Raw genomic sequence first — 70,520 nt, 5'->3', positions numbered from 1 at the left:
AGACCGAATCACAGAGTAAATTTGACATAATCGGTAGTTAATAGTAATAAGCTTTTGTACAGTTCAACATTCTGATTAAATACAACTGGTAGCATGTGTCTAAATGGTAAATGGTAAATGGTAAATGGACTGCACTTATATAGCGCCTTTATCCAAAGCGCTTTACAACGGCCTCTCGTTCACCCATTCACACAGACATTCACACACCAATGGCGAGGTAGGCAAGCTACCATGCAAGACGCCGACCGGCCCCGCTCACTGGGAGCAATTTGGGGTTCAGTGTCTTGCCAGAGGACACTTCGACATGTGGCCAGCCGGGGCTCGAACCGCCGATCTGCCGACCTTGCGATCGTTAGACGGCGGCTCTACCTCCTGCGCCACAGCCTGCCCAAGCCTGTCTAGGGCTTGTTAGTGCTGAACTTGGCCCCCTGGCCCTGAGTACTGAAACTTACGACTTGATGTGAGGGAAGCTCTCCTCCATCTTGCTGCCGGTGTTCTTGAAGATCTGCAGAGCGGCTTCGGCCACCTTCTCATCGTCCATCTTCAGACAGCCCAGCAGAGACTCAAAGGTCTCAGCCGAGTGGAATGACACTGGGTGGGTGAACGACAACACCTGGAATGAGGGAGAGAGAGAGGGAGAGAGGGGGAGAGAGAGAGAGACAGGGAGAGAGAAGGAGAGAGAAAGGGAGAGGGAGAAAGAAAGGGGGAGAGGGGAAGAGAGAGAGAGGGAGAGGGAGAGAGAAAGGGGGAGAGCGAATGAGGGAGAGAGGGAGAGGGGGGGAGAGAGAGAGGGAGGGAGAGAGAGAGAGAGAGAGAGAGAGAGGGAGAGAGAGAGAGAGAGGGAGAGAGAGAGACAGAGAAAGAGAGAGAGAGAGAGAGAGAGAGAGAGAGAGAGAGAGAGAGGGAGAGAGAGAGAGGGAGAGACAGAGAAAGAGAGAGAGCGAAAGGGGGAGGTGAGGGAATGGGTGATTAAACCGTTTGAGACACTCTTTCAGCAGTGTCAGAGTGTGTGTGTGTGTGTGTGTGTGTGTGTGTGTGTGGGTGTGTGTGTGTGTGTGTGTGAGTGTGCGTTACCTTGAGGAGCTCCAGCCCTGCTCTGATGGCCTGTTCGGTAGGAACGCCCTCGTCCTCGTCGGCGGCGGTGCCGTCGATCAACTTGTTCACCTGCTTCACCAGAGCGCTGACGGAACAAGAGGGGAGGAGGGGTAAGATTTTGTGTTTTCCCATCTGTGTTTGGAACACATTTCCGTGGGCTACATTTGGTGTTGAGGTTACATCTTGTGTGTAGCAGGCCTGTGGTCTGTGTGTACCTGATAGACTCGGTGTCGATGTGAACGGGAGCGATTCTCTCCAACAGGAACTTGACCATCTCCAGGAATGGGTTGCTGGGCTGTTTAGGGCTGCCTAGCTTCTTAGTGATATCTCTCTGCGTTAAGAGAGGGAGAGACACACACACGTCAGTGTCAGAACACACCGTTCGACACACGCATGCACAGTGCACACGCGACCTTGAGAAGGCTACTCACCACGCAGACTTCGGCCTGTTTGCAGGAGCAGGCGGGGCTGACCAGGGTCTCGAGTTGGTCTCGGACCTGCTCGTCGTCCTCGAGGACCTGGGCCAGCTTCTTCACGATGTCCTGGTCCTTGCCTGGGTCCGGAAGGTTCTCTGCAGCAACACAACAACGGTCTTTAACATCGGCTTCTCAGCATTAGAACTCTGATAATACTTATCATCGACTGGTGGTTAAACAGCAACAGCTAAATCCATGTGTTAGCGTGTGTGTGTGTGAGTGTGAGTGTGAGTGTGTGAGAGTGTGAGTGTGTGTGAGTGTGAGTGTGTGAGAGAGTGTGAGTGTGAGTGTGAGTGTGAGTGTGAGTGTGAGTGAGTGTGTGTGTAATGGTAGATGAGAGAGGACTTACTAGTAATCACCATGACCTTGGCGAACACAGACTTGGTGGACGCGTCAGACTGAAAAACACAACATATCCATTTAGTGTCACAGACATTAGCGGCATGTCAATGGACGATACCACGTCTCTACCTGTCACATGACACAACTCTCTTTCATATGGTAACCAGTGGTTGAGCGTGCTCACCTTGGGCTGCTTGACCAGGTCCAACAGATCTTTCACGTTGTGTCTGAGCACATTCTGACACTTCCACATCTCGTTCAGAGCTCTGAAACAGAGAAGGAGAGAGAGATGCAGAGAAGGAGAGAAAGAGAGAGAAGGAGAGAAAGAGAGAGAAGGAGAGAAAAAGAGAGATCGAGAGAAAAGGGGGGGGAGAGGTAGAATCCAGGAGAGATGTGATGAGCATAAACACACAGGACAACCCGAAAGGTCATTTAATATAGTAATATTAAATTACATGCATACTACTACAACGGCTTCCGCTTCCTTTTAGCCACCTATCACCCTGGACTTTGTGCGTCTGAGAAGACCGGGTGTGTGAAATGTAAGAGAGTGAAAGCGACCTGGTCACTTACTTGACAGCGTTGGTGTCCAGGGTGGCGTAGAGGTAGAACATACACTTCATCCTCTCTGTGGTCTCCAGGTTGTGAGGGACCATATACTGGGCAAAGATACGCTCCACCAGCAACCTGACATAGGGAGAGACCGCGAGTCATAGAACATAGTCTTATTCTGTTTCTCTTTCCTGTTTTTTTCGTAACTTTTTTCTTCTCCTTCATAAGACGTTGACGTCTATGAGCTCACATCACGGAGCACTTTAACAGGATTACTCTTAGTCTGCCTTGTCTCCCTCCCTGCCTCTTAGGAGCTCTCTACCAGCATGTCTGTCTTAATCTCATAATCCCATCAAATTGAGATCCACCTCTCCTCACCCTCCACCTCCCCCCCCCCCCCCCCCCCCCTTCTACCACTCCTTCTCCCTACATCTACTGTCTACACAGCTGCAGGTAAAAGCGATACAACACTAGTCTGGATGCTGCTCTGACACACACCTGATGTCACTAGTAGTGACGCACGCTCACATCCCCCCTTTTGTCGATGCTGTACACACACACACCCACCCACACACACACACACACACACCCACACTCACACACCCACACTCACACTCACACTCACACTCACACTCACACTCACACCCACCCACCCACACCCCCACCCCCACACACACACACCCACACCCACCCACACCCCCCCACCCACCCACACACCCACACACACACACACACACACACACACACACCTGTCGTCGATGCTGTTCTGGTAGTAGATGTGGAGCAGTTTGTCTTTGATCCAGGAGATCTGTTTGGAGGCCTCCTTGCCTCCCTCTCCCTGGAGAGAGTACTTCTTATAGATCTGAGCCAGACCCATCATGGCCTCCTTACGCACACGCCACTAAGGGAGAGGGAGGGGGGGGGAGAAAGAGAGAGAAAATAGAGAGAAAGAGCGAGTGTGTTAGAACTACAAACTCCTTCCAATCCTGTCGACAAGGTCAAAGAGAGAATGATGAAAGTAGATTCTCCATCATCCACATGCAAACTCAACACGCGCACACACCACACACACACACACACACACACACACACACACACACACACCACACACACACACTCAGAGAGAATGCAAAGACAACAATGCAGAAAATAAAGCATGTAGACATTGTTGAAAAAGATAAACATTCTCACACACACACACACTCTCTCTCTCTCTCTCACTCTCTCACCCTCTTGTCCAGTGTCCTCTCCTTCACAAAGTTCAGCAGCGCGTCGTTGACGAGAGCCAGGTCCTTCTTCGCCGCCGTTACTATGGAGACGATAATGTCATGGCGGATGGCCTCCTCTGGGTCATGTGATCTGACCTTCAGGAACTCTGGAGTGGGGAGACGGGAGGGCCGGACCAAGGGAGAGTCAGAACATGACCTCTTTAACCTGACACAAAGACCCCTACACACATCTGAGATGAAACCAACTCTAGCCTGAGGTCTGAGAATCTCAGCTCAATCTCTTAAGCCCGACTGATCTGTAGGTCCAATACGATTCTCTCCAGGGAGGCCTTCGACCAGTTATAAGGGTGGATCGAGCTAAACCCGATCGATCGATCGATTCATTGACTGAATCCACGGGATCCTCACCTGAGAGGTCTTTAGTCAGGTCCGGGTGGTTCATGAGGCAGTGGCTGGCGAACTTGACGCACTCCAGTCGGATGGGCACGTGGATGTCGTTGAACCGGCCCAGGTAGCACTGCCACAGGGGCTTGTTCTGGGCCGCCAGCTCAGAGTCTTTCGCTCCGAACATCTTGGCCAGCAGCTTCACCACCTGCAGCCTCTCGTCATTGTCGTTACTCTGGAGGGGAAGGACAGAAAAAGGCGGGAAAGAGAGGGAGGGGTTATTTCTCTGGGAACGAGAGAGCGTACGTGACAGCGGCTGGCGAAAGGGGGAACAAGTCGGCGACCGATGGAAATGTTCGGACTTTTCTTTTGAAAAGCGGAAATGCGTTTCAACGTTGGAAATCACAACACACACTCGCTAGTCAAGCCAAAATACTGCAACGCAATGGATTGGGTGAGTAATCCCCCACTGCTACCTAGTTAACCAGAACACCACTTTACATTGTTAGCAGGGTCACAAAACAAGCTGTGTTAGTCGACTGGTGAGTGTGTCATTGATTTTCAACAACACTGAAATGTATTTACATTTCTCAAAAATAAAAGTCTGAACATGAAATCGGCTGCTGGCTTGCTATCCCTTTCACCAGCAGCAGCTGTCACATGTCTTTACCGGGTGCTTTTCTGTTCTTTTTTGAGCGCTCTTCGTCATATGGGGAAATGAGTGTGAGTGTGTGGCGTGTGTGTGTGTGTGTGTGTGTGTGTGTGTGTGTACCTTCAGTTTGAACTCCAGCAGTGGCAGGACGCAGAGCAGCAGGTGGCTGTCGATGTTGTAGAGCTCCAGGATGAGGTCAAACACGTGCTCAGACAGGTCACTGACCGACGTCTTCCCCAGCATCAGCACCAGGTTAAAGAACTGAGAGAGAGAGGGAGGGGGGGGAGAGGGAGAGAGGGAGAGAGGGAGGGAGAGAGAGAGGGAGAGAGAGAGAGAGAAAGGGAGAGAGGGAGAGGGAGAGAGGGAGGGAGAGAGAGAGAGAGAGGGGGGGAGAGAGGGAGGGAGGGAGAGAGAGAGGGAGAGAAAGGGGGAGAGAGATAGAGAGAGCGAGAGGGGGAAAGAGAGGGAAAGGGAGAGAGAAAGAGAGACAGAGAGAGAGAGAAGAGAGAGAGAGAGAGAGAGAGAGAGAGAGAGAGAGAAGGAGAGAGAGAGAGAGAGAGAGAGAGAGAGAGAGAGAGAGAGAGAGAGACCATGAGCACACTCACATACAAAGTAAAAGAAGTAAGAGGAAAAAGGTCAATAAAGGAAAGTGTCCTCACGTTGGTGATGTAGGGTTGGATGGCCTGGGCAGTTCTCTTCAGCAGGGCTTTGGCCAGATCGTACGCCTGCTTATTCAGGTTCTACACAGGAGAGAGAGGAGTCAGACACACAGGCAGACAAGCCCCCCTGACACACACACACATCTGAGAGCACTAGAGGCACAGTCAGTCGCTCATCACTATTCAATGTGCACTAACTGCTCTTCCTCGGCTCACCTGTAGGTGTCTCACAGCATTACTGAGCACTGAAACAACTGTTTATTTGGTCTTGTGTGTGTGTGTGTGTGTGTGTGTGTGTGTGTGTGTGTGTGCGTGTGTGTACCTTATGGGCTGGCACGAGGTTGACCAGTACAGTGGCCAGTAGCTCTTGTGACACAGTGTCTCCCTCACAGATGATAGAGCTCATCAGGTCCACCATGTGCATGTGCACTTTCCGGTTGTGTCCGTTGCTATGGAGATAGAGGTCAGAGGGCAAAAGGTGAGGGTTGTAAATAATCACAATTACCTTACCGTGACCCCGACCCCTCACACACACACACTCTCAGCACAGCTCATAGATATATCTAAAGAGGAAAAGGCTTTTAGCCTCCAGTCACACACACACACACCTACACACATCTATCTGTTTCGCTTAGTTGGCACAGAGCCACATTCTCTGCTGCAGAATTCAGCCCTCAAGGTTGTGTTCAGCAGAGTGAAAGACAGAGGGGGAGAGAGAGAGAGAGAGAGAGAGAGAGAGAGAGAGAGAGAGAGAGAGAGAGAGAGAGAGAGAGAGAGAGGGAGGAGGGGGTAGGAGGCATGTGCACCACAGATAGACGGCAAGAGACCATGCATGAACAAGTGAGAAAGACAGAATGGGTTGTGTGGACAGGGAGGGTTGCCAGGGAGGAGTGAAGGGAGTGTGTGTCCACTGACTATCCTCAAGGCCAGCAAGATCTTCATCCTCTTCCTCTTCCTCTCCCACTGTCTGAATCTCTGCGAAGCTCGTAGAACAGGCCTTCGAGCAGCTGAGAGGAAATGGTGGAAAATGACCATCCTGACGACTTAGCATTTTATCACTGGTTTTTATCACTCCCTCTTCTTCTACCCAAGGAAACTGTCACATTCTCCTCCCTCCTCAACCCACCTTCCCCCCCCCCCCCCCTCCCTCCCTCTCTGCAGACGACTGTCACCTACTTCGTAAAGAAGATTGACAGCCAGAGTCAAACCTCTTATCAAGAAGCCATCGCTTGACCCATCTGCTGTCCAAAACTACAGACCGGTATCCCTTCTTTCATTGTTATCTAAACCTCTTGAACGTAGCGTTTGTAACCGACTCTCCCTTTATCTCTTTCAAAACAATCTCCTTGACCCACATCCTCCGGCCTCGAGGCTTCTCACTCTACTGAGACTGCTCTCCTTGCTGTCACGGAGGCCTTCCACACTGTCATCCCTCTCCTCTGTTCTCATTCTTCTACACTTTGTCTGCCGCATCTGACATAGTAAACCACCATTATCCTTCTCTCCGCCCTCCCAGAGCTGGGCATGTCGGGCTCTGCACTCTCCTGGGTTTGTATCCTACCTGGCCAATTGCTCATACGAGGTAACGTGAAGAGGTTCTCTGTCCACATTACACAACCTCACCGATGGTGTCCCCCAGGGCTCTGTCCTCGAACCCTTATTGTTATCTCTGTATACCAAATCTCACAGGTGGCGACAGGTGTCTCTACGTGTCTTGCAGACATCTCTGCCTGGATGTCTGCTCACCATCTTGGGCTGAATCATGACATGGCAGAGCTCCTCTCCATCGTGGTGGATAACTCCACTGTGTCCCCCTCCCAGACAGCAAACAATCTTGGGGTGACCCTGGACAACCAACTGTCCTGTGCAGCTAACATCACAGTGATTGACAACCCACTGTCCTGTGCAGCTAACATCACAGTGATTGACAACCAACTGTCCTGTGTAGCTAACATCACAGTGATTGACAACCAACTGTCCTGTGTAGCTAACATCACAGTGATTGACAACCGACTGTCCTGTGTAGCTAACATCACAGTGACTGACAACCAACTGTCCTGTGCAGCTAACATCACAGTGATTGACAACCAACTGTCCTGTGTAGCTAACATCACAGTGACTGACAACCAACTGTCCTGTGCAGCTAACATCACAGTGATTGACAACCAACTGTCCTGTGTAGCTAACATCACAGTGATTGACAACCGACTGTCCTGTGCAGCTAACATCACAGTGACTGACAACCAACTGTCCTGTGCAGCTAACATCACAGTGATTGACAACCAACTGTCCTGTGCAGCTAACATCACAGTGATTGACAACCGACTGTCCTGTGCAGCTAACATCACAGTGATGGACAACCAACTGTCCTGTGTAGCTAACATCACAGTGATTGACAACCGACTGTCCTGTGCAGCTAACATCACAGTGATGGACAACCAACTGTCCTGTGTAGCTAACATCACAGTGATTGACAACCGACTGTCCTGTGCAGCTAACATCACAGTGATTGACAACCGACTGTCCTGTGTAGCTAACATCACAGTGATTGACAACCGACTGTCCTGTGTAGCCAACATCACAGTGATTGACAACCGACTGTCCTGTGTAGCTAACATCACAGTGATGGACAACCAACTGTCCTGTGTAGCTAACATCACAGTGATTGACAACCGACTGTCCTGTGTAGCTAACATCACAGTGATTGACAACCAACTGTCCTGTGTAGCCAACATCACAGTGATTGCCCACTCCTGTAGATTCTTCCTCCTACCCTACAGCATGTGAAAGGATCTGCCCATTCCTCACAAGAGAAGCAGCGCAACACCTGATCTAAGGCACTAGTCATCTCCCGCCTAGACCAGTCGTGACGTTAAAATTATAAGGTTCTATCTCAATTTTTTGTCAAAATTTAGTTTTTTTACATAATCTGTTATTTTTAAAATATTGAATATTTTGTTAGTAAGTAATAAAAGGTTCGATCTTACAAAACGTAATGGAATGTAAAAACTTTGACGCTCAATATCTCTGAACTACCCTAAACGGAGATAGAACCTTATCATTCTAAGCTCACGCAGTGTTTCTCAACCTTTGTTCAGTCACGGCACCCTTTAAAGGTGCAACATCTGGACAGACTCCGCTGCAGCCCTCACGCACGCAGTATTGCCCCTCTCAGACAGCAAAATGGATTCCCACAACTTAGATCTGCACCTGTCTCATGTCTATGAGGCATGGGTAACGTTTTTGAAGATAAAATTATATGTATATTAATTTATATATACAGTATATTAATATCTAATATTTATAAACATGCTTTTAGTTCAAAGAGAGTACAGTCATAGTACATAGGTACAGGTCTACTTTAAGATCCGGAATGAAAATGGTGCATATGTGTATTAAATGCACCACGAAAGCGGGACTATTGCAAAAATATGCTACACAGAAATGTTCTGCCTGTTATGTTGCAGCCTGGATAGTCATCTCGCTAGCGTGGCACTGAGTGGAGAGCTAGGGCGCACGTCTGCTATTTGCAAAAGTTTTAAAAATGCCCCAAACGGAAAATGTTAGTGGTTTTCAATTTGTTGTAAACAAGACTAGGGATGCACGATATGCATTTTTTTCCAACCGATACCGATACCGATGTTTACCCGCTTCTCGTGGCCGATAACCGATATTTCATTTCAAACCTTTATTTAAAAACTCGATAGGCACTGAGGTCACCCTCATTTACAGTGACGTCAAGTGTACAATAGAATAGTGATCATTAATATAGATGGGCAAACATAGTGAGCAAGACAGGATTAAAGGAAAAAAAAGAAAAAACTAAAAACAATTGCAATTATTAGAATACAGTTTTTGCACCAGGAGTTTAAAGGTAGAGGCAGAGGGGAGGACCTCCAACCGGAGAGTTTGCTGCAGAGTGTTCCATGTATTAGGGGCATCAATAAAAAAGGCTGTTTTACCTGAAGGTCTGAACGCGCATACGGAACCCGAAAAGAAAGCCAACTATTAGATCTGGTCACATAAGTACCAAGACTCCAGTCTAATAATGATGATAAGGAGGAAGCTTGCCACAGATGGCCTTAAAAACAAACAAGTTCCAGTGGTAACTGCGCCTCAGAGAAAGAGAGGGCCAGCCAACCTTGTCATAAAGTATGCAGTGGTGAGTGTCATAACTGTCCCCGGTAATAAACCTTAGAGCTGAGTGATAAACTGAGTCCAATTGTTTCAATGTAGATGAAACTGCATGCCTATAGATAACATCACCGTAATCTAATACGGACAGGAATACCGCCTCGACAACTCTCTTCCTACAAAGCAAGGGGAAGCTAGACCGATTACGGTAAAGAAAGCCCACCTTTTGCCGAAGTTTGGAGGCGAGGCCGTCGACATGCGTTTTGAATGATAGCTTCTCATCCAACCACAGCCCAAGATATTTGTAGTCGGTAACTCTCTCAATGGAGGAGCCGTCAACTGTGGATATAAGAAGCTTTGTAAGGTCCACATTTCTAGCCCTAGTAAACAACATGAATTTCGTTTTCTTCGAGTTGAGGACTAGCTTATGCCTCGAGAGGGCGTCTTGCAGTGAGTTAAAGGCTAGCTGCAAGTTGATAGTAGCAGCATGTGGGGAATCTGCTGTACTATAAAGAATGGTATCATCGGCATATAAATGGACGTGGCAACCGGTTAGCGAAGATACCAGTTCATTAATATAGATGGTAAAAAGTACAGGGCCCAGCACCGAACCTTGAGGGACACCCTTTGTAACCGTTATAAAATCTGAATTGCCAAGTGAAGATTTTATACACTGACGCCTGAGGGTAAGGTAGTCATGGAACCACGCACAAGCTCCTAAATCCAATCCAATATCGGATAGCTGTTCTAGGAGCAAGTGGTGATCGACCGTGTCAAATGCCTTCGAGAGGTCGACAAAGAGGGCCGCGCAGTGCTTCCTCTTGTCCAAGGCAGAGACTATGTCGTTAGTTACAAGTGTGATAGCAGAGATGGTACTATGGATTGGTCTGAAACCCGATTGATGGGGACTAAGAATTTAGTGGATTGATAGAAAGCGTTTCAATTGAGAATTGACCAAGGTCTCAAGTGCTTTAGATAGGCATGGGAGAGTGGAGATCGGTCGATAGTTATCCGGATCAGCCCTATCACCCCCTTTGTGTAAAGGAATGACTCGCGCAGACTTCCAGACCAACGGAAATACACCAGAGGAAATTGAAAGATTAAAAATGTAAGTTAGCGGCGCGCTGATAATTGGCGCAGCCAATTTTATAAAAAATGAGTCTAGTTTATCCTCACCAGTGGATGATTTGGGGTCAATAGTTTCTAAAACCTTGAGGACCTCCGCGGAAGTAAATGGTTGAAAGGTAAAAAGGGGGACACGATCCACAAGGGCAGTATCATTAGAAACCACCATAGAGGGGTGTCCAGGGTACAACCTATCAAATAGGTGACCAGCTTCGGAGAAGTGTTTATTAAAAGCAAGGCGAATGTCGCTAGGATCAGAGATCACAGAGTCATTAACAGTAATACTAAGGGGGAGAGCACTGGAAGGACGATTTTTTGTCAAATTAATTGCATTCCAGAATTTGGCAGGGTTAGAGTATGAGGTGGTTATCAGATTCAGGAAATATTCGGATTTAGCCTTCCTTACGGCTGAAGTGCACTTATTTCTGAGCTGCCTGAAGTATAGCCAGTGTTGGGGGACACCAGTACGTCTGGCACGGGACCTGGCACTATTTCTGTTATTAAAGAGGGTAGATAGCTCATGAGTAAACCAAGGCACTACCCTATCCTAGTGGTTTTAAAAGGGGCGTGCCTATCCACAACGCAATTAAATGTACATATAAAGGATTAGAGAGTGTCCTCAATGACATCGAGAGAGCTCACGCAACCCCAGTCGCAGCCATCCAGCTCCCTCAGGAACAACTCTGCATCAAAGCAGAGTTCCTCTTGGTTATCACCTGAGATGAAGTCTTTTTTAACCTCACATCTCTCACATATGATATGATAACCGATATGAGAACAGATATAATTTCACAGTTGATAACCTGTAGTTCATGCACACCTGAAGGTAAGAAAGGCTATGTAGTGATCAAAGATTGATGATTTAATATTCCATAGTGATCTCACCAAATCTAACTTACATCACTATTATTAACACTTCTGACTCTTCAAATGTTCATTTATTATTTCCTCTAACAGAATCTGTTATAGACAGTGCACAATGCTTTTTTTAGCCAAGATCTGGCCTCCTTTTATGAAAACAAAAAAGGCTCACCTAAGAGTAATTAGATCAAAAAAGTGTCAAAAATAAAGTGCATCTTGTCTATCCCTGTAAATTGAAAATGCATAAATAAAATATCAAAAAATAAATAAATAAAGTGCATCAGTCAATACAAAAATAAAGACTTTTATAGAACCAAAAGTTTTATAGAACTTTTACAGAAACTAGTGCCAAATGGCTGCTTAGTCTGCAGATAAACAGAATGACACAAGGCACATAGTAGGCTACACTAGTATGCTTAATAAAGCAACTGAAAAGGGCTGGGCTATGCTACTTTTAGTGCATGAGGATGAGGTAGGTTGTGATAAAACGTATCTGGCTTACGCTAGTATCGATCAGACTATGGATGTGTGTGGCGACTGTATCATACAGAGCAGGCAGGCACACGTCTGCAAAATAGCGGCGGCTTGGGAGTGTATACCGGGGCTCTGAATGTGAAATTAGCTGGCGAAATCCTTTATCTTCTACTACAGAGAAAGGCTGGTCGCCGAGGGCCATAAACTCCATTATTTTTTCATTGATTGCTTGAGCCTTTGAGCTGTCTCGAGTAAACTTCCTGCAGTTTTCAAATGCGTGTTCAATAGGCACAGCAGCTTTTTTTTTCGTGGCTAGGCTACCTTCTGCTACTAGTGCTTGATATTCCTTCCATACAGCGTGCTTGCAATGGTGAATCTTAAGGTGACTTATGAGATTCGTTGTGTTGTAACTCGTAGACCTTTGCCCTCCTCTCCGAACTTTTGTCGAACTGTGTTGCAAATTGCAAACGCACTATCTGCCTCAGAAACTCTGAAGAATGTCCACACCGGGGAAGACATGTTTCGCTCTCGTCTATACACTGCGTGGCTGTACGCAGGCGCAGCATCATGAGCGCGGAAACCGGAAGCAGAAATATTTCCGGCTTCATATTATCGGCTAAAATTTTATAAAACCGATAAATATTCAATAACATTAATTTCCCATTATCGGGCCGATAAATATCGGTGCCGATAATATTGTGCATCCCTAAACAAGACATTGACGAAAGATACTCATAAACTTCGGCTTGTGGGATATTAATTCCGGAGCAGACCATTGAGGTCAAGGTCAAACTAAAACATTTTCACCTCTTAATTCTACCGCTCTCAAACTCCCACAACCGGGGTGACGATAAGACAGAGGTTGGCTCTTATTTGAGTGACAGTTTGAAAAACCAATGGACCTATCGCTAAGCCACGCCCCCTTTGAAAACTCAATCAAACAAACAACGCTTCACTGACAGTGACTAAATGACATTCAATGACTTACAATGGCGGGAGTTGGCAAATTTCTGATTTACCACAGCAAGTAATAGACATGTTTTTTTAAAGACGACAAGAATATTTAGTCTACAAGCTTTTCACCATCAGATATTAGCGAGGTGTTTGTCCGAGTTTTCTGCCTGTCGTGACTTTTGCTGTGATATGATTGGACAATTTCTATTTTGGGGCGTGGCTTAGCGATACGTCCATTGAAAGTGTGGTCGGGGACTTTTAAGTTTGCTTCTAAAACGGGCCTAGAATTCTAACAGCGGCAGTCTTGACTAGCACCATCGCTACAATGTTTTTTAAACCATATTTTTAGACAAAAATAACCACTCTTGGATAACGATTGAATTGTAGTTTGTTTCAGTCATTCTTTCATGTAATAATAACTCACCAAATTGCTGGTTATTAATATGTGTTTATTATTAAGCTTCGTCCTTTGATTTGCTCGCTGCTTAAAGCACAACCGTTTATGCTCGTCAACAGATGCTAACTGCAGATACGCTGTTGTTTCTAAGAAGAAAACACTGACCGTTTACAGCAGTAAGTGTAATGATAACATCAATGTACACTATTTGGGAAATTCTGAACAGTTTAAAAAAAGCGGACTTAGAACTTACTTTCAACTCGTCCCCATAGGGGATAGACAGTACTGCGGCCAGAGCGTTTGACCATGCTACTACTGTATGATAAAGTCGATGGCTCACACCCAGAGTTATCTGATTCTGGAGCTGTTCTTTTCAAAAATCATTCCATGTGCTTCACGCAACACTCATCATAATGCATTGCGCAGTAAACTTCTTTATTTTATTGACGTTGTGACATGGGGAAAGGGGCATGTGAGACAAATTCTGATGACGTATGAGGCGGCTCATGATCTGCATTTTCATGATAAGTTTGGAATTTTAATCCATTTTATTATGTCAGCAACATCAGCATATTTTTGGGGGGGACGGCACTACGGTTGAGAAATACTGGCCTAGAGTACTGCAACTCTGGCCCAGCTCCATGCCTCCTCCATCAGACCTCTGCAGTTCATCCAGAACGCTGCAGCCCGTCAGCCCTGGTGTTCAATCTCCCCCCAAAATTCCCCCATGTCACCACCCTCCTCCACACCCTTCACTGGCTCCCAGTAGCAGCTTGCATCAGATTCAAGACCCCGGTGCGGTAAAGGGAACAGCCCCTCCCTATCTGCAAATGAGGGTCAGTCCCCAAACGTCGGCCCGACCACTCTGGTGCTTGGCACCGCCATCTTGCCACCATGGTTGTTCTGCTCAGTCACGGCTCTTCTCTGTCTCTGCGCCCCAGCGGTTGAATGGGCTTTTGCTCTTATCGAAGGTTTTACTTACAATGATTGTTGTATAGTTGATTCACTTACTTAGTCAAACTTACAATACTTATTGTAAGTCACTTTGCATAAATGGGTCTGCTAAATGATGTAAATGTAAAAAGAAGAAGAAAAAAAGAAGATTGAAAGCGAGGGAAGGAGGAGGACAGAGAGACGCACGCACACACAATGCTTAGCTGACTCACTTTATGACCTGGAAAAGGGTTCTGTAGAGCTGTGTGAAGATCTCGTTGCTGTCCTCCAGCTCGAAGCAGATGTTATAGGACTTCACCCATGCTATATTCTACAAGGAGAGGAGAGGTGGGTTAATAACACCATAAACAATGCATCATCAACAGAGAGAGAGGGAGAGAGGAGGAGAGTGAGACAGGGGGAGAAACAGAGAGCTACACGAGCATCGATGAATACAGTAGGTACACTTTCCATCTGTGACCGAACACTCTCCTCTTGCAAGGGTTCCCTACACCTTCTGAAACATCAGATTCAAGCACCTTTCAGGGACTTTCAAGACTCAATTCCCTCAAATTCAAAGACCCAACACGGCATAGTTTGAGACAGATCTAGATGAGAATGTATATAATAGGAACTATCCGCTCACAGGCAACAATTAAAAAGAGAGAGAGAGAGAGAGAGAGAGGGGAATTCAAGCACTTTCAATGACCCATGACTATTTAAAAAGAAAATTAAGACCTTGATTTATTTTTCTCAAATTCACAAACTTTCAAGGATTTCAAGGGCCCGTGGGAAACCTGTCTTGTCTCTCAGAAGACAGAAACGCACATGCACACACACACACACACACACACACACACACACACACACACACACACACACACACACACACACACACACACACAGAGAAGTGTCTCAGAAGTCACACACACCTCCAGCAGGTAGAAGTATCTGTTGAACTGAGCACTCTTGGTGTCCTCCAGTCCTTTCAGCTGCCTGGTGATGAACATGAAGATGTCCTGGAACAAAACACAATCATTAGCAACAGTCCATAGATGTATTATTATTTATTTTTTAATACTATTTTCAGCAACATTTCAGGCATAACACACCACACAAAGAGACAAACATCATACATAAACAAACAAAGAACACAAACTGGGGCAGATACCATGAGGTCATGTTCAGGAACCGTGATCAGTGATGACGGTTAGACAGGTACAGTTTGTTACATGAGATTTATAGCATATTTGCCATAAGTGAGAGAGAAATAAAATGTATTTAAACAAAAAGATATACTGTATATATATATAAACCCTAATCAGGGTTTAAAAATAAAACAGCAGTCCATAGATTTGATGAGTCCTTCAGTTTGTCTGTAGAGTTGTAGTGTCAGTAGAGTTGTAGCAGGGGTTAGCCTATCTATGGTTAGGTTAGGGTAAGAGTTGGGCTATGGTTATATTTAGATTAGAGCATGATCAACCATCATTTTGTCTGGGGAATTGTATTAGATGATGTAGTTGGACTACGTTTAGGTTTGGTTGGGTACAAGGTTGGGCTACGGTCATATTTAGGTTAGAAAAAGGAAAGTTAAGGAGTATTAAGAGTATGAAGCTTGGGAGTTAAGACTATAGTAGGGCTATGGTCACACTGAGGCTATAGTAATACCTTCAGTTTGTCAGGGGAGGTGTATGGGGCCTCGGGAGCGTAGATCCTGAAGATGTCAGCCAGGCAGCAGGCCACTAGGAGGCGGACGTCCTTGTCCGGGTGCTTGAGGAAGAAGTCGGAGGTCAGGTGGAGAGCCAGGTTCAGATACAGCTCCTTCTCCTCCTCTGAGTCCTGGTCCATGTCCATAAACGTCTTCACCACCATCTGGGCGTGTTACATGGAGAGGTACAGCAGGTGTTACACACAACCTCACCTCACAGGGTTCCCACACCTTCAGAAACATCAAATTCACCTTTCAAGGACTTTCAAGACTCAATTCCCTCAAATTCAAGGACCCAACACGGCATAGTTTGAGACAGATCTAGATGAGAATTTATTATAATAGGAACTATCCGCTCACAGGCAACAATTAAAAAGAGAGGCTTGAATGTGTGAACACTAGATGGTCTCTTGCCTTCTCTACCACAGCACAGCAAACTGACAAAAATATATTGTGAAATATGTGTAAAGTTCAGCAATACAGAGACTTATTTACTAGTTGATGAGCTAAGTAAAAACATTTTTACATATATATTTTTAGAGGGGAATTCAAGCACTTTCAATGACCCATGTCTATTTTCAAAAACTTTTTAGATTTGACTTGATTTTATTTTCTCAAATTCACAAACGTTCAAGGATTTCAAGGACCCGTGGGAACCCTGACCTCACCACCAACTACCTGGACATCATGAACGAATGACGATAGTATATGAATGATTTCATAAACTATAATCAATTCATACATTATTCATCAATCCAACTTTACTAATCTATTCTTTTTGACACACTCACTCACTCACAAATAACAAATCACATTCAGATTGTTCTAGAAGGATACTGACCATGAGGCGGCGGACCATCTCCTCTTTGGAGACCATCTCCCCTTCTGAGATCTCCTTCACCCCCGGGGGGTAGGTGACCTTCGTGTCAGCGGCTCGAGCTTTAGAGTGAGCCATGCTCTCAGCTCAGTACTTCCTGGTGGGGGGCCAAAGAGAGGGTGAGAAGATAAAACAGAATGTGATGAGTGTGGAGAGAGAGAGAGAGAGAGAGAGAGAGAGAGAGAGAGAGAGAGAGAGAGAGAGACAATATTCTCGGAACAAAGCGCATCATTAATTCCAAACCCTGTAGCGAATCTAATGGACCTCCAACACAATGAGGAGGACAAGTACAGTGCTGTCATCTAGCACAGCTTCAGACTTAAGACAGCCTCTGAAATATTCAGTGAGTTATTCCGAGTGAGCTAATGGTGTTTCAGAGGATGACTCTAGCCCGACAGGACTGGCCAGAGAATCCCTGCAGAGCGCCGGGGGGGGACTTAGTAGATTTGAGACATTAGGCTATACAAACAAAATCTAATCATGTTCGACATTCTCACAGAAAATATACATGGTTCCTACAAGTTTCAACAAGTCAGATTTAAGACCTTTTTACGACCTCTTTGAATATAATTTTAGACTTATTTGCGACACCATATGATAGCTTTTTGTCATCCTGCCCTAGCTTCGTTCGCCAATAATTTCTCCCGGGGGCAGCGAATTGGCATTTTCTTGGTTCCAGCTTGATTAATTTCCACATAAATAGATGTGGTCGGACTGATTTCGAGGCAGGATAAGCTAATCTCATTCTTTAGACCTAGCACCTAATTTTATTTTAGATCTAATGACTGAAACTTGTGACCTTTTTAGGCCTTGTAAATCGTATTGCTGGATTTTAGACTTTAAGGCTTTTTAAGACCAGTGCGGGAACCCTGAAATATACAGCGTGACCAGCAACTGAACAAAATAACACACAGGACCGCTGAATGACTTTGGGGGGGGGATTGAAACAGAGGGGGAGTCCGGTGAATTGGGTTGGGAACCCCTGCTCTCTAGGAAGATTTGACAACTGGGAGTCAATACAATGGCATAAACATATGGCATTGCCACCTAACTCAGCATGTAGGGCTGAGTGTGTTAATGAGGCAGGTCTGGTGGGTTGTGATTGAAAGCCCAGCTAAGCAGCCTCAGTGTGTGTCAGCTGTGTTTTGGCTCAGAGAGGTCTGGCAACTAGCCCCGCTTCAACAGCTCAGCACTCTCATACACTCACAGACGCTGCACACATGGATGGTGTGCCTAGCCTACACCGGCAGGCCGCCAGACCGCTCTGTCTCTGACCTCCTTTCCACTCCACTGCTGCTACCTGCCAGAGATTAACCCAATCCCTCAGCCTATCAATGAACAGGTCAGAGAGCAAAAAATACATCTATAACCGTGATAACCGTGATAACCGTGATAACCGTGATAACCGTGATAACCGTGATAACCGTGATGACCGTGATGATGACCGCGATTACCGTGATAACCGTGATATATATATAAACTTATATCATAAGCTACCCTTCACTATACCAACTTCTCTTCTCTTATACTCAAAGTAGGAACATATCATCATTTGAGGTTAAAACCAGGATCAAATACTCACAGGTTGAGGTGACTTTTCCTACTATTCTTCAGCATAAAAGTCTTGAAGCAGGTGACGTCGAATTTGCGAAACCTAGGATGCTTCTCGAAGGCAGGGCAATGCCGCTACCTGATTGGTTGGCGAAGCGCTCGTGAAGAGCCCCCTCATTGGCTGGCGAGTCTACCATCTAATTAGCCAGACTCCTTGCTATAAGCTAGCAATATTGTGCTAACGTAAACGCTAGCTAGCTTCAAGTTATAGTTACTTAGACTAATGTTATAAATAAACGTGTGCACTCATCAGGTACACTCATTATGCACGTTTTATTCTAATATGAATTTCAGCAGCCTATTTATCTTTCAGAGAAGTTAGAAGTAATAAGGAAACATGTTTATTGACTGGGCAACACAGTGTAAATACAGTACTAGCCTGACCTTGGTCATGTGAACCAGCTTCATAAAATAAACCAGAAACACTCATTCTGCAGTCTGCACGTTTTATTCTGATATTAACCAGCTTGTTAACATTCAATTTGTCACATTGTATACCCACAAACCATATTACTGCATAAGCAACCACACAGGGGAAATACAGTATCAAAGGAGCAGCAATGTCACAAAAATACATTTCAGAACTTTAGGAGTTGTTTAAACTTGAACTCTCTTAGATTATATTCAAGCCGATCTTCAGCTACTGGCAAACATCTCCACATTCAGCTGCGTTAGCAGGTTCTGGCAATCTGAGGAAAAGTAATTCAATTACTAGGTCAGCTACAGTGTGTGTTGACGCAACTTCAGGGGAGTGTGTTCATTTTCTGCTGTGCACCGCTCCACTCTTTCACTTTCCCATAGTCATGCTCCCTCCGGACTCTTCATGACACAAAGCATTATTGGATGTGTACACACACACACAACGTAGAAAAAGAACACCCAAATGTAAAAGTCTGTTTTTGTCTTTAATTAAACATAATACATCGATTGCAATTCAATTGTTTCTTGTAGGCCTATTCCTTTTACAATGTGAACCACATGTATCATACCAACACCTAAATGTTAAGTATATAGATTAGCCATTTATTACTTCTTTTTTTAAACAAATAATTATATAGGTATCAGGAAACAGTATAATAGTGTTGGCTCTAGAGAGATGGAACACCAGGAGGAGGAGGAGGAGGAGGAGAAGAAGCAGATGAATGTGTGTATAACAGGGGCCTATTCACAGGGTTCAACTCACACACCCCTCCCCCCTCCCCCTACCAGTACACTTCAAAAGGACAAGCTAAAAAATCATCCATTTGAACGGCTCTGTTGAGCCCTCCAACTGTTATTTGAAGTGGAAAACTTGGGGATCATAAATGGTGCATTCTGACCCACTTGGAAAATCACACAAGCTTGTACATTTTTCATTGTCCAATTAATTAAAGAAGTATCATTATTGAATCCAGCTACTACAGTAGGCTACACAGTACACTATATAGGTCACAGAATTATTTATATTAATCTTCACACGTTTTTAAAGTGCACTTGAAAAACCAAAAGAGACAGAAACAGGTACAAACATTTTATTCTGTACTCATGACAAAAAAAAAAATCTATGACGATTTTGAAACAAAAACTAGTTACATTAGCCCTAATGTAACCGCCCCCTCCCCCAAATACAAGTCTACATTGTATTTTTGCAATATTAACAAATCAAAAACTAAGGACCAAACTAATTAATCCAGCATTTCTGGATGAAAAAGAACAGGCAAGTCTATTTCTGGAGGTGTGTTTTTAAGAGGGTTAGACTTGCATCTGTTCACCCTGACCCCAATGAACTAGCTGCATTGCTGCATTGCACAGCTACTCTACATGTCCTCTGGTGAGGCGTCACTCTGCCTCTCCCGGGCCGGTCTGGGCTTCTGTGCTGCTGGCTTGACATCTGGCAATTCCAACTGCTAGAAACACAAGTGATTTGGTTTCATCTATTCAATACTTCACCCTTTTGAGAAATTCTGCATGATAACAACCACAGGAACACCAATAAAAGTAGAGTTGATTTACCTGTGAAACCGTCTCTCCTGTTCCCTCCTGACTAGCGGGCTCCGCCTGTCCTTCCTCCATGGCCTCCGCCTCCTCCTCTTTTACTACTTCTTCTTTCACCTTCGGCAGACATTGCTGGGCCGGTGGTTCTGGGTCATTCACTGGTACTGGAAGAGGTTCTGGTTCTACTACAGGGGTTGCAATGGGTGGCTCAACCTGGGTTGTGAAGAAGAAGCATGGTGTGAGAGTGGAAAACAGTGATAAGGAATGAGGGACAGTGTTTCGTTTAGCATTTTAACAGGAATGTTTGTGACAATAATGGTTGCCATCTGTGTTCCCTGTGTCTATTACCTCTCTCTCTCTCTCTCCACGACAAAATCATCTCCCTTTAAAATCCAAGATCTCTTCAATGTTTAAGTGTACATTCCTGAATAACTTATTCCTTTTGATTCCTTTCTCCTGTCTGTATCATTCTACATTCCTTATTTATTCAACCCTTCAATCAGTATATGTATATGTATGTAAGCCTAGTCATATATCACTTGCTGGCGTATCGTCATTGTCAAGCAATAAGGGTCCTGGCCCAGACCCCATGGAACACTACCCTCAGAAAGCTTTAGAATCGTACCAGCCAGGATGATAAAGACAGGATAGCTAGCCTAGCCTAGCCTAGCCCTTCTGAACATGATGGATAGTAGCATATTATAGGCCTGGTTAATGTCTGTTATATAATAATAATAATAATAATACATTTATTTTATAAGGCGCCTTTCATGGCACTCAAGGTCGCCGTACAACACAGTTACAAAAAATACAGTCAAACAGTTAAAAAATGACAATCAAACAATTACAAATTACAATATAAAAAGCAGCAGCAGCAGGGCATTCAATAGTCGGGAGGGTGGCTCAGAGATAAGCCTGCCTGAAGAGGTGTGTTTTGATGTGTGTTTTGAATGGGTTTATGGTGTCAATGTTCCTAATGTCGGGGGGGAGGGAGTTCCAGAGGCGAGGGGCAGAGCGGCTGAAAGCTCATGCCCCCATGGTGGACAGACGGGCAGGGGGGACAGTGAGGTTGATGGCGGAGGCTGACCTGAGGGACCGGGTGGGAATGTTGAGGTGGAGGAGGTCGGACAGGTAAGGGGGGGCGAGGTTGTGGATGGCTTTGAATGTGTGGAGGAGGATTTTATAGTCAATGCGTAGTTTAATGGGAAGCCAATGGAGTTGTTGTAGAACGGGGGTGATGTGACTGATGACAGGGGTTCTGGTGATTATACGGGCAGCAGCATTCTGGACCAGTTGGAGCTTATGGAGGAGTTTGTGTGGGAGACCAAAGAGAAGGGAGTTGCAGTAGTCTAAGCGGGAGGTGACTAGAGAGTGGACCAGGATAGCAGCGCTGTTGGGAGTGAGTGACGGGCGGAGGCGGTTGATATTTCGAAGGTGAAAGTAGGCAGACCGGATGGTGTTGTTGATATGGGTATGGAAAGATAGGGTGCTGTCGAGGACGACACCCAGACTCTTAACCTGAGGGGAGGGAGAAACTAAGGAGTTGTCGATAGAGAGGGTGAAACTGGGTTGCTTGGTGAGGGAGGATTTGGAGCCAATGAGTGCTATCTCGGTTTTGTTGCTGTTAAGTTTGAGAAAGTGGGAGGGGAACCAGGATTTGATTTCCTGTAGGCAGGCACAGAGGGAAGAGGGTGGGAAGGTGGATGAGGGCTTGGAGGACACATAGAGCTGGGTGTCGTCCGCATAACAGTGAAACTGTATGTTGTGTTTACGGAATATTTGACCGAGTGGGAGGAGGTAGATGATGAATAGGATGGGGCCAAGGACAGAGCCCTGGGGAACACCAGAGGAGAGGGGGGAGGTATGGGATGAGAATGAGTGCGACCAGAGAGATATGAATGGAACCAGTCCAGGGGAGAGTCGGATATGCCAATGGAGGCTAGTCGGTCGAGGAGGATGGAGTGGGAGATGGTGTCAAAGGCTGCGGTCAGATCAAGGAGGATGAGAATGGATAAATGTCCAGAGTCAGCTGCCATCAAGAGGTCGTTTGTGATTTTAATGAGGGCTGTTTCTGTACTGTGACGGGGCGGAAACCGGATTGGAATTGTTCATAGAGGTTATTGTTATAGAGGTGGGCCTGAATCTGTGATGCGACAACTTTTTCCAGAATTTTTGAGATAAATGGCAGATTAGAGATTGGGCGGAGGTTATTGAAAATGTTGGGGTCTAGACCAGGTTTCTTCAGTAGGGGTGTAACAGCAGCAGATTTGAGCGGGGAAGGGACGGAACCAGAGGTGAGAGAGGAGTGGATGATGGCTGTTATCAGGGGTAGAAGAGAGGGAAGGGAGGCTATAACCAGGGAGGATGGCAGGGGATCAAGTTGGCAGGTAGAAGGCTTGGATGTCTGGATAAGTTTTGTTAAGTCAGTCGCTGAGGGGAGTTGAAAGCAGGAGAGAGGTAGGGAGAGGGGGGGATTGGGAACAAAAAGAGGCGGACGACTAGACGTGTGAGGGGTCAGTTGCTGGTGGATGGACGAAATTTTAGAGTCGAAAAATGCCATTATGGAGTTACAGTGGTCAGTGGAGTAGAAGTGAGGTGGAAGGAGATCAGGGGGGCGGAGAGAATTGTTGATCACTGAAAATAGGGCCCTGGTATTCCCAGCACTAGAACAGATTTGTTCTGCAAAGAATTCGGATTTGGCGGATGAAATGGCGTCTTTATAAAGGAGGATGTGAGCATGGTACATTTGTTTATGGACAGTGAGTCCAGTTCTATTGAAAAGACGCTCCAGCTGACGACCTTTGGCCTTCAGCTGGCGCAGGTGGGGGGAGAACCAGGGGGCAGAGTGGGGGAAAGAGACAGGCCGGGTTTTAACGGGGGCAAGTGAGTTGAGCAGAGATTTAAGACCATCGTTATACAAATCAACCAACTGATCCGGGGTGTATGGGGGGGTGATAATGGAGAGATTATCAATGCCAATTGAGAGGTCAGCTAGGTTGATATTTCTGATGTTGCGGAAGGATATGACGCGAGATTGCTTGGTTTTGGACAATGTTAGACATAGCTTAAAGGAGACAAGTTTGTGGTCAGAGATGGGGAGGTCGGCAGCAGAGGAGTGACACCTGAACAGCAGACTAAGTCCAAAGTATGACCATTACAGTGGGTGGGGAAGTCAATATATTGAGTGAGACCAAAACTGTCCAGGCATGAGATGAAGTCCTTAGTAGAAGCAAGATTCTTATTGTCCAAATGAATATTAATGTCACCAAGCAAAATTATAATGGATGAGAGTGAGCAGATGAGAGTGAGAAAAGTGGTGAATTCATCAATGAAGTCCTTGTTTGGCTTGGGTGGGCGGTAAATGTTGACTAAAACAGTGGGAGTAGGTCCAGTGAACTGCAGGGCCACAGCCTGGAATGACTGTGACAGGCACAGAAACATTAGAGAGCTTCCACGTCTCGCGGTGTAGGATTGCGAGACCTCCTCCTCTTCCGGAGAGACGGGGTTTGCTGGTGTAAACAAACCCAGGAGGTGTACATTCATTCAACTGAGAAAAATCGTCAGGAGTTTGCCATGTCTCACTGAGACAGTCGAGTTTGCGGTCGAGGAGGAGGTCTTGCAGTAGTTGTCCCTTGCCAGTGAGGGAGCGGGTGTTGAGTAATCCAAGGTTGACGTCGGAGTGCTGGTTCGAGAAGCCAACGTTAGCCGACCTAGCTAGGCTGGCCAACGCGCTGTGATCCACCCTCCTGCCGGTGTTTTTCGGAGGCTGGCGGCGGCCGGAGGACCAGATGGACTGTATGGCAATGTTAGGTATTACAGGGGTAGGGGCACTGGGGAGCTGAGGCCCAGCAGAGTGTTCGGGGGTGGAACAGACGGCACCATCCGACAGAGTCATAGGTACAGCCAGATCACAGAGGGGCTGAAGCCCAGCAGCGTGTTCAGCAGGACCCAGAGGAGGATAAATGGAGGAAAAGTGAGCAGTGACAATAGGAGCAGGGTCGAGCTGAGAAATGTGTCAGTCAGAGCCAGACCCTAAGTCTGAATCAAGGTCGGAGAATAAGTCAGGTTCTAGGTCAGAATGTAGGTCAGATTCTACTGGTGGTGTGTCAGAGTCTAGGTCAGATTCTACTGGAGCTGGGTCACAGACAAAGGCAATGTACTGTATCAGGTTGTATGAAAGGGCTTTTACACCGATAGGGCTGGGGTGCAGGCCGTCAGATTTGTACAGGTTACGTCTCGTCCAAAAAGTGTCAAAGTTGTTGATAATGTTGTTGATATGTTGTTTTCAGTCACAGTAACAATATCAAAACCAACAGTTTTAAACTGGTTAGTTCAATATAGATTATCTGATGTCGTTTAATCAACAACAACAAATCAAGGGGGCTACTTTATTTATTTCATATTTGGATCACCTCAGACATTGGTTAATTTCACAGTGTCCTTGATTTACACAATATCAGTCTATAATCCAAAGAAATGTCAAATGATCACAGCTTTGAAGCGTGTTTCTGTAGATACAGAGGCATATTATATTAGGTTTACATTTTGGGAGAGGTGGTAAAAGGATGTAGCTCTCCTCACAGCCTGTTATGTTTCTGCATCTCTAGACGAGACAATCACAGAAATTATTGATCCATCCAAGTCACTACTTTGTCCCTAAAGGTTATCTTTGATGAGCTTCCTGACTATCTACAGCTTTTCACACGACATTGTTGTCTAGCTTAGTCCATGGGGCGGCTGTGGCTCAGGAGGTAGAGTTGCCGTCTAACGATCACAAGGTTGGCAGATCGGCGGTTGGAGCCTCGGCTGGCCACATGTCGAAGTGTCCTTGGGCAAGACACTGAACCCCAAAATTGCTCCCAGTGAGCGGGCCGGCGCCTTGCATGGTAGCTTGCCGCCATTGGTGTGTGTGAATGGGTGAATGAGAGGCCGCTGTAAAGCGCTTTGGAGCAGCGAAAAAGGTGCTATATAAGTGCAGTCCATTTACCATGAATGTGAAAGGACTTATCTCGTCAACGTTTGCAGGAAAAGTGCTATACAAATAAAAGTTATTATTATTATCTCGTCCTACCAGTTCCTCCTCTTGGTCGCCTTCATCACCACCTCCTGCCAGGAGTTGGGCAGCGGGGGTGATGGGCAGGTCTCTCAGGGTGTCCTGCAGCACCTCCCGATACAGGACCTCTATCACGTCCACCGCGTTGGTCAGCAGCCGTGCGAGGTGGTCATTACTAGGAAGGGTTTGAGGATACAGTGATGTGTCAGTGATACTGTCATGGTTTTACCACACTAGTCTCAGCTACTATGAACACTGCAGGGACGTGCCGTCCATATAAGCAGGGTAAGCAGTGCTTACCCAACGAAAAAAGAAAAAAGGACCGTGAAAATATTAAAATAAAAGTGCATGTAACCGTTTTTTGTTTTCATTAAAAGAGTCGTATTTTAGGTCCCAGGGCAGCAGGAGTCATTCATTTTGACGTTGCATTTTTAGCGCCACCTGTAGGAGTAAAGCACTTCCTACTCTGCATTGCATATAAGCACTTCTCTCTCTGCTTTCCCTCGCGTACATTCGAATGCGTGAAAATGTATTTATTTATTTTTCCGATGCCTCAGCCCGCTGTTTAATGTGACCAGGGTAAGCATGCTTTCAGCCAATCAGAGTAGTTCTTTCATTCCGATAAGAGCTACTGATTGGCTATCATTTTCAAGTTCACAAGTTCACAAGTTCACAAGTTCACACTACTTTCTCTCGCCCGGCAGAATAGTTTATGCTAGCTCAAACGATCTAATCAATAAGGATAACTTGCGAATATGGACATTACTGTCAGTGTCAGCGACCTAAAGGGATTTTGTAGACTGGGCTGGACTGCAAAAACAGAACTACTGGCTAAAGGCCGGCCAAAGCCACCGCTCAACGATCTTCACACCCAGAAAGGGAGAGTCGCTAGGGGGTTCCAACAAGCCTGGTATGAGCGGAAGAAATGGCTATGTGGCTGTGCAGAGACCAATCGCCTCGTTTGCTACTCCTGTACACTGTTTTCTACAGGTTATAGTGTGTGGATTCAGAAAGGCTACGGGGACCTTAACAATCTTACCAACGCGCTCAATAAACACGAGAAGACGGCAACACACATCAGAAGCCAAGTAGCCCGGAAAACCTTTGGCACCACGACGCGCATCGACTCAGCTCTGGATGAGCAGACGAGACTGGCCACAGAAATTCACAACCAAAAGGTAAAAGAGAATAGAGATATTCTAAACAAATTAATAGATGCCACCTGCTTCCTAGCTAAGCAAGAAGTATCATTTCGGGGAAATGAGGAAGGCAAGGAATCTCTGAACCGTGGGAACTACGTGGAACTGCTACATCTCATTGCCAAATATGATTCGAATTTAGCCACCCATTTAAGATCATCCACTGTTTTCTCTGGTCTTTCAAATAAGATCCAGAATGATCTGATTGAGGCAATCGGAGATGTTATCATCGACAACATCAAAAATGAGATTTCTGAAGCCCCATTTGTTGCTGTCGAGGTCAATGAATCGACTGACGTAACCAACAGAGCCCAGATCTCAGTCATTCTGCGCTACGTGCTCAATCAAGAGGTGAAAGAAGCCTTTTTAGGTTTCGATGATGTGAGTAATGATAGAACTGCCGGGGCTGTCGCTGATTATGTTTTGAGCGCTTTGGATAAATGTAACTGCTTTGGAAAATTAGTTGCCCAAACATACGACGGAGCAGCCGTTATGGCGTCTAGTTTAAATGGGGTTCAGGCCAAGATTAGAGAAAAGATCCCAGAGGCTATTTTTACGCACTGTTATGCTCATAAATTGAATCTCGTATTATCGCAATCGGCGAGGTCTATTCCAGAATGCCAGGTATTTTTCAAAACAGTGGAAGGCCTTTCATCATTTTTCAACAAATCGACAAAGCGCACAAAACTCCTGGATGAGGTCGTCAAACGCCGGTTACCAAGAGCAGCACCGACACGGTGGTCTTCACACTCACGCCTCGTTCAGACAATCAACCATCAATATTCGGATTTGCGGACCATGTTTCAGTCGATAATCGATAATCCTACAAACTGGGATAATGAAACCCTAATGATGGCTACAGGCTATGATGCATGGCTGGCAAAGGCCTCGACGTGCTTTCTCCTAGACATTTATGAGGAGATTTTCAACATCACTGATGTGCTGTTTAATGTGCTGCAAAAGAAGGGAATGGACATTGGTTATTGTTGTTCTAGGATCCAAGATACAATGACCGCTTTGGAAAACAAACTTCAGGACTTCGATGCGCGCTACGCTCAATTTGACCAGAAACGCAGCCAGCTAAATCTCACTGAGGGGCGAGCGAAACCCAACCAACCCATCAAAGACCAGAGGAAGATACTTTATAACAGGATTTTTTTTTGACACGCTCACACAGATGAAGGCTAGATTTAGCAACTTCGAATGTTTGAATTTCATTGGCCTTATTGACTGCAAGCAATTTAACCAAATGTCAAAACAATTTGACAAAGCCAAATTTGAGAGCCTGGCTTTGTATCATAAATATTTCGATTTCGTTAGACTTAAGGCAGATTTAGTTGGACTTTACCAAATCCAAGAGGTGAGGGAGAAAACACCTGAGGAGATGCTTGGATGGATCATTCAGCATGACTTGGCTGAAACAGTTCCAGAGGCAACAAATTTGATTAAACTAGTCCTAACCATACCAGCAACAACGGCATCTGTTGAGAGGTCATTTTCAACTTTGAAGAGAGTGAAGACCCTCACTCGAAATCGCACTGGACAAGGACGCCTTTCATCACTGGCCCTGATCTCAATTGAAAAAGAGAGACTTTCCAAACTGCAACAGGCGAGTGACTTTTACACTAAAGTGACAGAGGTGTTCCTTCGCAAGGAGAGGCGAATGGACCTCGTTTTCAAGTAAAGGTAAGATATCATTTTTAAATTTACGTCATGGCTTCTTTGCTGGTTTATATGATTTATATGATTCGCGAGGCTGGTGGCGATCTGTGCTTGTTTATATGGTTTGAGTACTGCTGTGCTGCTGGTTATGGCTTCTTATTTAAGACTTCCTCTGCTTTTACCTTTGAATGTCGGCCTGTGCCGTTGTGTTTGGAGAGAGAGCTGCTTAATCAATCGCTGAGATAGGCCTAATGTCGCTGTCCGTGACATTGGTTCTGAACCAAAAGTGTTTGAGAGAGATAGAGAGGGAGGGTTTGTGAAGTGCCTGTGTGACAAAGTGTGAAAAGAAAGTGTGTTGTGAGTTTACTATGGAGGATGGAAACGGTGTGTGTCTGTGTTGTGCGTGTGTGCGTTAACTGCGTTTGCGATGTTGAAACTGGAGATTTCAGCAGGCTGGCTACTTGAAAATATCTTGGTTCAAAAAAGATTGAACAATGAGCACCCCTGATATAGTCGAAACTGGCAACTGTTTTTTTTGTTTTTGGTAATCTGATCACAAAGTGACACTACCGTTTAGCGGGTTCTAGGGCATCAAAATTGCATTTCCTTGAAACTGCGTTCACTGATAGCGTGTATGTGTAATTACGTGTATTTCTATATTTTATGCTTACCCAATCTAAAAGCTCACGGCACGTGCCTGGAACACTGCTAAGGGAAGGGAATGGACCATGTCATCACTGTGGGCACTTGCTTTGTGAGCTTAATTGCAAAAGAGTAATATAACATTAATATTCATGGTCGACATCAACCGTAATTAGTCATCATGAAAGTGCTTTGGAGGACCAAGTCAGTGTTATAAACTGTAAAACGTATAGCTATATATATAAACTTATATCATACGCTACCCTTCACTATACCAACTTCTCTTCTCTTATACTCAAAGTAGGAACATATCCCATTTGAGGTTAAAACCAGGATCAAATACTCACAGTACACTTCAAGAGGACAAGTAGTCCGGGTAATATGTGAAAACATAGTTCACTTATTCATAAAAGCACAAAACTTGGTACTCTTGTACAGTTTGGGGTCCTGAACATTTTCAGACGTGGAGCCCTCCTCGCAAAAACTCCTTCTAGTGGCCGTGGCGGCCATTTTCCTTTCCGCCATAGCCAAATTGTGTATTTTGCTTCATATCTCCTGAACCAAACATGAATGATAACACCAAACAGATTATGTCTACCCCCATATTTTGAAGGCCAAGGATTACAATGATACCATATACAACATCATAAAGTGTTAGACAGTTAGGCTACTACTATATGTCTGATTCCGACGGTGAAAGGTTTGAAGAGGCGTCGACTGTAATGGCAGAGCCCGAAGTTAACGAGGCCCGGAGACTCTCAGGCAGCAAGATGGCACGGATCGGTCAAATTGACGTGTTTGATGAAACTCAGAGACCAGTTTGTCTGTGGATTATGTTGGGAATTTGTATTAAAATCACTGGAAGTGATAAATCATGTACTATGTGCTCATTTAAATAATATGTGAATGCGGTCAGTTGAGAACAATAGGAAGGTCACGCAAAGCCAAAAGAGAGGTTCTGTTTTTGAGCGACAAGAAGAAGACAAGCTCCTGACTAAAAGAACGTTTTATGATTCAAACTGCCTATAAATTACTTATTTTTTACCTATGTGCTAACAACCATTGTATACCTGCTGTTATGATATTCTATTTTTCTGTACTGATTTTATACTTTCATAACTAATGATTAATGATAAGTCTATTCTTCTATACTATACTTTAACTTACAAAATCAAATCCTAATATTACTGTGTAACTTCAATAGTTGTGTTTTCACAAGACATTCTGATAACAAGACATTCTGATAAGGACACTGACACAATGCTCTGCTCATACAAAGTATGATATCACCATGGGAACGAGACGCTAGCAGGACACTCAAGCTGATAACATACATAGACTCTCAGCACCCACACAAGAGAGGAATTGAAGGCCATGCTAACGAGCAGCTGCAACGGATTTTGTACGGACAAGTGGAAAACTACTAGATAGGGGGGGGGGGCACCACCCAGCCCCAATGTGAAATGAAATGTATAAACACTATGTACGAAGGAGGAAGGGGACTCTCGTCTGGTGGAGCTCTTGCAGTTAACTTGTTGACGGCTAGCTGAGACGGGCCTGCAGAGGTGAAACTAGATGAGACCACTTTTCCATGGAAATGATATTGCTTGCTGATGTGCTTGAATAAATATTATCTTAATGAACAGTTCAGTAGTGGTGCCTAATATTTGATTGGATCATATCATCTTAAGAAGTGATATCAAGGACGTCTCGTTGAGATTAAACGAACTCGCTTGTAAAGTGACGACTCAATTAAATCGATACTAGAGAAGTTGATCGCCTTACAAAATTGGTGACCCCGACGTGATCTTCAACGGGATGCAAGGAGGAGTGGGCGAGGCTGGGTTCGGACTAAGCACTTCCACGGTACCAACACAAAAGAGGTGAGCAGAGCCATTTAATGAAATCTGCTTAGGTAGACAATAGTATTCTAGCTGGAAGTGCTGGGTCCTGGAATCGTCAAACCCATTCTGATCTGTGTCTTTGAAGATCCGTCAAACGTAAGGATAATCATTAATTAAATTGACATTCTATACATTATTGAACACCACTGTCTGATAGGGATGCTCCGATTTATCGGCCACCGATTTAAATCGGCCGATTTCACTCCAAATGACTCGATCGGTGATCGGCAAAAATGGCCGATCGCAAAAACCGATTTTTTTTTTTTTTTTTTTTTTTTTCTTTTTTCCTGGGGAAGACAGATAACTCAACAGAAAACATAGGAGGACGTAACAGTATGTAAACCATGAAGGCCACGTTTATGATGTCTTTTATACAGCCATATCGACTGACTTGGGCTTCAGGCCCTAACTGGGTGATAGGCCAGACCTTTACTATGCCATAAAAATGGGTCTGCGTTTGCTTGGTGCCTAATGGATCAAAACTTTTGTCTAAAAAGCAAAAAATATGTAGGCTATCCAGTCAGTAGGCCTACAGTTATGTATTTTTAAAAAAATCGGTATCGGTATCGGTATCGGTTGATCTTGAGGAAAAAAATCGGTGATCGGTATCGGCCCCAAAAATCCAGATCGGAGCATCCCTACTGTCTGATATTTAAGCACATCTTGTATTAACGTGTAATAAGACCCGCCGAGGTCTAAAGAAGGGACAGTAGCTAAGTCCTGGAAATAAAGAGGGGTAACCAGTCCCCAGGATAGACCCGCCGAGGTCTAAGGTAAGGAAAGACACGACAGTCCATATTAAGGGGTAACCAGGGGTAACCATGCAGGCCCAGGCCCCAGGGGTAACCAGGGGTAATCATGCAGGCCCAGGCCCCAGGGGTAACCAGGGGTAATCAGGCCCAGGCCCCGAAGGTTGAAATACCTTGCAAACCAAGTGAGGAGTGTAGGACATTGCGGATAGGGTAGCGTTCACGGCAGGACTGCAGTCCGGTGAAGGTCCTATAATAGCGTGCCTTCCCTCACAGCGGGCGCTAAAATAATTGTGACGTTAGGATTATATGGTTCTGTCATCTGATCCATTAAGTGGTTTATTAATGTGTGGTGGTATTTTTAAAATGTTGACATTTTGAGTGGGTGATTCATAAAATACAACGGTTCCATCTCACAAAACATAATGGAATGTAAAAACCATGACGCTCAGTGTCTCTGGACTACCCTAAACGGAGATAGAACCTTATAATTCTAAACTCGTGCAAAGGTGTTACGTAATATTGTATGTAAATAATAATTGGAATTGTTATTATTATTGTAATTATTACTATTAAAAGGGATAGTTGAGTAAAGCGCCCTGGAGCAACTGGTCTAGGCTGAGTGCTCCCTGGCTTGGTATCACTCAAATATCACTTGCAAACTTTATAAAATATGTTATGCCTCGTTCAAGGTGTTTAAAGAAGTGTTGTGCTGCGGGTGTGACCCACCATTGAAGCGCAGACAGCAGGAGAAAAAAAAAAGCTCACTAGGAGTGCCTCTGTTGACGCACGGTGATGTATGTCTCACGGGTTGTATAATAGTAGTATTTTTGGTGTGTTCTGATATTGACATATTGGGTGAGGGTGGTTTTGTTTAGTTGTTCAGTTTGTTTAGTATTGGTTGGCAATAATAATATTGATGATAAGGGTGGCAGCATAGCCACACGATACAGTGAACCCTCAGTAGAATGACTATCTAGATGAGCAGATAATGCAGAACACATAAGACAGAAGAATACATAGCGACAAGATAGATACACACAGAGACCCTATAAGATATAATATAAGACCTTAATTAATTCAGAAGAAAGAAAAACCGACGAGACCGAGGAGAAACAGGCCGTGCAGCGTGAGAGGTTGTTGAAAATGCAGGTGACCGTAGCTGTGGCTGTGGCTACGGCAAGGAAGAAGGAATGTAAAGAATGCAAGATATTGGTCCAGCTTGGAGAGGTGCCGCAGGCCTCTGCAGCACCACAGCCCCCGGCTCAGTACCAATCCTTCCCCGAATATCAACAGAGAGGCGGAGGGAGAGGACGTGGGCGAGGAGGCCGCAGGAGAGGCCGTGGAGGACCAATAGCACCAGGAGCAGGTTCCTGCCACACATGTGGAGGAACAGGACACTGGAAGAAGAAATGCCCTAACCAAGGGGGCCAACAGCAGTCATGGGGACCAACGCAGCAGCAGCAATGGCAGCCCCAGCAGTTTCGACCCCCCACACAGCAACAGTGGGGGGGCCCGATGCCAGGCCAACCGGCACCAACCATGATGGCCCCCATGATGAATCAACCACAAGGAGGGGCTCCTTATGGTCAAAGCCTATAGGGATGCCCGGGAGGCGAAAGAGGAACCTACCACTTCCACCCGAACGAAGAACCAATGATTGAAATACTGATGGGAGGAGAGAAAAAACAGTTCATGGATACTGGAGCAGCAGCGTCCACCATGACAAACCACAAGGGTAGAGTTCCTCCTCTGTCGGAAAATCTGGCCATGACGACAGTAGGCTACTCCGGACAGGCATAGACACAGAAATAAACAATCCCCCTAGAAACAAAAATAGGCCACCAGAAATTGTCACACAACTACCTGTTCGCTCCCTAATGCCCCGTAAACGTAATGGGGAGGGACCTGCTATGTAAATTGAACGCGGAGGTAACTTGTGGACCAGACGGATTAACAGTAACACTTCCCGGCGGCAGGAAAGTCACCGGGGAAGCCCCATGCAGAATACTAATAATGAGAGATTGGTGGACCCCTTATGGTTTGGAGATGGTTAAGAATTTCATCTCAGACTGTGATGTGTGCAATAAGCACAACCCAAAAACAGTACTTAAATGCCCAATGGGCACATATCCAGTGCCTCCCTGCCCATTTCGAGAGATATGTATTGACTTCACGGACATGGGATTAGACAATAGAGTACAAGGCAAAAGATACTTGTTGGTGGTGATTGATAGGTTTTCAAGGTGGCCTGAAGCATATCCGTGTAAACGGGAGGATGCTGCAGTCTGTAATAAAGTGCCTCTTAAAGGAATTCATAACACGGTTTAGTTTCCCTAATCTATTAAAAGAAAGCTTGCCGACATGTTACAGAGACAGAGGGAGGTGGCTTCGACCTCCTCTCCATGAAAATGAATATGTCAAAACTCTAAGTCTCTAACTAATCTCAATCGAGTTTTCTCTTCACAGGAACTGAATGCTGCGGAGAGAGCAGACAACGGCAAAACAGACTCCTATTTTAGACCCAGGCGACGTGGTGGACAAGACCGTGGGAGGTATATTGACCACCTCACACGCTGTCACAGTCGAAGGTAAACCGGGTACAGAATGGCCTCTCCTGTCACACTGTACCAAAGCAGACCCACCACATGTATAACATTTTCAAATTCCTGGCGACTCTGTCAGCATGCACTAAGCCTCAAATAATGTGGAAAGTAACACAACAAGTGGACTATTAATCCATGATATTAGCGATCACCTGCCTGTCTTTTCATTTTATGAATGTAATTATAGAAAGAAGAGGGAGTTAAAGGAAATTACATACAAGACAGTAGAACTGAGGAATCCATATCTGCTTTTAGAAATGAGTTATTAAAATGGAATTAGAAGAGTATATATGAAGAATCAGATGTGGACAAAGCGTATGGGTTATTCCTAGAAACATTTAAAGTTCTATATGACAAAAACTGCCCACTAAAACAATGTAGCAATAAGAATAAATATTCTGAAAATCTGTGGGTGTCCAGGGGCATTCAAAATGCATACAAGAAAAGGTATACTCTATAAAGTGTATGTATAAAGCATCAAACAAAGGAGGCAGGGGTTACATAGAAGAAATACAAAAAACAAACTAATTAGTATTATGAGCATATGTAAGAAAGATTATTATACCAGATTATTAGAGGAGAATAAAAAATAATGTTAAAGGAACAAAACAGATAAACACCTCTTCACCAATTACAGACCGGTATCCTTATTATAACAGTTAGGGTTAGGGTTAGAAAAACTATATGATGAAAGACTGGCCAATTTCATTGAAAAACATCAACTATTAATGGATAATCAGTATGGTTTTAGAACAGCTAGATCTACTGACATGGCATTAATGGAGCTAGTAGAAGCAAATAACAACTTGTACAGAGAGAAAGAAATATGCATTGGGCATATTCATTGACCTTAAAAAAGCATTCGACACAATAGATCATGAGATTCTACTTTTAAAAAAAAAAGGACAGGTATGGTGTCAGAGGGGTCGCACTTGAATGGCTTAAAAGCTATATTAGTAATAGACAGCAATTTGTTCAAATAGGCCAGAACAAATCAAGGTGCTTAAATATTACCTGTGGTGCCCACAGGGGTCGAATTGGTTGTCTTGGCAGATGACACAAATATGTCATGCAATGGGGATGATCTGCAGCAGCTTTTAACGGTGGCAAAGAAGGAATTGTACAAATTAAAATGCTGGGTTGAGACAAACAAGCTATCATTAAATCTGAATAAAGCCAAATTCATGCAATTTGGAAATTGCAATATAAATACAGAGCTCCATCTGGAAATTGAAAATGTCAAAATCAATAGAGTATATGAAATCAAGTTTTTGGGTGTTTTAAATAGACCACAAACTCTGCTGGAAACCACATATAAAATATCTGTGCTCAAAGATTGCGAAAAGCTTGGGAATTCTGGGTAAAATTAAATACATCTTAAATCAGAAATCACTATACACTCTTTATTGCACACTCATTGTACCCTATCTGTCATATTGTGTTGAAGTTTGGGGAAATACATATAAAACCAACCTAGAAAAGATATGCACATTGCAAAAAGAGCTATAAGGATTGTACTTCATAGAGATCATACCAATTATATACAAATAACAGAAAGTCAAACTGAGTGTAAATGTAGTGTAAATTCAGAGCTGCACGATTCATGTTTAAAGTAACACAAAATAAGGTCCCTGGCAACTTACAAAAAAAATGTTTTGTTCATGAGCAGAGATGGGGGTTGTAGTCTAGGAGGGAAATTGTGGAGAACAGCCTGTTGTCCGTGCAGCGCTCAGGGGCAGGTGCATCTCAGTTTGTGGGGTGTCCATTTTGAATGGCCTTGATGTAACAATGAAAACAAGTAATACTATTGAGTGGTTTGGAGGGATATAGGTTGGAGGAGCTTGAGAATGACGTGAACTGGTATTTTTGTGGACATTTGGTTCCTGGTTAGCTATAGTGGATAGCCATATTATTATAGATATTGATAGATAATCTATTGCGTAAAGGTATGATATTGTGGGGAAGGGGCAGGACCAGGTGGCTTTTGTTTCTTTCTGTCTTTTATCGAACAGGGCAATTGCCGACTGTTGCTTCCATGTCGAGGAAGATATATTTTATTTCAATTTATATCTTATTTTATTTGTATTTTTATTTATTTTTGGGGGTTTGTTTTTGTTGTTGAATATTTGTGTGTTTTTGTGGTTGAAATGTTCGAGATAAATGGAGAAGCAAATCAAATTAAAATGTTTGGTACAACTGGGTTATAGCCACAATTATTTATACAATTTATTAATTAATTATTAAATTAACTGGGTTAACTACACAATATCCACCATTTATAAGGTAACATGTTTAGTCTGCTTGAAACAACCTAGAGAGAGTACGGTACACTGTTTCTCCCCCTACAAGCCTGATAATTGTTCAAATTCTCCAGTAGAGATGGGACGAGGGGGAGAACATGCTGCCCCGGTATAAATAGAACTAAAGGCCCCATGATATATGAGGGACATCACCCTTTACACTTAGAAAAAGCCTACGACTGCCTTAACAGGACGGGAAAGGGGGGCGACGTGGGACGCCTTAAAACTACGCACTTCTGCAATATGTTCATGAATGCATGGTCAAGACAGGGAAACATTTGTGAACGGGACTTTACTTGCGCATGTTGGCGGGGGGGGGTTCAAGGATACCAAACAAGGGCTGTGTTTATGCCTCTGTTTTTATACTTGTTAATCATCTTATTTTTGTGATTTTTTTAGTCCTTTTGGTGTGCTGCACATTTTCATTTCCTTTTCGGCGGTGTTCCATGGGTAGGCTCCTTTAACTGTTATACATCTTTGTTTTGCATTTGTTTTAATCTTTGTTTTCATAAATATACATATTCCTCTGAGTTCGTAATTAGTCTGTCTAACTTGGAACAGTCTCTGGATAAAGTCTGGAAGCATCTTATATATATTTTTTACTTTGTAGAATTACTTGTGCCATTTTGAAGTCCACCAATTCTTTAAATTTGAGATCATAGGGGTTTATGAATAATTTGTTAGTTGGGTCTTGATAGGCAGCTCTGTTTATTTACGGTAATAGCATTCTACTTACTATTTTACTCCCAATTTCATTGGTAAAAATGTTATCTATTAAAGGAGCACTGTTAATTGTTATTCTAGTCGGTTTTAAGATTGTAGGAACTAGACATATACTGTACATTGTGTCCATGAAGTCTGTAACATTTTTTGTGTTTATTTGGGTTCAACAAATCTATATTTAAGTCCCCACATACAAAGACCGTCTTTCTGTCATTTAGTTCATCATAAATATCAACCATCCTATATTTGAATGTGTCAAGACAGGATCCTGGCGTTCTATATACACAGCGTATTATTATGGTCTTAGAGTTCTCAATATTTTATTTCTACAGTGACACAATCCATAATGTTTTCTATTGTTATTGACTTATTATTATTTGTTTACTATTTTTACAGTCAAAGTCATTATTTACATACAAGGCAACTCCTACTCCTTTCTTGTTTGTTCTGTTGGAGGTAAATAGTTAATAGTCCTCAAGTTCCAAATCGGCTTCTTTTTCTTTACTGAGCCATGTCTTCGATACAGCAATGATGCTGATGGTTTGATAAAATACCATCCAATATTATATCACTTTTGAATTGTTCCTCTGTGTAATACTCAGAAGTGGTTCGATGTTATTATTGTTGTAGAAGTGGTCGATGTTGTTCTCAATGTCATACATGTTGTCCTCTGTAAAGTCAAAAGTTTTCAAAGTTCAACTCTTCATAGTTTTTAGGTGCAGCTGGATTATAATTCACACAGTCCAGTGATCCCATTTCTCCAAACTCATCATCATTTATATCGTTTAGTGGAAATGAATAATCCTTGTCCATTCCCATTTTTACAGTCATTGTCTGTTCAAGTATTTCCACTCAGATTTGAGTCAATTGTCTGTTCAGGTATTTCACAGTCATTATTTGTTCTCTCACCATAATCCCTTTGGAGGTTTCAGGAGATCCATTGGGCCTAATCATCACTTTACAGTTTCTTGTCTAAATGCCTTGCAATTTGTTTTGCTTCCTTAGAATGCGTGACTGCCAGGCAATTTCAGTAAACCTGTAGCAGACATGTTTGGAAAGGTGGGGGCTCACCCCATAGATATCTGCTTTTAGATTAGAGGCACCGCTGAAGGGACGCTCGAAAGCCGACACAGACGAAGAAAAGGGAAATTATGCTGCAGATGCAGCCGCTAAATCAGGAGGGGGTGGCTGTGATGCAGGAGGTAGTAGAGCCGCCATCTAATGATCGCAAGGTTGGCAGATCGGCGGTTCGAGCCCCGGCAGGCCACATGTCAGAGTGTCCTTGGGCAAGACACTGAAACCCGAATTGCTCCCAGGGCCGGCGCCTTGTATGGCAGCTTGCCACCATTGGTGTGTGAATGTGTGTGTTGGTGAATGAGAAGCCATTGAAGCGCTTTTGGATAAAGGCGGTATGTAAGCGCAGTCCATTGATATGTCCCCAGAGAACATCAGCTGGTCTCAATCCAGCTAGACAAACCTAAATGCTCTGTACAGACTATAGATGACATACAGGGGGCCGCCTCCCCCCAAGAAAGTTCAGTGTGGGTAACAAGGGGGGTGACGCAAAGCTGGTTGTGGAGAGCGCATGACGGAAGAATAGTGGCCCGTGCAGGTCTAATGAATGTTATTGGTGCTGAGGCACATGGTCCCACTCATGGGTCGGTGCGAGACACTTGGGCGCTGATAATGAGAAATTTGGTAGATGGTGATGAGGATGTTTACAAGAGGTGTATGCAAACGCTTGAGTTAGCACTGTTATTGGTGACTGTTTTGTTAAAATGAAAAAATCTGGCTATGTCTATGCTCACTGCCCTCCTCATCTCTGCCACATTGTTGATCCTGTTTGATCCTGTTTGGCTGCTGCATTGTCCCTTGCATTAGAGGCCTGGCACAGCGACTGATTACTACGGCCCTAACCAAGGTTGATGCTGGAACACAGATGCACTTACAAATGCTTATTGCTGAGCAGCAGCAGTCACTGTTGGAGGGTGAGGAGATGGATCATGATACAGGAGTTGAAGATATGTTGTAATTATGGAGGTTTGTGAAGGAATGGTGTAAATAAAGGCATTTGCGGTCTACGACCCATCTCACCTTTCTGGCTACAAATTCTCTGTAATGGTCATAATTTTGTTTTAATGACCAAAGGGGGGATTTGTTGGGAATTTGTATTAAAATCACTGGAAGTGATAAATCATGTACTATGTGCTCATTTAAATAATATGTGAATGCGGTCAGTTGAGAACAATAGGAAGGTCACGCAAAGCCAAAAGAGAGGTTCTGTTTTTGAGCGACAAGAAGAAGACAAGCTCCTGACTAAAAGAATGTTTTATGATTCAAACTGCCTATAAATTACTTATTTTTTACCTATGTGCTAACAACCATTGTATACCTGCTGTTATGATATTCTATTTTTCTGTACTGATTTTATACTTTCATAACTAATGATTAATGATAAGTCTATTCTTCTATACTATACTTTAACTTACAAAATCAAATCCTAATATTACTGTGTAACTTCAATAGTTGTGTTTTCACAAGACATTCTGATAACAAGACATTCTGATAAGGACACTGACACAATGCTCTGCTCATACAAAGTATGATATCACCATGGGAACGAGACGCTAGCAGGACACTCAAGCTGATAACATACATAGACTCTCAGCACCCACACAAGAGAGGAATTGAAGGCCATGCTAACGAGCAGCTGCAACGGATTTTGTACGGACAAGTGGAAAACTACTAGATAGGGGGGGGGGGGCACCACCCAGCCCCAATGTGAAATGAAATGTATAAACACTATGTACGAAGGAGGAAGGGGACTCTCGTCTGGTGGAGCTCTTGCAGTTAACTTGTTGACGGCTAGCTGAGACGGGCCTGCAGAGGTGAAACTAGATGAGACCACTTTTCCATGGAAATGATATTGCTTGCTGATGTGCTTGAATAAATATTATCTTAATGAACAGTTCAGTAGTGGTGCCTAATATTTGATTGGATCATATCATCTTAAGAAGTGATATCAAGGACGTCTCGTTGAGATTAAACGAACTCGCTTGTAAAGTGACGACTCAATTAAATCGATACTAGAGAAGTTGATCGCCTTACAATTACGACGTGACAACATACAGAAACGGTTGCTAACGGAAACAGAGTTAACTTACGTGAAAGCCATAGAGATTGCAGTAAGCATGGAAATAGCCGCTAGAGACACGTTGGAATTGCAGAGCAGCAGAAGCCACGTGACTGACACTGTTCCCCAAATTCACAAAATGAATCAGGCCCGACAGCGCCCCCGTGTGGCGGAAAGGTGCTACAGATGTAATAGAGAGGGTCACAGAGCTGATGAGTGTCGATTCAGAGAAGAGATATGTCACAAATGCAGGCGCAGAGGCCACATAAAAGCAGCATGCAAAGATAAGTACAACAAAGCAGACAAAACAAAGGGATCTGTTCACGCAATGGCCGAGAGAAGGGACACAATGACGGAGAGAAGTGACAGTGATTCTGATGAGAAGTTCATTGGAACCATGGAGATAAACACAGTGTCTACAGAAAGCACCAACATCATATGGGTGACGCCAGAGATAGAAAACATCCCACTGAAAATGGAACTGGTCAGCAGTGTCCATTATCTCCACAACAACATACAAGCGACATTTCAGGTATGTGAAGATGAGAAAGACAAATGTGTTACTCAAGACATATTCCGGAGAGAAACTGAGCCCAAAGGGGATGTTAGATGTGCAGGTCCGATATGGGGAGAAAACCCAGAAATTGCAACTATAGTACAAGGAACAGGCCCCCCTCTATTTGGCAGAGACTGGCTGACTCAGATTATGCTGAACTGGGCTGAGTTGAAGATGCTGGAAACAACAAAAAACACGGACACTCACAAAAGGCTAGAGCACTTACTGAAGAAATACGAGGCAGTGTTCCATAGTCAGGGGGGGACCGTGAAGGATTTTGAGGCCAAACTGATTCTTAAAGACACAACGCCCACGTTCTGTAAGGCCAGACAGGTACCGTTCTCCCTACGCCCAAAGATTGGAGCGGAAATAGATCGCTTGCTGGATGCAGGTATCCTGTCAAAGGTTGACAGAAGTGATTGGGCCACCCCTGTGGTGCCTATCATCAAGAAAGATGGCTCTGTCAGGCTGTGTGGTGACTTTAAGGTCTCTGTGAATCCCAAGCTGCAGGTAGATCAGTATCCCCTGCCCCGTATAGATGACATATTTGCAGCTATGGCTGGGGGGAAACATTTTAGCAAAATAGACTTGAAACAAGCTTACCTACAGCTACAGCTATCTGTTGAGGAGACATCCAGACCGTACTTGACCATAAACACGCACAAGGGCTTGTATAGATATAACAGGCTTGTATTTGGTATTGCATCAGCCCCGGCCATTTGGCAACGCACTATGGATCAGATCCTTCAGGGTATCCCAGGGACCCAATGCCTGTTGGATGACATGATCATCACTGGACAAACAGATGAGGAGCATCTGACCAACTTGGAGAATGTCCTCAGACGGCTAGAGGAGTATGGACTACAGGCTAATTCGCAAAAGTGTGAGTTCTTCAAGGAGAGAATCGTTTTCTGTGGACATGAAATCGACAGCAGTGGACTGCACAAAACACAAGACAAGGTAGACGCTGTGGTTGGGGCAATGCAGCCACAGAATGTGACACAGCTAAGATCATTCACAGGGCTGATAAACTATTATCGGCGCTTTCTTCCCAACCTCTCCTCAGTACTGCAGCCCCTCAACCAGCTGCTGGAGAAGAACAGAAAGTGGATGTGGACAGAACAATGTGAGAAGGCCTTCAGAGAAGCAAAACAGCTCATCACATCTGAACTGGTACTGACACACTATGACCCGGAACTCCCAGTGAAACTGGCATGTGATGCCTCTCCCTTTGGTCTAGGGGCAGTGCTGTCACATGTTCTACAGGATGGATCAGAGAGGCCAGTGGCCTTTGCTTCAAGGGCATTGAATAGTGCAGGGAAGAACTATTCACAGATTGACAAGGAGGCATTGGCACTTGTCTGGGGAGTAAAGAAATTCCACACATACCTGTATGGCAGACATTTTACTCTAGTGACAGACCACCAGCCATTATTGTCCATATTTAGCCCACAGAAAGGTATTCCAGCAATGACTGCAGCCAGACTGCAGCGTTATGCACAGCGCAGCGTTTTCATGCCTCACAGCTGGAAGCCTTGCCGCTGACAAGCTCAGTGGTGAAACGGGAGACAAGACGAGACTCAATCTTATCTGAGGTGTACCAATATGCCATGTCCGGATGGCCTGCCACGGGCCACAAGGACCTTGCACCATACCTGCAGAGAAAAGATGAGATAACTACGCACCAGGGATGCTTGTTGTGGGGCATGAGAGTGATTGTACCCAGTAAATGCCAGAGCCAGGTTTTGCAGCAAATTCATGAAGGCCACGTAGGGACAGTAAAATTGAAAATGCTGGCCCGTAGCCACTTCTGGTGGCCCGGAGTGGATGAACAACTAGAAACGATGACAAAGAACTGTACTGGTTGGCTTAGAGAACCGCCACATGCCACCACCAGTCCCTGTCCATCCATGGGAGTGGCCTACAGAGCCCTGGCAGAGAATACATGTGGATTATGCGGGACCTTTTGAGAAACACATGTTCTTGGTTATCGTTGATGCACACTCCAAATGGCCAGAGGTTTTTTTGCACGGGAACTCAGACTTCAACCCAGACCATTGAGTGTTTGAGAACAACATTCGCTCGTTTTGGGCTTCCCCTTCAGTTAGTCAGTGACAACGCACAAACGTTTGCCAGTGAAGAATTTGCACAATTCATGGCGGTAAACGGGATCAAACACACAACCTCAGCTCCATTCCACCCAGCCACACATGGGTTAGCAGAGAGGTTTGCACAGACCCTCAAACAGGGACTCAGAGCATCCAGACAGGATGGAGGAACGCTGCAGACTAGACTGGCCCGGCACACGCCACATGCCACCACAAGTGAAAGCCCAGCGGTCTTGATGTTTGGGCGCACTCTGCACACACGCCTAGATCTCATGAAGCCAAACAGACGCGATGAAGTCTTGAACAAACAGGCAAGGATGCTGCATGGCGGACGGGAGCGTCAAATCGCTACAGGACAGGAAGTCATGGTGAGAGACTATCGGCGGGGTGGGAAGTGGGCATGTGGGATAGTGCAAGCACAGACAGGCCCCCGAAGCTATGGAGTACAGGTGGGACCAAGCATGGTGTGGCGACGGCACATTGATCAGATGCATTCGACTGGAGAACAAACAGCACCGACAAAAACACCTGTACAGCCAACAATGGAGCAGGGACACTGCAGAACTACAGAGAAGGCAGACACAGCACAGCCGATGGGCATTCAAGAAGATACGGATGTAGGCGATGGAGATTCAGGGCATGAGACAAGGATAAGAGACGGTTCAGAGACTGTGGTACAGCCACCACAGGAGCCACCAGCGGCCTACAAGCGATATCCAGAGAGAGTACGCAACCCACCAGAAAGACTGGACTTATAAAGCCCTAAATAAAGAGGCCCTCGACTAGTTATGTTCAAGTAAAGAGGCCCTGAACTAGTTAGGTCAACCTAGTTATGTTAAAGAGAATGTGCAGAATGTATTGTGTTATTTGTCTAAATACAACTTAAATTGTAGAAGGGAGGAGTGTTATGTTCTAGGCTCCTTTAAACCTCTTTATATCCACGGACCCTCATGGGGATCCGAAGTGATATAAAGAGTTTACCTCGATCAATTCTCTTCATCAATATCACATTTTTTTCACAACTTTGCATGCTATACGATGCCACAATTTTTTTCCAGAGACGGTAAACACGGCCTAAGTCACATCCAGTTTTCTCCAACTGGAGAATGTGTCATGTCCGGTTTCAACGCCAAATTTCCATACCATTGGTCGGCCAACTCAAAAAAAATAAAAAAATAAAAAAAAAACTGATACATGAGAAAGGTCAAAGGTCAAAGATGGTGCCAACATATCTCCAAATGGCCTAAACATATAGGTGTCCGCTTAAACATACCTGTACTAAAACAGGTACAAAGTTGCATTTGCTCACATTACTAGCATCAACTTTGGCACAAGTACTAATAAGACCCTGGAGTACTGATTCCTAGATGATTTGGCCTTGGTTATCAGGTTTCCAAGGTGATATTCACTGTAAAAGCTGTTGTTTTTTTAGGCGGAGACTGAATTTGAGATGTTTTATAATGTTCTAGCTCTATTTACTCTGACACAGTAACATAGATTTTGATTCTGACACTTCTACAGCCACCCCACAGGTGTTAGCTTTCATTTGATAACAAGATCATTATGAAGGCCCTTGTGATTGTGGAGATATTCTATATTCACTGTGGGCATGTCATTTCGAGCAGAAAACCAGAAAAATGAGGTGGATAAGAAGAGCCTACGTCATTGTGTGCGCCTGGTCACACTCTTGTTGTTATAGGCTACCGAGTTCTAACCACTAAAGCTGTCAACCAAACGTAGCACCTCTCTGTCTTTATTCTACTGTATATTATAGAAGCTAAGACACTACAATCTGTCTCACTCTTGTCTATTCTTCATCATAAAAGCCTTGAAGCAGGTCTTCGCCTGGTCCCGCCGGCTCGCTGCCTCCTGACCCTCCATCTCTCTGAGCTCTGGACAACTACAACTGTTTATGTCATAAAACCTTCTAGTTCAATGTTAATCTAACATTTAGCACACTATCAATGGCCAAAACTTTAGCCCAAAATGACAGATATCTCAACCGTTAGCTTGTAAAAACTAGCTATTGGTAACCAAGTTCCTAAAACAAAACCGTTGCTATGCTGGTGTTACTGCATCAAACCGCCGTCCAGTCAATGGCTGCGTTCGTAAATTCGCTCTGAGAGCGCCGGAGCGCACACTGGGTTCAACGTCATAAAGGGACCAAGTCATTTGATTGGACAGAGGCATTTCATGAGTGCTGATCAGATTCCAGAGCGAATTTACGAACTATGATTGAATCCCCCTACCAGTACACTTCAAAAGGAAAGCTAAAACATCATCCATTTGAACGGCTCTGTTGAGCCCTCCAACTGTTATTTGAAGTGGAAAACTTGGGGATCATAAATGGTGCATTCTGACCCACTTGGAAAATCACACAAGCTTGTACATTTCTCATTGTCCAATTAATGAAAGAATTATCATTATTGAATCCAGCTACTACAGTAGGCTACACAGTACACTATATAGGTCACAGAATTATTTATATTAATCTTCACACGTTTTTAAAGTGCAGTTGAAAAACCAAAAGAGACAGAAACAGGTACAAACATTTTATTCTGTACTCATGACAACAACAAAAATCTATGACGATTTTGAAACAAAAACTAGTTGCATTAGCCCTAATGTAACCCCCCCCCCCCCTCCCCAAATACAAGTCTACATTGTATTTTTGCAATATTAACAAATCAAAAACTAAGGACCAAACTAATGACCAAACAAGGACAAAGCATTTCTGGATGAAAAAGAACAGGCAAGTCTATTTTCTGGAGGTGTGTTTTTAAGAGGGTTAGACTTGCACCTGTTCACCCTGACCCCAATTAACTAGCTGCATTGCTGCATTGCACAGCTACTCTACATGTCCTCTGGTGAGGCGTCACTCTGCCTCTCCCGGGCCGGTCTGGGGCTCTGTGCTGCTGGCTTCTGGGACATCTTTTAATTGGTCGTTGACATCTGAAGGTTCGGTAGGTAACTCCTCCATTGGTTCCTCTGTTGCGTTAGTAGGAAGTGATGTGGAGTGTTCGTTGACATCTGGCAATTCCAACTGCTAGAAACACAAGTGATTTGGTTTCATCTATTCAATACTTCACCCTTTTGAGAAATTCTGCATGATAACAACCACAGGAACACCAATAAAAGTAGAGTTGATTTACCTGTGAAACCGTCTCTCCTGTTCCCTCCTGACTAGCGGGCTCTGCCTGTCCTTCCTCCATGGCCTCCTCTTTTACTTCTTCTTCTTTCACCTTCGGCAGACATTGCTGGGCCGGTGGTTCTGGGTCTTTCACTGGTACTGGAAGAGGTTCTGGTTCTACTGCAGGGGTTGCAATGGGTGGCTCAACCTGGGTTGTGAAGAAGAAGCATGGTGTAAGAGTGGAAAACAGTGATAAGGAATGAGGGACAGTGTTTCGTTTAGCATTTTAACAGGAAATATGTTTGTGAGAATAATGGTTGCCATCTGTGTTCCCTGTGTCTATTACCTCTCTCTCTCTCCACGACAAAATCATCTCCCTTTAAAATCCCTGATCTCTTCAATGTTTAAGTGTACATTCCTGAATAACGTATTCCTTTTGATTCCTTTCTCCTGTCTGTATCATTCTACATTCCTTATTTATTCAACCCTTCAATCAGATGTATATGTATGTAAGCCTAGTCATATATCACTTGCTGGCGTATTGTCATTGTCAAGCAATAAGGGTCCTGGCCCAGACCCCATGGAACACTACCCTCAGAAAGCTTTAGAATCGTACCAGCCAGGATGATAAAGACAGGATAGCTAGCCTAGCCTAGCCTAGCCCTTCTGAACATGATGGATAGTAGCATATTATAGGCCTGGTTAATGTCTGTTATATAATAATAATAATAATAATAATAATAATACATTTATTTTATAAGGCGCCTTTCATGGCACTCAAGGTCGCCGTACAACACAGTTACAAAAAATACAGTCAAACAGTTAAAAAATGACAATCAAACAATTACAAATTACAATATAAAAAGCAGCAGCAGCAGGGCATTCAATAGTCGGGAGGGTGGCTCAGAGATAAGCCTGCCTGAAGAGGTGTGTTTTGATGTGTGTTTTGAATGGGTTTATGGTGTCAATGTTCCTAATGTCGGGGGGGAGGGAGTTCCAGAGGCGAGGGGCAGAGCGGCTGAAAGCTCATGCCCCCATGGTGGACAGACGGGCAGGGGGGACAGTGAGGTTGATGGCGGAGGCTGACCTGAGGGACCGGGTGGGAATGTTGAGGTGGAGGAGGTCGGACAGGTAAGGGGGGGGGCGAGGTTGTGGATGGCTTTGAATGTGTGGAGGAGGATTTTGTAGTCAATGCGTAGTTTAATGGGAAGCCAATGGAGTTGTTGTAGAACGGGGGTGATGTGACTGGTGACAGGGGTTCTGGTGATTATACGGGCAGCAGCATTCTGGACCAGTTGGAGCTTATGGAGGAGTTTGTGTGGGAGACCAAAGAGAAGGGAGTTGCAGTAGTCTAAGCGGGAGGTGACTAGAGAGTGGACCAGGATAGCAGCGCTGTTGGGAGTGAGTGACGGGCGGAGGCGGTTGATATTTCGAAGGTGAAAGTAGGCAGACCGGATGGTGTTGTTGATATGGGTATGGAAAGATAGGGTGCTGTCGAGGACGACACCCAGACTCTTAACCTGAGGGGAGGGAGAAACTAAGGAGTTGTCGATAGAGAGGGTGAAACTGGGTTGCTTGGTGAGGGAGGATTTGGAGCCAATGAGTGCTATCTCGGTTTTGTTGCTGTTAAGTTTGAGAAAGTGGGAGGGGAACCAGGATTTGATTTCCTGTAGGCAGGCACAGAGGGAAGAGGGTGGGAAGGTGGATGAGGGCTTGGAGGACACATAGAGCTGGGTGTCGTCCGCATAACAGTGAAACTGTATGTTGTGTTTACGGAATATTTGACCGAGTGGGAGGAGGTAGATGATGAATAGGATGGGGCCAAGGACAGAGCCCTGGGGAACACCAGAGGAGAGGGGGGAGGTATGGGATGAGAATGATTTTAACTGGATGAATTGAGTGCGACCAGAGAGATATGAATGGAACCAGTCCAGGGGAGAGTCGGATATGCCAATGGAGGCTAGTCGGTCGAGGAGGATGGAGTGGGAGATGGTGTCAAAGGCTGCGGTCAGATCAAGGAGGATGAGAATGGATAAATGTCCAGAGTCAGCTGCCATCAAGAGGTCGTTTGTGATTTTAATGAGGGCTGTTTCTGTACTGTGACGGGGGCGGAAACCGGATTGGAACTGTTCATAGAGGTTATTGTTATAGAGGTGGGCCTGAATCTGTGATGCGACAACTTTTTCCAGAATTTTTGAGATAAATGGCAGATTAGAGATTGGGCGGAGGTTATTGAAAATGTTGGGGTCTAGACCAGGTTTCTTCAGTAGGGGTGTAACAGCAGCAGATTTGAGCGGGGAAGGGACGGAACCAGAGGTGAGAGAGGAGTGGATGATGGCTGTTATCAGGGGTAGAAGAGAGGGAAGGGAGGCTATAACCAGGGAGGATGGCAGGGGATCAAGTTGGCAGGTAGAAGGCTTGGATGTCTGGATAAGTTTTGTTAAGTCAGTCGCTGAGGGGAGTTGAAAGCAGGAGAGAGGTAGGGAGAGGGGGGGATTGGGAACAAAAGGAGGCGGACGACTAGACGTGTGAGGGGTCAGTTGCTGGTGGATGGACGAAATTTTAGAGTCGAAAAATGCCATTATGGAGTTACAGTGGTCAGTGGAGTAGAAGTGAGGTGGAAGGAGATCAGGGGGGCGGAGAGAATTGTTGATCACTGAAAATAGGGCCCTGGTATTCCCAGTACTAGAACAGATTTGTTCTGCAAAGAATTCGGATGTGGCGGATGAAATGGCGTCTTTATAAAGGAGGATGTGAGCATGGTACATTTGTTTATGGACAGTGAGTCCAGTTCTATTGAAAAGACGCTCCAGCTGACGACCTTTGGCCTTCAGCTGGCGCAGGTGGGGGGAGAACCAGGGGGCAGAGTGGGGGAAAGAGACAGGCCGGGTTTTAACGGGGGCAAGGGAGTTGAGCAGAGATTTAAGACCATCGTTATACAAATCAACCAACTGATCCGGGGTGTATGGGGGGGTGATAATGGAGAGATTATCAATGCCAATTGAGAGGTCAGCTAGGTTGATATTTCTGATGTTGCGGAAGGATATGACGCGAGATTGCTTGGTTTTGGACAATGTTAGACATAGCTTAAAGGAGACAAGTTTGTGGTCAGAGATGGGGAGGTCGGCAGCAGAGCAATTTTGAGGAGTGACACCTGAACAGCAGACTAAGTCCAAAGTATGACCTTTACAGTGGGTGGGGAAGTCAATATATTGAGTGAGACCAAAACTGTCCAGGCATGAGATGAAGTCCTTAGTAGAAGCAAGATTCTTATTGTCCAAATGAATATTAATGTCACCAAGCAAAATTATAATGGATGAGAGTGAGCAGATGAGAGTGAGAAAAGTGGTGAATTCATCAATGAAGTCCTTGTTTGGCTTGGGTGGGCGGTAAATGTTGACTAAAACAGTGGGAGTAGGTCCAATGAATTGCAGCCTGGAATGACTGACACAGGCAAAGAAACATGAGGGACCTTCCACGTCTCGCGGTGTAGGATTGCGAGACCTCCTCCTCTTCCGGAGAGACGGGGTTTGCTGGTGTAAACAAACCCAGGAGGTGTACATTCATTCAACTGAGAAAAATCGTCAGGAGTTTGCCATGTCTCACTGAGACAGAGACAGTCGAGTTTGCGGTCGAGGAGGAGGTCTTGCAGTAGTTGTCCCTTGCCAGTGAGGGAGCGGGTGTTGAGTAATCCAAGGTTGACGTCGGAGTGCTGGTTCGAGAAGCCAACGTTAGCCGACCTAGCTAGGCTGGCCAACGCGCTGTGATCCACCCTCCTGCCGGTGTTTTTCGGAGGCTGGCGGCGGCCGGAGGACCAGATGGACTGTATGGCAATGTTAGGTATTACAGGGGTAGGGGCACTGGGGGGCTGAGGCCCAGCAGAGTGTTCGGAGGTGGAACAGACGGCACCATCCGACAGAGTCATAGGTACAGCCAGATCACAGAGGGGCTGAAGCCCAGCAGCGTGTTCAGCAGGACCCAGAGAAGGATAAATGGAGGAAAAGTGAGCAGTGACAATAGGAGCAGGGTCGAGCTGAGAAATGTGTCAGTCAGAGCCAGACCCTAAGTCTGAATCAAGGTCGGAGAATAAGTCAGGTTCTAGGTCAGAATGTAGGTCAGATTCTACTGGTGGTGTGTCAGAGTCTAGGTCAGATTCTACTGGAGCTGGGTCACAGACAAAGGCAATGTACTGTATCAGGTTGTATGAAAGGGCTTTTACACCGATAGGGCTGGGGTGCAGGCCGTCAGATTTGTACAGGTTACGTCTCGTCCAAAAAGTGTCAAAGTTGTTGATAATGTTGTTGATATGTTGTTTTCAGTCACAGTAACAATATCAAAACCAACAGTTTTAAACTGGTTAGTTCAATATAGATTATCTGATGTCGTTTAATCAACAACAACACAAATCAAGGGGGCTACTTTATTTATTTCATATTTAGATCACCTCAGACATTGGTTAATTTTACAGTGTCCTTGATTTACACAATATCAGTCTATAATCCAAAGAAATGTCAAATGATCACAGCTTTGAAGCGTGTTTCTGTACAGAGGCATCTTATATTTGGTTTACATTTTGGGAGAGGTGGTAAAATGATGTAGCTCTCCTCACAGCCTGTTATGTTTCTGCATCTCTAGACGAGACAATCACAGAAATTATTGATCCATCCAAGTCACTACTTTGTCCCTAAAGGTTATCTTTGATGAGCTTCCTGACTATCTACAGCTTTTCACACGACATTGTTGTCTAGCTTAGTCCATGGGGCGGCTGTGGCTCAGGAGGTAGAGTCGCCGTCTAACGATCACAAGGTTGGCAGATCGGCGGTTGGAGCCCCGGCTGGCCACATGTCGAAGTGTCCTTGGGCAAGACACTGAACCCCAAAATTGCTCCCAGTGAGCGGGCCGGCGCCTTGCATGGTAGCTTGCCGCCATTGGTGTGTGTGAATTGGTGAATGAGAGGCCGCTTTGGAGCAGCGAAAAAGGTGCTATATAAGTGCAGTCCATTTACCATGAATGTGAAAGGACTTATCTCGGCAACGTTTGCAGGAAAAGTGCTATACAAATAAAAGTTATTATTATTATCTCGTCCTACCAGTTCCTCCTCTTGGTCGCCTTCATCACCACCTCCTGCCAGGAGTTGGGCAGCGGGGGTGATGGGCAGGTCTCTCAGGGTGTCCTGCAGCACCTCCCGATACAGGACCTCTATCACGTCCACCGCGTTGGTCAGCAGCCGTGCGAGGTGGTCATAACTAGGAAGGGTTTGAGGATGCAGTGATGTGTCAGTGATACTGTCATGGTTTTACCACACTAGTCTCAGCTACTATGAACACTCAACACTGCTAAGGGAAGGGAATGGACCATGTCATCACTGTGGGCACTTGCTTTGTGAGCTTAATTGCAAAAGAGTAATATAACATTAATATTCATGGTCGACATCAACCGTAATTAGTCATCATGAAAGTGCTTTGGAGGACCAAGTCAGTGTTATAAACTGTAAAACGTATAGCTATATATATAAACTTATATCATACGCTACCCTTCACTATACCAACTTCACTTCTCTTATACTCAAAGTAGGAACATATCCCATTTGAGGTTAAAACCAGGATCAAATACTCACAGTACACTTCAAGAGGACAAGTAGTCCGGGTAATATGTGAAAAAATAGTTCACTTATTCATAAAAGCACAAAACTTGGTACTCTTGTACAATTTGGGGTCCTGAACATTTTCAGACGTGGAGCCCTCCTCGCAAAAACTCCTTCTAGTGGCCGTGGCGGCCATTTTCCTTTCCGCCATAGCCAAATTGTGTATTTTGCTTCATATCTCCTGAACCAAACATGAATGATAACACCAAACAGATTATGTCTACCCCCATATTTTGAAGGCCAAGGATTACAATGATACCATATACAACATCATAAAGTGTTAGACAGTTAGGCTACTACTATATGTCTGATTCCGACGGTGAAAGGTTTGAAGAGGCAGAGCCCGAAGTTAACGAGGCCCGGAGACTCGCAGGCAGCAAGATGGCACGGATCGGTCAAATTGACGTGTTTGATGAAACTCAGAGACCAGTTTGTCTGTGGATTACGACGTGACAACATACAGAAACGGTTGCTAACGGAAACAGAGTTAACTTACGTGAAAGCCATAGAGATTGCAGTAAGCATGGAAATAGCCGCTAGAGACACGTTGGAATTGCAGAGCAGCAGAAGCCACGTGACTGACACTGTTCCCCAAATTCACAAAATGAATCAGGCCCGACAGCGCCCCCGTGTGGTGGAAAGGTGCTACAGATGTAATAGAGAGGGTCACAGAGCTGATGAGTGTCGATTCAGAGAAGAGATATGTCACAAATGCAGGCGCAGAGGCCACATAAAAGCAGCATGCAAAGATAAGTACAACAAAGCAGACAAAACAACGGGATCTGTTCACGCAATGACCGAGAGAAGGGACACAATGACGGAGAGAAGTGACAGTGATTCTGATGAGAAGTTCATTGGAACCATGGAGATAAACACAGTGTCTACAGAAAGCACCAACATCATATGGGTGACGCCAGAGATAGAAAACATCCCACTGAAAATGGAACTGGTCAGCAGTGTCCATTATCTCCACAACAACATACAAGCGACATTTCAGGTATGTGAAGATGAGAAAGACAAATGTGTTAGTCAAGACATATTCCGGAGAGAAACTGAGCCCAAAGGGGATGTTATATGTGCAGGTCCGATATGGGGAGAAAACCCAGAAATTGCAACTATAGTACAAGGAACAGGCCCCCCTCTATTTGGCAGAGACTGGCTGACTCAGATTATGCTGAACTGGGCTGAGTTGAAGATGCTGGAAACAACAAAAAACACGGACACTCACAAAAGGCTAGAGCACTTACTGAAGAAATACGAGGCAGTGTTCCATAGTCAGGGGGGGACCGTGAAGGATTTTGAGGCCAAACTGATTCTTAAAGACACAACGCCCACGTTCTGTAAGGCCAGACAGGTACCGTTCTCCCTACGCCCAAAGGTTGGAGCGGAAATAGATCGCTTGCTGGATGCAGGTATCCTGTCAAAGGTTGACAGAAGTGATTGGGCCACCCCTGTGGTGCCTATCATAAAGAAAGATGGCTCTGTCAGGCTGTGTGGTGACTTTAAGGTCTCTGTGAATCCCAAGCTGCAGGTAGATCAGTATCCCCTGCCCCGTATAGATGACATATTTGCAGCTATGGCTGGGGGGAAACATTTTAGCAAAATAGACTTGAAACAAGCTTACCTACAGCTATCTGTTGAGGAGACATCCAGACCGTACTTGACCATAAACACGCACAAGGGCTTGTATAGATATAACAGGCTTGTATTTGGTATGGCATCAGCCCCGGCCATTTGGCAACGCACTATGGATCAGATCCTTCAGGGTATCCCAGGGACCCAATGCCTGTTGGATGACATGATCATCACTGGACAAACAGATGAGGAGCATCTGACCAACTTGGGGAATGTCCTCAGACGGCTAGAGGAGTATGGACTACAGGCTAATTCGCAAAAGTGTGAGTTCTTCAAGGAGAGAATCGTTTTCTGTGGACATGAAATCGACAGCAGTGGACTGCACAAAACACAAGACAAGGTAGACGCTGTAGTTGGGGCAATGCAGCCACAGAATGTGACACAGCTAAGATCATTCACAGGGCTGATAAATTATTATCTGCGCTTTCTTCCCAACCTCTCCTCAGTACTGCAGCCCCTCAACCAGCTGCTGGAGAAGAACAGAAAGTGGATGTGGACAGAACAATGTGAGAAGGCCTTCAGAGAAGCAACACAGCTCATCACATCTGAACTGGTACTGACACACTATGACCCGGAAGTTACTCCCAGTGAAACTGGCATGTGATGCCTCTCCCTTTGGTCTAGGGGCAGTGCTGTCACATGTTCTACAGGATGGATCAGAGAGGCCAGTGGCCTTTGCTTCAAGGGCATTGAATAGTGCAGAGAGAACTATTCACAGATTGACAAGGAGGCATTGGCACTTGTCTGGGGAGTAAAGAAATTCCACACATACCTGTATGGCAGACATTTTACTCTAGTGACAGACCACCAGCCATTATTGTCCATATTTAGCCCACAGAAAGGTATTCCAGCAATGACTGCAGCCAGACTGCAGCGTTATGCACAGCGCAGCGTTTTCATGCCTCACAGCTGGAAGCCTTGCCGCTGACAAGCTCAGTGGTGAAACGGGAGACAAGACGAGACTCAATCTTATCTGAGGTGTACCAATATGCCATGTCCGGATGGCCTGCCACGGGCCACAAGGACCTTGCACCATACCTGCAGAGAAAAGATGAGACAACTACGCACCAGGGATGCTTGTTGTGGGGCATGAGAGTGATTGTACCCAGTAAATGCCAGAGCCAGGTTTTGCAGCAAATTCATGAAGGCCACGTAGGGACAGTAAAAATGAAAATGCTGGCCCATAGCCACTTCTGGTGGCCCGGAGTGGATGAACAACTAGAAACGATGACAAAGAACTGTACTGGTTGGCTTAGAGAACCGCCACATGCCACCACCAGTCCCTGTCCATCCATGGGAGTGGCCTACAGAGCCCTGGCAGAGAATACATGTGGATTATGCGGGACCTTTTGAGAAACACATGTTCTTGGTTATCGTTGATGCACACTCCAAATGGCCAGAGGTTTTTTTGCACAGGAACTCAGACTTCAACCCAGACCATTGAGTGTTTGAGAACAACATTCGCTCGTTTTGGGCTTCCCCTTCAGTTAGTCAGTGACAAAGCACAAACGTTTGCCAGTGAAGAATTTGCACAATTCATGGCGGTAAACGGGATCAAACACACAACCTCAGCTCCATTCCACCCAGCCACACATGGGTTAGCAGAGAGGTTTGCACAGACCCTCAAACAGGGACTCAGAGCATCCAGACAGGATGGAGGAACGCTGCAGACTAGACTGGCCCGGCACACGCCACATGCCACCACAAGTGAAAGCCCAGCGGTATTGATGTTTGGGCGCACTCTGCACACACGCCTAGATCTCATGAAGCCAAACAGACGCAATGAAGTCTTGAACAAACAGGCAAGGATGCTGCATGGCGGACGGGAGCGTCAAATCGCTACAGGACAGGAAGTCATGGTGAGAGACTATCGGCGGGGTGGGAAGTGGGCATGTGGGATAGTGCAAGCACAGACAGGCCCCCGAAGCTATGAAGTACAGGTGGGACCAAGCATGGTGTGGCGACGGCACATTGATCAGATGCATTCGACTGGAGAACAAACAGCACCGACAAAAACACCTGTACAGCCAACAATGGAGCAGGGACACTGCAGAACTACAGAGAAGGCAGACACAGCACAGCCGATGGGCATTCAAGAAGATACGGATGTAGGCGATGGAGATTCAGGGCATGAGACAAGGATAAGAGACGGTTCAGAGACTGTGGTACAGCCACCACAGGAGCCACCAGCGGCCTACAAGCGATATCCAGAGAGAGTAGGCAACCCACCAGAAAGACTGGACTTATAAAGCCCTAAATAAAGAGGCCCTCGACTAGTTATGTTCAAGTAAAGAGGCCCTGGACTAGTTAGGTCAACCTAGTTATGTTAAAGAGAATGTGCAGAATGTATTGTGTTATTTGTCTAGATACAACTTAAATTGTAGAAGGGAGGAGTGTTATGTTCTAGGCTCCTTTAAGAGCCTACGTCATTGTGTGCGCCTGGTCACACTCGTTGTTATAGGCTACCGAGTTCTAACCACTAAAGCTGTCAACCAAACGTAGCACCTCTCTGTCTTTATTCTACTGTATATTATAGAAGCTAAGACACTACAATCTGTCTCACTCTTGTCTATTCTTCATCATAAAAGCCTTGAAGCAGGTCTTCGCCTGGTCCCGCTGGCTCGCTGCCTCCTGACCCTCCATCTCTCTGAGCTCTGGACAACTACAACTGTTTATTTATGTCATAAAACCTTCTAGTTCAATGTTAATCTAACATTTAGCACACTATCAATGGCCAAAACTTTAGCCCAAAATGACAGATATCTCAACCGTTAGCTTGTAAAAACTAGCTATCGGTAACCAAGTTCCTAAAACAAAACCGTTGCTATGCTGGTGTTACTGCATCAAACCGCCGTCCAGTCAATGGCTGCGTTCGTAAATTCGCTCTGAGAGCGCCGGAGCGCACACTGGGTTCAACGTCATAAAGGGACCAAGTCATTTGATTGGACAGAGGCATTTCATGAGTGCTGATCAGATTCCAGAGCGAATTTACGAACTATGATTGAATCCCCCTACCAGTACACTTCAAAAGGACAAGCTAAAACATCATCCATTTCAACGGCTCTGTTGAGCCCTCCAACTGTTATTTGAAGTGGAAAACTTGGGGATCATAAATGGTGCATTCTGACCCACTTGGAAAATCACACAAGCTTGTACATTTCTCATTGTCCAATTAATGAAAGAATTATCATTATTGAATCCAACTACAGTAGGCTACACAGTACACTATATAGGTCACATAATTATTTATTATTATAGAATTATTATTAATCTTCACACGTTTTTAAAGTGCACTTGAAAAACCAAAAGAGACAGAAACAGGTACAAACATTTTATTCTGTACTCATGACAACAAAAAAATTCTATGACGATTTTGAAACAAAAACTAGTTACATTAGCCCTAATGTAACCGCCCCCTCCCCCAAATACAAGTCTACATTGTATTTTTGCAATATTAACAAATCAAAAACTAAGGACCAAACTAATGACCAAACTAGGACAAAGCATTTCTGGATGAAAAAGAACAGGCAAGTCTATTTTCTGGAGGTGTGTTTTTAAGAGGGCTAGACTTGCACCTGTTCACCCTGACCCCAATTAACTAGCTGCATTGCTGCATTGCACAGCTACTCTACATGTCCTCTGGTGAGGCGTCACTCTGCCTCTCCCGGGCCGGTCTGGGGCTCTGTGCTGCTGGCTTCTGGGACATCTTTTAATTGGTCGTTGACATCTGAAGGTTCGGTAGGTAGCTCCTCCATTGGTTCCTCTGTTGCGTTAGTAGGAGCTGATGTGGAGTTGTCGTTGACATCTGGCAATTCCACCTGCTAGAAACACAAGTGATTTGGTTTCATCTATTCAATACTTCACCCTTCTGAGAAATTCTGCATGATAACAACCACTGGAACACCAATAAAAGTAGAGTTGATTTACCTGTGAAACTGTCTCTCCTGTTCCCTCCTGACTAGCGGGCTCTGCCTGTCCTTCCTCCATGGCCTCCTCTTTTACTTCTTCTTCTTCTTTCACCTTCGGCAGACATTGCTGGGCCGGTGGTTCTGGGTCTTTCACTGGTACTGGAAGAGGTTCTGGTTCTACTGCAGGGGTTGCAATGCTCAACCTAGGTGGCTCAACCTGGGGTGGCTCAACCTGGGTTGTGAAGAAGAAGCATGGTGTGAGAGTGGAAAACAGTGATACAGAATGAGCGACAGTGTTTCATTTAGCATTTTAACAGGAAATATGTTTGTGACAATAATGGTTGCCATCCGTGTTCCCTGTGTCTATTACCTCTCTCTCTCTCTCCCTCTCTCTCTCCACTACAGGCGCCATCGGCTCAGGCACTGGCACCTCCTGTGGCTTGTGGTTGGCCTCCAGGACGGCCATGATGGAGGCAGGGATGTGGGCTTGCTGCAACACAAGAGTCAGAGTGTGTGGGTAAAGAAGAGACCAAAAATAGATTTAAATGTGGGATCAATAAGTACAGCTCTATTTGGACAGGGTTAGTATTATCTGAGGACCTCATGTCATTTAGAAATTACCCCCCGACTTGCACAGGATTAAGAACACAGATGACCACCGTAATTATTACAAATGACCAGATGTCCCCAGATAATACTGATCCCACCCGAATAGGGCTTCTGATGGTAACAGAATAGAGCTTCTGATGGTAACAGAATAGGGCTTCTGATGGTAACATAATAGAGCTTCTGATGGTAACAGAATAGAGCTTCTGATGGTAACAGAATAGGGCTTCTGATGGTAACAGAGTCAAGCTCAGGTAAATGACTTTGAGCAGGTGTCCAGCTCTATTAGCATTACACAACAACCCAAGAGCCTCTAGGTGTTAAGAGAGAGATTCATGAGTGAATGAGTCTACCTGATGGGGGGTGAATGAGTGAATGAGTCTACCTGGTGAGGGGTGAAAGAGTGAATGAGTCTACCTGGTGAGGGGTGAAAGAGTGAATGAGTCTACCTGATGGGGGGTGAAGGAGTGGACGTGCTGTAGCAGAGGCTCCCTCATCTCCGGGCATCTCTCAAACACGCTGGTCAGCTGGGCGTGGGGCAGCTGGAGGAGCACGCTGTAGGACTGGGGCTTGGTGCGCTGGCAGCACTTGACAAACCCCTCCCACACCTTGGGGTACTTCCACACCTGCACAACAAACAGGGGACATGGACAGGGCCGGGGTTACCTCCGTTCAGAGAAGGCAAATATTTGATTGGAACTTTTGCATCACTGTGCTCAAAACTGTGCACTAGAACTGTGCACACCTCACGGTGACCCCTGTGAGTAAAAAAAAATATCTATCTTTGCACTCGATCAAATTTCGGGACCCTCCTTTCATGACTTTTCCTAGATATGTGCGTTCTACCACCCAGTATCCTTACATTTGCAAAATCACTTCAGGATAAGATAGTATGAAGCTGTTTTGCATTTTTTCTGTGTAGGAGGCAGGCTAAAAAAAGAAGCGCCCTCTAGTGATCTCTGTGTGTAAATAACAGATTTACATTCTAAAAAGGGGGTCTATTTGACCCCCAAGGCGGCTCTACTAGTTGGTAAAATAGGCACGGCTGTTGTAGTGTTAAGGAAGGAGCCTCCGGGGCTGACGGACCTGCTTGACGATGAGGCGTGACAGGATGTTCATGACGAAGCCGCCCAGGCGGGGGTACATGGTGAGGGACTGGATGACCGTACGCATCAGCAGCATAGGGAGAGGACTCTGCTCCATCAGCTGCTGCATCACCACCGCCAGCACCTCCGACGTGTACACGTTCTTCTCCCCGAAGCACAGGTTGGTGGCTGCACACACACACACACACACACACACACACACACACACACACACACACACACACACACACAGAGAAAAGCTCTCAACAGTTCAGACATGAAAACGGGGTATATGGAACTATCGCTAAACCACGCCACAAAATAGAAGTTGTCCAATCATATCACAGCAAAAGTCACGACAGGCAGAAAACTCTGACAAACAACTCGCTAATATCTGATGGTGAAAAGCTTCTAGACGAAATAGTCTTGTCATCTTTTAAAAAAAACATGTCTATTACTTGCTGTGGTAAATCAGAAATCAGAAATGTGCCAACTCCTGCCATTGTCAGTCATCGAATGTCATTCAGTCTCGGTCGGTCAGTCAGTCACTGTCAGTGAAGCGTTGTTTGTTTGTCCGAGTTTTCAAAGGGGGCGTGGCTTAGCGATAGGTGCATGGTTCTCTTGATCCTGATTTTAGATGTATAACCCTCTGAAAACTAATAAAAATACTTCCCAAAAAACAGTTCATACATTTCCAACATTTTAGATAAATCTTAAAATAAGTATAGAGTAAAAAATAAATTATAAATAAATAAATAAATAAGAGTTGAACAGGTGTGTTGTCATGACGACAACTTACCTTTTATGATGGACTTCATGTCACACTTTGTGGAGTCGATGTTGTGTAAGGCGATGAGGAGCTCACCAGGGGTCAGAGGGGACATAGAGGAGCTCCCCTCACCTGAGGAGCAGAGATGACACGTGTGATTATTACACAACATCAACACTTCCTACAGCGTGTTAAAGCTAAACCAGACAGCGTCAGTGGAAGATGAGGGAGTCTTACTGTGCTGGGTGCCGAGGAGGCGGTTGAACACTTCCTTCACTACGATGGGGTTGAGCTTGATCAGCTTGGGAAGTGCCTGAATCACCTCTTTCTGTAGAACAACAGCAGAGTCAACGTACCACCCAGCCGCCTGTCACTCACACTGTTATGACGCCACTGTTAGCTTACCCAACGAGGAATACTTTTAGTTGGAAAACTACATGTAGTTTTAACTCCTTCATGTTTAGTCGGGACCTCACCTTCTCCAGGCCGTTGATGACGGGGATCAGGAAGCGGACGTCGGGTACTCGTTTGTGGTACAGGTCTCTCACCCTCTCCACCAGCTCTGGTGACGGAGGCACTGCAAAGAAACGGGTCCGTTAGAGCCCTGTGTTAGCTGACACGGTCTCCTCTCTCTCCTTGTGGCGTAAAGGCGATCTGGGAGACGAGGGGGGGGGGGGGGGGGCAGAGGAGTCAGACGAGTGTTTTACCTTTATCTGTCAGGATGTGTAAGCAGCGGGTCACCAGAGTCTCGGCGCCTTTCGGACAGTTTTCGACTAACAGCAGCAGGTCTGGAGAGTTCATCCCCATCCCACGGATCTAGAATAAAATAATAAAAAATAACTCATCTCAACTCTGAGTGCTGGCCAAACACTGGAGCAAGGAAGAGCCATGACGAAAACCAAAGACAAAGAAGGAGTGAGGGGAAAGAAGAGGTCTTACAGGCTGCTCTATGACCCGCAGCACACTGCGCTTGATGTCAGCGATGGCCTCCGTGTAGACCGAGGCCAGCTCGTGTACCAGGCGGTGGTTCAGAGGCAGGAGGGAGAGGTAGAGGTACAGACACTGTCTCACCGTCTCCTCTGTCCAGGGGGAGGCCACCTCTGTGTGGGTGGGAGAAGAGGAAGGTGGACAGTGGGTGTGACGTAAAAAACGAGACATGGTGTGTGTGTGTGTGTGTGTGTATCTCAGTACAGGGTATATACAGGAATCTTGAGGTTAATTTCAATACATTTCTAAGACTTTTTAAAGACCTTGTCAATATTTTTCCAGACCTCACCGCCACTTCAAGCTGTAACCGTTTACATCAGTGACACCTTTAACTTAACAGGTTTAGTTTGCAACAGACTAGACCACTATCATACAACAGAATTTCCGTTTCCGTTTTTTAATAAAACGTATAAATTCACGAACTTTTACTAAAAGTTTTTAGGACTCAAACTCTTTGGACAGAGTCTAATTCAGAAAAATACCTACAAAATTCAAGACCTCATAAAATCGTGATAAGACATTTTAATACTTATTAAGGGTCTTGATTTTCCCAAAATTGATTTATCAACTTTTAATACTTTTCAAGACACCGCGGATACCCTGCAGTATCTGCTGTTATTGGTAGCCGCTCAATATGGAGAAGGCGGTGCTTCTTGTACCCATGAGATACCCTGGATACTGTCTGTTGTACAGTATTGATACTGTATCTGTCAACCCACTGTTATCATCTGGTGTGAATAACATCTTGTGTGCAGCATAACCGGTTGTCAACTCAGCACTATTGTAACTGTCTGTTTTCATAATGTCAAAATGCACTGATAGTATTTATGTCCTTTAGATATTGTACATTTATGTGGACATAAATAAAGCATTTCAAATGTGTATGTGTGTGTGTGTTTAAAGGCCTATGTGCCAAGCCAAACCTGTGTCTTTGTCAGCCCCAAACAGTAACGATGGAGGGTTGGGGTGTACGAGAAGCTGCATGTAGTTGAGGGCAAACTTCTCAATGTAATCCCTCAGCTGGTCCTTCTCGTACATCCGCTTGATGAAGGCCAGCGCGTTGGAGCGCACCTGGACACACAACACACCATGAGACTCACTAACTAAACAGTCAACTCAGAGGACAGCGTTTCGTCAATGATTTTTCAATCTATATGGGGACGTCATGTGATCAGGACTGTGGAGAATGACGAGTCACCTTCTCTTTCTCATGCGAGCTGAGGTCCAGCAGCACGTGGAGGTACTGGAACTGCCTGGAGGGCCGCTTGATGATCAGCTCCTTCAGAGTGGTCATGCCCAGGTACACCCGCGACTGACCAGACACAACAGGAAGCACATCAGTCTCATGACAGATTAGGAATTATTTCATACAAATTATCAGGTGAAGATACGATCAGCGAAACGGTCGTTACCTCGTCCTCACAGTAACGTCGTATCACTTCCAACGCTGATTCGGTGATGACAGGAGCCTCCAGCACCAGCTTGGTAAACAGTCTGAAAGATGGGGGCAGCGTTAAACAAGAGGGGTAGATCAGGGTTTCACTTTTCATTGATCATTATTATGACAGCTTTCCCTTCGTTTCATCGACATTTCTATGTAACTGCACAGCCGTCAGGGCTGCAACGCTTCTGTTTTATATTGATCCGTACGGTTCGCCTTCCACGGTTTAATACACACTAGTGAATGTCGGTTTTCCGGTTGCTGCGTTCCGTTGAAAGTGGGAGGTGGAGTTGGTCTGGAACGCAGTTGCTTCTTGTTCAAATGTTTGTTCGTGGCGAGCGGAGTTGAGAACATGGCGACAGTTTGAGGAAGCCCTGGATTGCTACACATCTGCGTTGTGGGGTCATTCATTTTGGTTTTGGCATCAAATACAATGATGAGGGAACGAAAACAGTGAACAGAAACGAGCGATACAAGCATTGCTTCACGCAAGTCGTATATGTGCATTATATTATACATATTTTTTTTTTTTTTAAATGTGTATTATTATTTTTTCTCCTTACGCACAAAACAAGTACTGAAACCGAACCGAAACCGTGACCCAAGAACCGAGGTTCATACTGAACCGTGGGCCAACTGAACCGCTGCACCCCTAACAGACATTAAAACTGTGTAACACACACAAGTAACAAGCGTGTTCCTCACCCGTCCCTCTGCTCTGGCTTCTCCTGCAGGCCAGACAGCAGGGTGAACAGGCAGTGGTCGTAGCTGTCCAGCTGCCCGTCCGGCTGCAGGCTGAGGTAGGTGTTGTACTCCTGGTAGAGCAGAGAGAAGGCCAGGTCGCTCCTGGACCGGATGTCCTCCAGGATGAACTCCAGAACCTCCTCCTTCATCATCCCCTCGAACTGGGTCACCAGTCTGGACAGAAGCTTCACGCGGACCTGATTGATTGATTGATTGATTGAGAATGTTTATTTTGATCCCTAATACAATTCATAATACAGATATAAAAAATGTACACAGTCACAATGCGTAACACCAGGACCAAAAAGGTGTAGGCTGAAGCCATGCCGCACAAATTGAAAATGTTGTGATTACATAACACACTACCACAAGTTATGTCTATCCTTCCATAAAAAACGTTGAACTCAAAAAAATATTTGTATCTCCCAGAGATAGACATGACATGTTTGGAACACTCACATGAGCCATCCCGCTTCGTGCGATCGCCTTTTCGGAATTCAGGATGCGTTTGACCGCCAAGTTGGTCAACTTTTCCACCTGGGCGTCCGTTAGAGGCTGGATCACATCAGCCAATCGGAACACTTTTTTCCTCCCGCTCGCACCTGGCGTTCTAAATATCGCAAAAAAAAAAGCCACATGTTAAATATCACCACGGTTGTGTGAGTGTGTAATGTGTGGTAACAGTAGTGATGTAGGGTCTCACTTGGTCTGTGTGGAGGGGAGGGTGTGAGTGTGTAATGTGTGGTAACAGTAGTGATCTAGGGTCTCACTTGGTCTGTGTGGAGGGCAGGATGGGTTCAGGGAGCTTCTTGACGAGGGGGGCTTCCTCGGTGGGCTGGGTCTTGTCCCCGTAGCCCCCCACCACAGAGATGGCCTGGCCCACGGCGGAGCTCTTGCGGATGATGAGGAGGTCCTTGTTGCTGGAGGACTCCCCGGCTTCATCCCTGGCCTCCTCCTTCCCCGTGTCCTCGTCACGCGCTTTGCACTGCTCAAGTCCTGGATTACATGGGAGAGAAATTGAGGCAGATTTAAGTTAATAATAATACTAATAATACTACGGTAATACTAATAATACTACTACTACTACTAATAATAATACATTAGACTTATATAGAGCTTTTCTAGACACTCAAAGACGCTTTACAAACTGAAAAGATTGAGTAGTAAAATAAAAAGAAACACAAAAAGAAACAAAAAAGAAATAAAAAGAAAGTATAGGGGACAGGGTCCAATTCATTTTTAGATTACTAAATCGTGTAGGACAATCTGCTCTGTATACTGCAAGTACATCTAGATTTCGGGCGGAGAAGCGGCGAACGAGCGACGCCAGCGTCCTCTCTCGACCAACATTTTTAGAAAAAAGACTTGATTGCTATTAAAATTAAGACACATTTGTTCAACCTGACCTCGACCTGGTTTGCCAAGGCTTATTGCTTATAGATTTGCATCTTTCAAGTCTCCTCTCCTCCCACGTCTCTCACCTGGTCCGATCCCGTTAGCGGTCATCTGCGTGGCCATCAGCCTGGCCAGGTGTTTGATCTGGGCGTCCGTGCCGGCCGACTCCACCGGGGTGTACGTGGCCTGGAAGGACGCCGGCATGACGTCAGGCAGGTAGACCATGCTGATCAGCACCTGCAGGGGAGAACACAGGCATGAACACGGCCTTCACTTGTTGACTACAATGTCTTCATAATAATAATAATCATAATAATAATCATAATCATAATAATCATAATAATAATGATAATAATAATACATTAGACTTATATAGCACTTTTCTAGACAGTCAAAGACGCTTTACAAACTGAAAAGATCGAGTAGTAACAAAAAAGAAACAAAATAATAAAAGAAAGTATAGGGGCCTAATGAAGGTGGTGCTGGGGACACATGGGGAGGGGAGGGGGAGAGGGTTAACTGGTGAAGGCGAGCTTGAAGAGGTGGTTTAGGGCCTGTTTAAATGTTTAAATGTTTAGATGTCTTCATATGTCCGTCTGCCACAGCAGCTCACCAGGTTGGCCACGTTCTCTGGGGAGAGCAGCGGGCGCAGGAACTCAGCGGTGAGGTCGATGGCAGACTGGGCTGCGGGCATGGAGGAGGGCTTGGACACCGAGGGGGCGGGCGGCTCCTCCTTGTCCTCGTCGTCCTCCATGAGAGCCGGCTCTGTGTGGCACAAACCATCATTTTTATTTGGTATTTTTGTATTACTATCCTTCTTTTTCTGTATTTCTTTTAATGCTGTATGTAAAGCACTTTGAATTGCCCCTTTTGTATGAAATGTGCTGTACAAATAAACTTGCCTTGCCTTGACTGTGTGGAACTGCTTTAATCAGCTAACGAGCTAGTAGATAGAGGTCAAGTCAAGTCAACTTTATCTATATAGCACGTTTACATACAGCAGCAGCTGAACCAAAGTGCTTCACAGGTGTAGAACAGCTAAAGTGCAGGATATTCAATGAAATGCAACACAATACAAGATATGATAACAATTAAAAGAAGAGAAGATAAAAGGACTAAAAACAATAAAACAATAAGTCAGAACGTGAACATGAGCGTCTCTCCTCTCTCTCCTCTCACCCAGCTTCATCTTCTTGCCCTCTGTGTAGGGGTCGTGGCGAGGCCTCTTGCGCTGCTCGCGTGGCGCCGGCGTGGAGCGGGTGATGTCGCTCTGGGACATGCCCAGGTCCAGGAGCAGCGTGCCGATCTGACCCTGGAACTCCAGGCTGCAGGGGTGCCGCAGCACCGCCACCAGGTGCAGCTTCAGGTTCTTCCGTACGCTGCTGACCTGCGACTTGGCCAGGGTGGGGGGGAGGTTGGCTGAGGAGAGACAGAGAGACATGAGACTTGGCCAGGGTGGGGGGAGGTTGGCTGAGGAGAGACAGAGAGACATGAGACTTGGCCAGGGTGGGGGGAGGTTGGCTGAGGAGAGACAAAGAGAAAGGAAATTAAGCTCTTTGACCTGATATCGAATGCATAATCAGAGACCGTGTTTTTGTTAAGTCAGATGTTAGCTCTGATAGTATTTCACTGTTAGGTTTTAGTGGGATCTCTTTATAATATAAATCTGTGTGCCATTGCTCTATCACACCGTTCAGCTGTTGTCTGTCATGTTTAGAAGATGGTCTCTGCGTCGGGCAGCCTGACTGGCAGTCGGTACAGACACCGGCCTTGGGTGTCTTGCAGGCTGGCGTCAGGCTGACTGATGTTGATTATTACGATGTGGCGCGGTGTTCCAAGGCTTATCTGACTCCCAGGGTATTTAAACCATCCTGGGCCAGAGGGTGATTGTTCATATGCTTGTACTTTACTGACGAAGTTACTCTGCTGTGGGCTTAATAAAATCTGTTAAGTACTCATTGGACCCGTGTTAGGAATATTCTCTTTCTTGTCAATCGTGTATGCTGCACACCTAATCCATCTGAGATGACACAACGCTGTAAGATCACGAATCCTCAATAGATTGATCCATTCCATCATTTTACCGACAAGAAGATTCTACACAGGGTTCCTACAAGTTTCAATAAGTCAAATTCAAGACCGTTTTAGACCTTTTTTAGACCTCTTTGAATAGAATTTTAGACCTATTCGCAACACCATATGATAGCTTTTTGTCATCCTCTAGGTGATGAAATTAGGGATTTCACTGCCACACAGACAACAAAGGAAGCAAGTTTTTTGGTTACAGCTGGATTAATTTCCGCGTAAATAGATCTCATTTTTAAGACCTAGCACCTCATTTCTAGACCTAATAACTGACATTTGAGACCTTTTTAGGCCTTATGAGTTGGATTGCTGGATTTTAGACTTTAAGGCTTTTTAAGACCAGCGCGGGAACCCTGTAAATGTCGCTCCATTATCATAGGGGCAGGAAGAATCGAGTTCTGCTTTTACATAATCAGTGTAGTTCTCAAACATGGGAGGAGAGAGGGGGGGGGTCATCTGCTAGACAACTGTTGAAGAACGTGTTTAAAAAAACGTCATGCACAAAAAGCTTGTGGTCTATGTTTTAACATCACCGTGGTGCCGTACTGACCGTGCAGCGTCTCGTAGGCCTGCACCACCTCAGACATGAACATGGGCCGCTGGCGAGCGAGCGTGGCGAGGGAGCCCAGCGCCGTGGTCAGGTTGATGCTGGAGATGGCGGGGTGGACCATGAACTTCAGCAGCTGCTCCAGGGCCGACTTCCCCTCCTCACACAGCGTGTCTGAAAACCCCACAGAGCTGGTCAGATCAAGACACACAGTTCATGCACACACAAGAGGTACTGTATGTACCGTGAAACCAACCTACAATATATATACAGGACATACAAGCCTTTATTACTTAGGTGCATATGGAAATTAAACGTAAGCAGAGAAGGAAAAACTGAATAGAAAAGGTGTATGGATATATATATACACACATGTCTTTAAGCAATATTTTGATGAAAAACTTGAAAAGTTGTGAAAAGTTAAATGCGCCCCCCTCACCATAGCGTATATAGGCGTGGTCTCTGGGGATTTTGTCCAAGCTGATGTCTCCCTCCTGACGCTTGGGAGTGTCAGAGTCTGACGTCCTCGGGGAGAGGGTGATGATGAGCGACTCTGTAAACTTGATAGCGTGTGTGCGCACGCCATCGTTCTCAGAGTCCAGCTGGGCCAGAACCTCCTCCTTCATCTGGGTCACCAGGTCCCAGCACGCCTCCTGCATCTCTGACACGGCCTTGGAGCGCACCAGCCACTGGCCCAACAACACAACCCTCAATAAACAGCAACGCTACACTACATCGCATGGTTAAAAAATAATCATAATAATAACTTTTTTGGGGTATAGTGCTTTTCCTGCAAACGTTGCAGCTCAAAGTGCTCCAATCATTATATAATCATCATTTAATTATTTTTATAAAAGATGGGGTTTTTAGTCTTGACTTGAACATATTTGCTGAGGTTGCATCCCTAATGTAAACTGGCAGTGCATTCCACAATCTGGGTGCATAAAATGAGAATGCAGCCTCACCAAATCTCTTCTTTTGTACATGTGGTACACAGAGAAAACCAGCATCAGAAGACCTGAGAGCTCTACTGGGCTGATATCCTAGCACAAGGTCTTTCAGATATTCTGGTGCTGTGCCAGTGAGAGCTTTAGAAACAAGCAGAAGGATCTTGAAATCTATTCTGAACTTAACAGGAAGCCAGTGTAGAGTTTCTGAAATAGGAGTTATATGAGCTCTTCTGCTTGTTTTGGTGCAGTTAAGAGTCATCCAGATGTACCTGCAGGGCCACTTTGTAGAGCTGAGTGAGGGTGAGGATGGCCTTCTTCACCACGTTGACACTCTCATCCTTCAGCAGCATATTCAGGTTTGCAATCAGCCTCAGCAGAAGTTCATTGTCCCTCTTACTGTTGAGACAAGAACACCCAGAGGTCTTGATAAAAGCTACGCAGCATCTGGCTTCAAAAGTGGATTTATTAAACACACATTCATTTATTTATTTATTTTCTGAGTGGGGCAGTCCCACTTATATTTTTCATTTTATTGACAGATACAGTAGATATTTTAGACAGGAAGGATGGGTGAGAGAGAGGAGGCATGACATGCAGGATATGTCCCCGGCCGGAATCGAACCGGGGACCCTGCAGTTACATGGTCGACGCTTAACCCGCTACGCCACCTAAGCGCCCCTAAACACACATTAATTTGATGTCTGTTGCCAGTGAGCATGCGGTGTGACAGAGACAAACGGGTCTGAACACTCACCATGCTTCTTCAATGAAACCAATGACAAACTTCCTCACATCCATGGACTTGTCAGACTGAAAGGCTATGATCTCCTATTGGGAGAGAGGGGGGGGGCATCATTTACACATGAGTACATTGAGTCTACGGACATCAAATCTCTGCATGTCTCTGAGGCATACACAGCAAAGACTGCGAAAGAGATGTTCTGGACACGGCCCTGGTGTGAGCGGAGAAACATACTTACATCTAAGAAATTGTCAAGCAGCGAGGGGTCCTTGTTGATGATCAGCTCCTGGACCTGAATGACGATGAAAGACCATAAGACCATACATCATATGACTTACACCATACATCATATAACATACACATAATATAACATACACCATACATCATATGACTTACACCATACAGAAAATAACTATTTGGCACTGCTCAGGTCTTTAATCCTGCCCATTTCTCCTGCATCCAACACATCAACTTCAACGACTGTTCACTTGCTGCCTAATATATCCCATCCCATGACAGGTGCCATGGTAACAGGATAATCAATATTAATGCAAATTAACCATAATGATTTGGCTCATCTGTGTATATCTCACAGGTTTCAAAAACATTAATCAGATTTCTTAGTGGGTATTTATTTGCTGGGGGCCATACCCAGACCTCAAGACAGACAGCACATTACAAACCTGTTTCAGAACTGTCAGTTTACTGTCGGTAGCGATGAGAGCAGCCTGGTTCAGAAGGTCCACAACCTGTGTTAAGAAGTGGGAACAGACATGTTAGGATTGACTGAGTTTATATCCTGTTGTTCTTTGATTTTTTTTAGCAGAGAAATCTAGAAGAATAAGGTGGTTTCAGGGGTTCATACCTTCTCACTGGTGGTCATGTCGACAACAGCTCCATCCTCCTCTTCTCCAATGAAACTGTTTGAAGCCATCTTCAAAACCTAAAGATGAGAACATGGTCAATTCCGCTCAACCCCGATTTTCTTCACGCAACAACAGACAGTTGAAAACCCACAGGGACCACAGGAACCATAGGAACCACAGGGACCATGGGAACCATATATGTAGATAGATAGATACATATATCTTTATTTATGTGTCACTCCTCAACAAACAGGTATGGTATAAAGAACAGCAACAAAAGGTGCATTACAAAGTTGAGGACAACTCACATGGAGTTGTGAGACACAAAACAATTCATAGCAATACAAATTAAAAACGTACATTCAAGTACTATTACACAACAAATACCATTGGCATTACAATAAAATTACAATGTAAAGGCAATGAAATATGTATAATATGTCTAGCATTTAGCTTAGCTAGCTTCCGTTAGCTTCTACAGCCGGCTGGGGTGTTTGTCATCCCCTGTCCGGAAATAAGAGAATAAGAGAGAACAAAAATGTTATTACCTTATTAGATTGGGTCTTATTATTTTAGACTGAATAATCAAATAATCAGCGCTGGTGTGACTAAATCATTCTGGTAAACGAGGGCCCAACTTCTGCTAATAGAGTTGACAGAAGCGCTCTATGCCACGGTGTGCAACCACGTTAAGCCTCCGGGTGGAAGTCAAGGCTGTGGATATCAGATCCGACTTGAACATTTCATACGATACAACGTTCAAGTGCAGAACCTACATTTGCATAGCTGTGACATAGAAACACAAAAATTGTTAAACGAAATGTCAGATTTCTAAAGATATATTATTGAGTACAATTCTGCCTTAGGGGTAGGGCTTATGCAGGGTTGGAGTTATAAGCTGAGCTTTGTGGGGG

At 45.1% G+C, this 70,520-nt stretch overlaps 2 protein-coding genes across 2 annotated transcripts in view; both read right to left on the bottom strand.

Annotated features, from left to right (window-relative positions):
• The window catches only part of LOC308174390 (sister chromatid cohesion protein PDS5 homolog B-like), a gene marked incomplete at both ends in the record, with an annotated part of 28,444 nt that extends 11,514 nt beyond the window's left edge, over nt 1-16,930 (bottom strand). Inside the window, 17 exons of the mRNA XM_080549469.1 lie at nt 453-613; nt 1,075-1,180; nt 1,311-1,426; nt 1,527-1,666; nt 1,921-1,969; nt 2,098-2,179; nt 2,487-2,600; nt 3,215-3,366; nt 3,695-3,840; nt 4,103-4,313; nt 4,851-4,991; nt 5,390-5,470; nt 5,712-5,838; nt 14,501-14,598; nt 15,200-15,286; nt 15,936-16,139; nt 16,817-16,930. Of these exons, the coding sequence (XP_080405595.1) occupies nt 453-613; nt 1,075-1,180; nt 1,311-1,426; nt 1,527-1,666; nt 1,921-1,969; nt 2,098-2,179; nt 2,487-2,600; nt 3,215-3,366; nt 3,695-3,840; nt 4,103-4,313; nt 4,851-4,991; nt 5,390-5,470; nt 5,712-5,838; nt 14,501-14,598; nt 15,200-15,286; nt 15,936-16,139; nt 16,817-16,930 (2,129 nt within the window). The remainder of the gene's footprint in view (nt 1-452; nt 614-1,074; nt 1,181-1,310; nt 1,427-1,526; nt 1,667-1,920; nt 1,970-2,097; nt 2,180-2,486; nt 2,601-3,214; nt 3,367-3,694; nt 3,841-4,102; nt 4,314-4,850; nt 4,992-5,389; nt 5,471-5,711; nt 5,839-14,500; nt 14,599-15,199; nt 15,287-15,935; nt 16,140-16,816) is intronic.
• Nucleotides 16,931-56,804: 39,874 nt separating this feature from the next.
• Nucleotides 56,805-70,279, bottom strand: sympk (symplekin). The gene is made up of 27 exons (XM_080549638.1): nt 70,155-70,279; nt 69,606-69,683; nt 69,424-69,489; nt 68,979-69,032; nt 68,753-68,826; nt 68,268-68,394; nt 67,488-67,737; nt 67,052-67,222; nt 65,596-65,835; nt 65,030-65,181; nt 64,503-64,653; nt 63,792-64,017; nt 63,481-63,631; nt 62,983-63,218; nt 62,249-62,330; nt 62,035-62,148; nt 61,760-61,907; nt 60,789-60,949; nt 60,557-60,665; nt 60,326-60,426; nt 60,087-60,177; nt 59,880-59,981; nt 59,082-59,269; nt 58,445-58,621; nt 57,760-57,879; nt 57,409-57,621; nt 56,805-57,302 (listed from the first exon to the last, which is right to left on the bottom strand). The coding sequence occupies exons 2-27, from the start codon at nt 69,672-69,674 to the stop codon at nt 57,132-57,134; spliced, it is 3,744 nt and encodes a 1,247-aa protein (XP_080405764.1). The 5' UTR covers nt 69,675-69,683; nt 70,155-70,279; the 3' UTR covers nt 56,805-57,131.
• Between the last annotated feature and the right edge of the window lie 241 nt (nt 70,280-70,520).

Source organism: Nansenia antarctica (assembly GCF_963989245.1).
Source record: "Nansenia antarctica genome assembly, chromosome: 20".
In the NCBI taxonomy this organism is placed as follows: Eukaryota; Metazoa; Chordata; class Actinopteri; order Argentiniformes; family Microstomatidae; genus Nansenia; species Nansenia antarctica.
Note: the sequence above shows the minus strand (reverse complement) of the source record. Positions and strands in the feature narration are given on the sequence as shown.

Excerpts from the sequence above, each read along its gene's own strand:
- sympk (XM_080549638.1), bottom strand. The coding sequence starts at position 69,674 with ATGGCTTCAAACAGTTTCATTGGAGAAGAGGAGGATGGAGCTGTTGTC. Across the intron at positions 60,178-60,325 it reads TCATCAACGGCCTGGAGAAG|AAAGAGGTGATTCAGGCACT; the intron begins GTGAGGTCCCGA and ends GTTGTTCTACAG. Across the intron at positions 57,303-57,408 it reads CAGGAGAGACAGTTTCACAG|CAGGTGGAATTGCCAGATGT; the intron begins GTAAATCAACTC and ends TTGTGTTTCTAG.